General features: G+C 40.4%; 1 protein-coding gene across 1 annotated transcript; it reads left to right on the top strand.

Moving 5' to 3' along the window:
• Positions 1 to 24,828: 24,828 nt before the first annotated feature.
• LOC138733548 (guanine deaminase-like) lies at positions 24,829 to 58,493 on the top strand. Its single transcript, XM_069880824.1, has 14 exons — positions 24,829 to 24,966; positions 30,721 to 30,809; positions 32,560 to 32,731; positions 35,186 to 35,273; positions 36,531 to 36,636; positions 43,606 to 43,633; positions 44,257 to 44,364; positions 45,303 to 45,410; positions 47,522 to 47,619; positions 48,560 to 48,627; positions 49,099 to 49,245; positions 53,409 to 53,527; positions 54,534 to 54,561; positions 55,633 to 58,493. The coding sequence occupies exons 1-14, from the start codon at positions 24,844 to 24,846 to the stop codon at positions 55,701 to 55,703; spliced, it is 1,353 nt and encodes a 450-aa protein (XP_069736925.1). The 5' UTR covers positions 24,829 to 24,843; the 3' UTR covers positions 55,704 to 58,493.
• Positions 58,494 to 60,948: the final 2,455 nt, after the last annotated feature.

Here is a 60,948-nt window from a genome sequence, read left to right on the forward strand (position 1 = left end):
TCCGTACTTCAGAGAGTACAGCATATATGTCAGCATGTACTGTGCATATTCACTGTGCAAATCATGGATAATCTCCACATATTTTGCCCTGTTACAAAAGCATAAGGAGTAGGATATCTCATGAAAAGATGACTTCTAGTACCTTTAATACATGTGTCTGTAAATGGACCTTCCCATAAAGGGATGTCTGGTAGTGAAATGCTTTCTTTATAGGAAGTGCAGTCAGAGATATCACTTCATGTGGCTCTGCCTGATGAAATCAGAGCAGCATTCTCCCCAGTTCATTAGTCTAGGATCATTATATGGCAGTGGTCTGCTGATGGAAAAGTATCTTCCCTTCCCACCCCCGCCTTGCTTCTGTGAATTCCATACCTCTCAGAAGTGTAATAAAATGACTTTTGAATAAAATTGCTTCTATACTCAACATCAAACATACTCTTATTATTTTCAGTTGCAATTGGTGAATCTGAAAATCTCTCTTATTTCAATGGCCTTCTCAGAAAGAAGAAACTGAGTTATCAAGATAGCCATGATGCCATTTTCCAAAATCATTTTACAAAGGAGCCTCTAGGTCTTTAACAGCCTTTTTAAAATGAGTATTCTGAAAGATAAGAAAAAAGCCTTGAAAATTAGGTCCTCTACATTTTGATCATATGTTTTTGTTATATATCTATACAATATAGATATAGGTTCCTGGAGTGCGTGGAAGACAACTTCCTTGCACAGCTGGTGAATGAATCAACAAGGGAGGGTGCCCTCCTGGACCTGCTGTTTGTGAACAGAGAAGGCCTTGTGGGGGATGTGGCAGTAGGTGGATGCCTAGGACAAAATGATCATGAGATGATAGAGTTTTCTGTTCCAGGTGGAGTGAAGAGGGTGGTTAGTAGGACAGTAGCATTAAATTTCCAGAGGGTAGACTTTGAACTCTTCAGAAGGCTGGTTGGCAAAGTCTCATGGGAGACAGTACTCAAGGGCAAGGGAGCCCATGAGGGCTGGGAGCTCTTCAAAAAGGAAATCCTAGCAGCTCAGGAGAAAGCCATCCCCATGTTCCAGAAAAAAAGCTGTCAGGGGAGAAAACCAGCTTGGTTGAACAGAGAGATCTTGAGTGATATCAAGAAGAAGAGAAATGTTTATGGGCTCTGGAAGAGGGGACAGGCCTCTTGGGTGGACTATAGGAGGGAAGTGAGATTGTGTAGAGATAAAATCAGAAGGGCTAAGGCTCAGCTAGAAATCAGATTGGCAAAGTCTGTGAAAGATAACAAAAAATCCTTCTATAAATATATAAATAATAAAAGGAGGACTAGAGAGACCATACAGTCCTTATTGGACGCAGAAGGAACATCAGTGACAGGGGATGAGGAAGAGGCAGAGGTACTTAATGCTTTCTTTGCCTCAGTCTTTAATTGTAAAGAAAGTTGTTCCCTCTGTGTACAAACCCAGGAGCTAGAGGAGCAAAATGAGGCTCCCATGATCCAAGAGGAGGTGGTCAGACCCTAGCTAGCCCAACTAGACACCCACAAGTCTATGGGGCTGGCTAGGATTCATCCAAGGGTATTGAAGGAGCTGGCGGATGTGCTGGCCAAACCCCTTCCCATCATCTTCCAACAGTCCTGGAAGACTGGGGAAGTTCCACTGGACTGGAGGCTGGCTGATGTTGTGCCCATCTACAAGAAGGGTCGCAGGGAGGATGCAGGGAACTACAGGCCTGTCACTCTAACCTCAGTGCCAGGGAAAGTCATGGAGCAGGTGATCTTGAGTGCTATCATGAAGCACATGCAAGAGAACCGGGTGATCGGGCCCAGTCAACACAGGTTCACAAAAGGCAGGTCTTGCCAAACTAACCTGATCGCCTTCTATGACAAAGTGACTCGGCTACTGGGTGAGGGAAAGGCTGTGGATGTGGTCTTCCTGGACTTCAGTAAAGCCTTTGACACAGTTTCTCACAGCATTCTGCTTGAGAAACTGTCAGCCTCTGGCCTGGACAGGCGCACACTCTCCTGGGTGGAAAACTGGTTGGATGGCCGGGCCCAGAGAGTGGTGGGAAATGGTGTGAAATCCAGCTGGAGGCCAGTGACAAGTGGGGTTCCCCAGGGCTCAGTGCTGGGTCCAGCCCTGTTCCATGTCTTCATCAATGACCTGGATGAAAGCATTGAGGGCACCCTTAGCAAGGTTTGCAAATGACACTAAGCTGGGAAGAGGTATCAATCTGCAGGAGGGTAGGGAGGCTCTGCAAAGGGATCTGAACAGGCTGGACTGCTGCACTGAAACCAATGGGTGAGGTTCACCAAGGCCAAATGCCAGCTCCTGCACTTGGGACACAACAACCCTGTGCAGTGCTAGAGACTAGGGGAGGAATGGTTAGAAAGCTGCCTGGAGGAGAAAGACCTGGGGGTGTTGGTTGACAGATGTCTGAACATGAGCCAGCAGTGTGCCCAGGTGGCCAAGAAGGCCAATGGCATCTTGGCTTGTATCAGAAACGGTGTGACCAGCAGGTCCAGGGAGGTTATTCTCCCTCTGTACTCGGCACTGGTGAGACCGCTCCTCGAATACTGTGTTCAGTTCTGGGCCCCTCACCACAAGAAGGATGTTGAGGCTCTGGAGCGAGTCCAGAGAAGAGCAATGAATCTGGTGGAAGAGCTGGAGAACAGGCCTTATGAGGAGCGGCTGAGAGAGCTGGGGTTCTTTAGCCTGGAGAAGAGGAGGCTGAGGGGAGACCTCATTGCTCTCTATAACTACCTGAAAGGAGGTTGTAGAGAGGAGGGTGCTGGCCTCTTCTCCCAAGTGACAGGGGACAGGACAAGAGGGAATGGCCTCAAGCTCTGCCAGGGGAGGTTTAGGCTGGACATTAGGAAAAATTTCTTCACAGAAATTCTTCATTGGGCCCTGGAACAGGCTGCCCAGGGAGGTGGTTGAGTCACCTTCCCTGGAGGTGTTTAAGGCACGGGTGGACGAGGTGCTAAGGGGCATGGTTTAGTGTTTGATAGGAATGGTTGGACTCGATGATCCGGTGGGTCTCTTCCAACCTGGTTATGCTATGATTCTATGATTCTATAATTCTATGAATATGATCCTTCAAGTAGTTTCAGTACAGCCTTTTTTAAAAATGACAAAAATCCATTTGACTACACTTGAGTAAAGTCTCAGCTAAGGAGAGAGCTTGCATTTTAAATATCTGCTGGACTATGACTGCAAGATGGAAATTTTGCTGCCTGTTGGTGTAATCCAGATATGATTTTAAAACTGAAACAACTTCACTCTGTATGGCTGTGGCTGGATTAACACCAGAGGTGGACAGTGCTATATTAGTGCATTTTGGTGGAGGATGAGGGAAGGTTGATGTCGGAGGATGAGGGAGGATGAGGTGGAGGATGAGGGAAGGTTGCTGCAAGCTATAAGATCTTTTGCTGAAGAAGCAGGAAACACCACACAATATTGGTAAAATTATGAGGGTTATCTGAATTGTTATTAAAACCAGACAGGAATGCAATAAATTATTCTCTCTTAATTGTTGGTCAATGTAAACTGAACTTTATAGCAGTGGAAGAAAGGATGGTAAGGAGGTCAGTGTAGTTTTGATGACCCAAAAGAACCTCTTTGTGACCCTAAAACCAAGTGTAATAATACCTTTTTCTGAGTAGAAACTTTAATTCTTTTACCACAAGACCTGAGCTTCGAAAAGGAAAGTTGGTACTAAAATTAAAACATTACACTAGACTTTGAATTGATGAGGGCATTTTTTTGTCTAAACATAACATGCATAGCTGGTTAATGAAAAGAGACTTGAAGGGATGAGTCAGAGAAAGAAGTGTGAATATAGGAAATGTGTACTAGATTCTGAGCACTCTCTTCATGTTCTATTCTCCCTAATTTTTCATTAAACACTTTTGAATTTAAGGTGTGAGAGATTCTGAGGAGATTTTGGTGGAATGGAGGGCTTTTATTCTTTCTCTTTCTGTGGAATCTCTTGACCATCAAATAAGCTCCAAATTAGACAGAGCTCTATTTCTTTCTGAGGTTGGATCTGGACTAATTTGAAATTCTTTTAAGTCAAAGCCTTACTGCAGCCAAAACCTATGCATGGCTTAACATGTGTTATTAATGAAATGAAAATGCTACCCTCTCTTATAGCAGCAAGACCTGTTAGTGACTTTGTTTAAAATGCCTTGGAGCTACACATATTGACACACTGACAGATGCAAGGCATGATGTTATAGATTTTATTTTTTTTTTTTATGTAGTTGCATAAAAACAGTAGAAGTAGGCAATGACATCCAGTGTGCAGCTACTAGAAGGGATCAGATAGATCAGATAATCATAGAATCATAGAATCACCAGGCTGAAAAAGACCTCTTCAATCACCAAATCCAACCATTCCTGTCTGCCCCTAAATCATATCCCTGAGAATCTCATTTACTTGTCTTTTAAATACCTCCAGGGACTGTGACTCAACCACCTCCTCTGGGCAGCTTGTTCCAGTGCCCAATGACCCTTTCTGATATCTGATTTTTTCTAATATCCAGTCTGAATCTCCCCTGGATTAGCCTTTTCTCCCCTGGGAGAAGAGGCTAGCTCCCTCCTCTCCACAACCTCCTTTCAGGTAGTTGTAGAGAGCAATAATGTCTCCCCTCAGCCTCCTTTTCTCCAGGATAAACAACCCCAGCTCTCTCAGCCGCTCCTCATAAGGCCTGTTCTCCAGCTCTTCCACCAGATTCATTGCTCTTCTCTGGACACAATCCAGAGCCTCAACATCCTTCTTGTGGTGAGGGGCCCAGAACTGAACACAGTATTCGAGGAGCGGTCTCACCAGTGCCGAGTACAGAGGGAGAATAACCTCCCTGGACCTGCTGGTCACACCGTTTCTGATACAAGCCAAGATGCCATTGGCCTTCTTGGCCACCTGGGCACACTGCTGGCTCATGTTCAGACATCTGTCAACCAACACCCCCAGGTCTTTCTCCTCCAGGCAGCTTTCTAACCATTCCTCCCCTAGTCTCTAGCACTGCACAGGGTTGTTGTGTCCCAAGTGCAGGAGCTGGCATTTGGCCTTGGTGAACCTCACCCATTGGTTTCAGTGCAGCAGTCCAGCCTGTTCAGATCCCTTTGCAGAGCCTCCCTACCCTCCTGCAGATTGATACCTCTTCCCAGCTTAGTGTCATCTGCAAACCTTGCTAAGGGTGCACTCAATGCCTTCATCCAGGTCATTGATGAAGACATGGAACAGGGCTGGACCCAGCACTGAGCCCTGGGGAACCCCACTTGTCACTGGCCTCCAGCTGGATTTCACACCATTTCCCACCACTCTCTGGGCCCGGCCATCCAACCAGTTTTCCACCCAGGAGAGTGTGCGCCTGTCCAGGCCAGAGGCTGACAGTTTCTCAAGCAGAATGCTGTGAGAAACTGTGTCAAAGGCTTTACTGAAATTCAAGAAGACTGCATCCACAGCCTTTCTCTTGTCCAACAGCTGGGTCACCATGTCATAGAAGGTGACTAGGTTAATTTGGCAGGACCTGCCTTTCATGAACGCATGTTGACTGGGCCTGATCACCCGGTTCTCTCACATGCAGTGATCACCTAACAGGTAACACACTTCTAGGAACTAATAACAAGTAACTGGAAGAGCCGCATTGGACTCCTTTTGATGTACAGAAAGGGGAGATAAGTCATTGAGCCAAACCAAATGATTTTATTACTCTTTTCTTTCATCAAACAGGTCTTGAGCCTGGCCATCCCGGCCTCGGAGACCTAAACCCAGCCAAGACCGTGAACATAAGAGCCAGGAAAGTAACATCAGACATGTTGTATTGTATACATAAGGCCTGAGTAATATTTTTGATTAATGACTGACTTTCACCTGCTATCAGATTGCCTAATCATTGAACATAAATAAATGATGTTGGAAGTTTTGAGGTTTGCCTTCCCTCATCACAGCAATCCACAGACACCTAATGATAACAGTTGCAACACCACCAAAATAGAAATTACACAACAGGTGGTTAACTGCTGTATCAGGCTGTTGTTAATTTCCTACAACATACTTTATCCTTTGATACACCAGGGACCCAAGATTAACATTACCCTAGGGCTTATCTGAGGAACAAGGCTTCCTTGCACTAATTATGTCATTTACAGCTTGTTTCAGCTGCCCTTACATATTTACATTGCGGTGTTATGCAGGCTGATATTCAAATTCTTCACAGAACTAACAGAATATAAACACTTTCATGATTATCTTGATTACATTGGTATTACAACTTAATGTTGTAGATGGCTTTCAAAAATGGTGGTATTGGAAGAGCTGGTCATCAGTCCAATTGGTCTAAACTGTAGGGTTTTTTTGGAATAATAAGACTGTGCCTACAACTCAGTCTTGCACAGCAAACATTTGGATTTATTAGGACTTACTTTCCCTGACTGTGCTTCTGAAAAGTGAAAAAGGTCAAACGTTACCTTATGATTGGCTGGAGGCTGCTGAGGTGGGGTGGCTCATTACTCTGACCCCTGCTGGAGACCTCCCCATGGACTCCATCACCACTATCGCTGTGCAGACTTCACTAAAGACCCCAGGCCCTGCTGCACCCCTGCTGCAGCTAGCACCATGTCCCTCTGAGATGTCTTCATCCTCTGTGCCCTGGGAGATAGTGCAGCATTATGCTATAAATCTTGTTTATGGGGAAGAGAAATCATATCTTATATGAAAGTAATGTCAGAAAATTCTTGTTAGAATGATGGAAATCTTAGAAGTCTAATTCCAGAATCTTTACTCATCTAAATCGAATTATTACAGAAAATGAAAGAATAATATTGCAGTCAAATTACTTCTATGTGGAAAAATCTGTAAGACCAAAACTGAAACTCTTCGAGAAACACTGAACTTCTAGAAAAACTGAAACACTTCTAGAGAGGACAATACCAGAAGCTGACAGCTCCCCTGAATCCTTTGGAATGAAAATGCATTGATGTTACTGGTTTCTTCTTTGTGTCTCCAGGATCCACTTGAGGTCACCTGAAGTATATGTATTCTCTAACATATTTTTTACTCTTTAACATACTTTTGTTGCATCTGTAACACCATGAAACATCCAAATTTACTGTACATGGTGCCCTCTGCATGTGTTAGGAGCAATTTATTTGTTCTCTTCCTTACCTCAAAAATCAGCTCTGAGTCTGCAATCTTTAACTTATTACAGGAGATTTGTTTACAGCTGCAGGGTGCCTCTCCAGCACCAAACCTCTGCCCCATATTTTGTCACCCTATGCCTGTATTCCTCTGTGCCTTACTGTGTGGCTCTGCTTCTCGAGTCCTCTGCTATGGCACCAGACTTGAGTTTCTCTGCATTGTATCATTGTGTCAGTGGTGAGAATATCCCATTCTACAAGGAATAACTGTTTGTAAACTGCTATCTGTATACAAGTATGATTGTACCACACACAGGAAAAACAGATTGATCATCAGTACCTAATCAGCAAAGAAATTACTTTCATAGGTAAGCCACATAAAACAAAGCTGCAGGTCAAAAAAGTACACACAGCACGAATCTGAGAAGCCTCTCACCTTAAGCCTTGCAGATTCATTGCAAAGTATAAGGCCGGTAACTAACAATGGCAACACTGTGTTGCAGGGCTACATGGCATGACAGCTCTGGATCCCTGCTAGCTGCTCTGAGCCACTGTGGAAAGACACCATTTCTGCCATCTAAACAAGACAAATACCAGTTGCTTTTCGGCAGTTACCAATAGCAAGAACATTCTCACTCCTAAAACTCTGGAACTGGAAAAAAAATAACCTTTTCCTTGCTCTCCAAGAAGACGGAGTAGTACATGGCTATATGGACATGCCAAGTCTGGATCAAGGAAGTGAAACAGAACCTGAAATGATGGGATGGATGGAAGGAGAGACATACCTTTTGTATGTATGGCTTCATGATTACAAGTATAAAGCACACATTGTGAATGGCTAGACAGCACTGCCCCTTTAAAAAAAAACCAAACCAACAAAACAAAAGCAACCCCCCAAATTCAAAATGTATGTTACTTGACCTCTCAGCCTTACCCTATGTGAAATTTTCAGTGTGATTCTAAATTAAGTTTGTACAAAGCTTGTGTTATAAGAGAGTTTACCTCTTTTAGCCTAAGTTATACCCACTAGATAAATGTTCTAGGAAAATAATTATTTTCAGATATTGTCTTTTGCAACTACTAGTGTTAGGCAACTTCTATGATGTAAATATAAATGAACAAATAAAAATACCAAGTGGCTCAATGAATATATTTTACATTTGAATGTTCAGCGGCAAAGTAGAAAATGCAACCCTTTTTGTGTTAAAATAAAATGAAGGAGAATTGTCAGAAATGTTAACCTTAGAAATTATGTATATTCAACGTGTCTTATTCAGTTCTGGGAAATTAGTATTATCTAAACAACTGCTATATTGCTTCAAACCGCTCAGAAAGTCTAAAGCACAGATTTGTTTCCAAGGCAGACTTAGCCAAAATAATACTAAGAAATAAGTTGTTTGCTTGTTTCATAGGAAATTCTTTGTGGAGGATAAGTGCTTGCACATACTTTCTAGTTTGAGTTTAGGTAGTGATTATGCATAATATTCTGCATAGCTGTTCCTTTCCTCATGCTTGCCATTGAAAATTGGAGTGATTTTATGGAAAATAAAAAGAATAAAAATGAACATCAAGGGTAGCAAGAGCTTCTACTGCTGCATTAGTTATAAAAAGCTAATCTGGGAAAATGTGGGCAGGTTAGAGAATAGTGTGGGTGATTTGGTGACAGCAGTCACAGATAAGGCAGGTCCTCACTGCTTTCTTTGTCTTTATGAGGAACGGCTGAGAGAGCTGGGGTTCTTTAGCCTGGAGAAGAGGAGGCTGAGGGAGACCTCATTGCTCTCTATAACTACCTGAAAGGAGGTTATAGAGAGGAGGGTGCTGGCCTCTTCTCCCAGGTGACAGGGGACAGGACAAGAGGGAATGGCCTCAAGCTCTGCCAGGGGAGATTTAAGCTGGACATTAGGAAAAAATTTTTCACAGAAAGGGTCAATGGGCACTGGAACAGGCTGCCCAGGGAGGTGGTTGATTCACCTTCCCTGGAGGTGTTTAAGGGATGGGTGGACGAGGTGCTAAGGGGCATGGTTTAGTGTTTGATAGGAACGGTTGGACTCGATGATCCAGGGTCTCTTCCAACCTGGTTATTCTGTGATTCTATGATTCTATCAGCAAGATTTACCATGCCTCTGTGTTTAGTGATAGGGCTCAAGGAGGAGATAAACTACTGGCTGGGAATGATGGTCAAGTTGGGGATCACTCAGGAGCACTAGACCGACACATGTCCCTGGGACATGTTAGGCTGCATCCCAGGGTGCTGATGGATGTGGCTAATATGCTTGTGCCGATATTCTCCATCAGCTTTTGAAGGTCATGGAGGTTAGCTAGGTCCCCAACAACTGGAGAAGCTCAAATGTAGCATCTGCCTTAAAAAAAGAGCAAAACCCACTTTGAGGAACCACAGTCCAGATGGATTCCCATCTGCCCCAGGTAAATCAAGGAGTGAGATCTCCTGGAATCCACGTCTGGGCACGGCAGGGAGAAGATACTGATGAAGAGGACTTGGCAAGAATTTACCAAAGGTAAATCATGCATGACCCACTTGACTGGTTTTTGAGATAAAATCATGGGGATGTGAAGAGATCAGCAGATCATGGCACCTACCCATGATCTAGCCAGGTTTTCAGTACTGCCTTCCTTGATATTCTTGTACCTGGGCTGGGACATTATGGTCTGAGAGGGAGAACACATTGGCAGGTAAGAAACTGGTTGGATAGTGAACTCAAGGGGTGGTGGTGAATGCATGTTAAGTGTAAAAGCCCCAGTCATGAGACTGCAGTCTTTCCCACAGGAGCAAAAGTACCCAGTCCTGCAAGTAAGAATTGCATACTTTTTCACCATTCTTCCATGTGTCTGTCACCATTTTCAGTTTCAAATGACTGATACACCAGTTAAAAAATACATGAGAAGAAACTCAGGCATCCATGTTCAGCTTGTAACTGGCAAAAGACTGGTTGACCCTTGGATCAAAAAAACCAGTGGTACAGGTGAGCCAATGCAAACAGCAATGCTAAAGGCATCATCCTACATCTGAGAGGAGTGGGCATAATAATTTCAAGACTGATGCAGCCAACTAAGCTGCTTGTTTCACTAAAAGCTAGACTACATGCTGAGTATTTATAAAACTGGACTACCACTGCAAACACAGCAGAGGCCAATTTTGACATTGCGCTTCTGTTGCAGATGCACTGTGCACAACTGTTCCTTGGGAGTTATGTGTCGTGGACCACACTGGAGATCCTGGTAGCTGGAGGAGGATGGAAGTCTACCAAGCACCATGAGAGTAAACTGTCTCTCCTGATTAACATGGTCACAGCAGTTATATTTGTAAAGGGGATTTCAACTCCATTCTGTCCATTATCTCCTTTTTCAGCCTCTCTCCCACTTCTCCTCAGTCAGAGATCCAGGTAACATGATGCATAAATAAGAATACACTGTGAACGCAGTTGTTACAGACTCATAATGATTGCTCGGTATCCACAGAAGGGCATTGCTGTCATAAACCTGAAAGTTACAAACTGCAAAGCCAGAGCCCTGAAACAGAGACCATAACCTGGTTTGAACTGCCTGAATCCAAAATAGTGGATTTGTACATACCCAGAAAACTGAAATCTTTTGGGAGCATTGAGAACTTTTCCTTAGGGGATTATTTGGATACGTCCTTGTGAGAACTATTTCTTTAAATCTGACTAGTTAATTTTAGCTTTTAATCAGTCATGATTGTTATGGAGACACACACTGCTGGTGAAATAAAATGCCTTTATGTCCACTCTGATTCTGTGTTTGTTTATTATGTTAACAGTTGTAACTATTTGTCCTTCTAGCTGTTAAACAAATAAAAGGAGGACCTGGAGGTGTAAACAAACCAGGAGGATAAAACAGATGGAAAGCCCATTGCACATCTGCAGCCTCAGCACTGTGCCTCTGAGGGCAATAACATATAACAGATTCAGTACAGTTTCTGAAAGCATAATCTGAAAGTATGCCCTTTTCATGCTTACAGACCTTGTCTTCTTTCATCTAGCTTCTTACTGTTTTATCATAGAATCATAGAATCATAGAATCACCAGGTTGGAAGAGACCCACCGGATCATTGAGTCCAACCATTCCTATCAAAAGTTTTAGTGAATAACAAACTTAGGAAAAAAAAAGTGAAGCATTTCTTTCTTCCAGCATGTGTTAATTTAATTAATAAAGTTTAAAGAAAATATGTATCGCCTATGAACACAAGGTATGATGAATAAATACATGATATACGTTGAGCTGCCACTTTTATTTTACAATTAATAAATCTGCTTCTTGGCCACAGGACCAGCAGCAATGAAAACTCCTCTACTCTGCCCTTTACTGTTGCCTCTCAAGTGCTGACAGCAAATGGCATCCATGATCATGGAGACTGAGCACAATACTCCCCTTCTTAACCTACACTATGCTTCCTTCAGGGATCACTACGTGCTACTGAGAGCCTAGAATTACAGGTCTGTATCCTCATGCCATGTTTTGGAAGCATTCATGTCTCTGTTACTGCTTTCTTTGTAAAAATCAAAGCAAATAAAAAATGTGTGAGTTTGATAGGAATGTTTAAATTTGGAGACCTGTAGCTGGGACTACTACAGTTTTACTGTTGCATAAATAGAAAGAAAAAGAAACTATAACTGATTGTTAACAGGAATCAATCTAGTTTCAAACTTGCTGGTGCATGGAAAGAATATATCTGTATCTAAAGAGTTTTGCATCATCCATCTATGAGATGTCGATGAATGTATTTAGGCTAGAAATCAGGAGAGAAATCCTTTCCATTAGAAAATTAGGATCTGGAATGGCTGCTGCTTCAGAACAGTCAGGATGTAAGTCCTGTCTAGCTTTAACATGGAAATAGATATTGCAGGGATTTCTGGGGCTACATGTGGTGGTATCAGTTGGCTGATCTCAGTCACTGAGGAGGTTCTTCCTGATACTTTATTAGCATGAATATAGTAAATGTTTAAATGATTATAGAATTCAGTCTGGGATTAAATCAACTGTAGATACATTAGGAAGAAATTTACTGTTCCTAGTTTAAAATAAGTACAAAACTACCCTGGAATATAATAAACAAGTATCTGTCTTTAAGCACTTAATGGAGATTCTTCTTTGACTGTGCAGTATGACATGGCTACTAACTTCATGAGTAAATCGTTCTTTCTGTTCCTTAATAATGACATGAATTGTGTATCTTTGAACACAGTGTAGTAACTGAAATGCACCTCGGTGGGAGCAATGGTTGAAAGAGTTGTAACATTCGCATATTAAGTCTTACTGGCTTACTAAGCCAGCCCTACAAACTCACAGCAGAGTCAACTCTGCTTTTCAAAGTCATTCAGTAAGTGAATATTTCAACAACAGTGGTGAAGAGCAATCATATGGACTCTGATGCAAGAAGAAAAGCCCTTCATTTGGTGAAACATCAAATATCACCCCTGTTTTGTGCCTTCTTTGCAGCAAGAAATTAAATTTAGCTGACACTAATGAATGGTTCTGGAGCAATCTTTCTTGAAGTCATGTTCTTTGATTAAAGCAAGTAATACTATTAAAAATGAGAAGGAGAAAAGAGTAAGCCTTTGGTACTGACTAGTTACAGCTCCACTGAAATGCCTGCTGCCTGAGCACCAGAGAATACTGCACAGACCTGATTTCATGCCAGCACCAAATGTTTTTATTGCCTTATAGCACCTCTTTTGGATTATATTTGTTTCTGCAGGGAAAATACTCTCAGTAAAACACTTATTCCAAGGAATTCACTTTATGCAGAAATAAATGAGACATTCTAGTGAGGTAAACACATACTGAGCTGTATAATATTTAGTCCTGATATGAAAGGACTATATGAATGAGCCAATGCCAGCATCTTGTAAAACCCAAAACTGGAGGGAAGCTCACCTGACTATTTTTATTAAACATAAATCATATTTTGCTGCTTTTAAATGTTTTGTATGCAGGCTGTGCAATGCAGGCTGCTGAAATACTTGTGTAACGTGTGAATGCTTAGGGTTCATATTAAGCAGAATATCTCTTTTGCTACTTTCTACACAGTTTCCCTGGATACAATGAATAATAATTCTGTGAAATAGTCAATATGTACCATCCTAGTAACAGCACTAGCCACTCTAATTTCTTTATAGGTACAGACAGTAAAAGGCAAAGTGCTTTCCCATTATTTCTTTATATTGAATAAGAGCTGCAAAGACATCATTAAAGAGAACACGCTGGTTTGTTAGGGAAGACAAAGACCCAGAAGGAAAGAACTGTAATGATATTTTAGATTCTTAAATATATGTGCATCCTTTAGTGTTCAGTGAGTCTTCAGAACAATGGATTGGATATACAAGGCTTCATTTTCAACAAGCAGGAATCAGCTCTGGTCCATTAAGAACTGATCTATGAAACAATGTGGCCTGTGAGTGTCAATGTAGTAGGTATGCAATCTGACCATTTTTGGTAAGGAAATTTAATAAAGCCATGAAAATGTCTCTTTTTATGACCTGATATAAGACATAAGAGAAGGAGTAACCTTCCCCATTATTAACACAGAAATTAAAGTTTAATTGTACTTCCCAAATTAGCTAAATAGAAAACATACTGAAAATGATGTTATGGTGAAGTAGAAGAACGGTATGGAAACACACAGTAGTTTTAGGGTGATTCCCTGTTGCAAAAAGCGGTCCCTAATCTTTCAAGTGCTGTCTTTCCAATATAAAATCAACCAGCTGCTCAAGTGCCCACCCACCCATCTGCAGAACTGAGATGGGGAGAATGAAAAAGCAGTTTTATCTAGCATATGAAGAGAGGAAAAATGGAATTTTATTATAGAAAATTTTCCTTCCCTTTCTTCAAGGACATTGGGATTATTTTTCCAGAAAAACACAGCCAGTTCGTGTATTTGGTCCTTTTTCATTATGCTATTCATTTTACTACTAAAAAACCCATATAAACTCAGTCTTAATCGAATAACCCTTTCTCTTGCAGCTGCAGAGATGTATGATTCAGGTGCATAGCAGGTGAGGGTTGCATTACAACCTTTGCCTGTGGAACTTCTAGTGGGAAATAAGACATTTAGTTTGCCTGTGAAAGACGTGAATAGCTTTTTCTCTTCTCCCTTCACTTCTTGCCCTCAAGCTACCGAAAACCCAAGATCTTAATCTAAAGTTCATCCCACTACAGGTTGTGGTAATTAGGGACTTGAAATGGCTTATGAAACAGGCATGTGATCTGAAGCCAGACCTTGACATAGCAGAAATTGATGTAGCTTTTGTGTCCAAGGGAACAGTGATAACAAAAGAACAACTTACTAGCTGAAAGAACTAGATGAAGGAACAACTAATTGTGGAGCCTACTCCATTATAAGGGGCAGAGTGACCTCAGTTTTGTCTGTCCTTGAACAATCTTGCTAAAGTAAAACCAGACTTTCTCATTCTCAAGTGGAAACCTCACAAAACAAAACACTTCAGTGCCAGGAGTCACAGGGCTAGTACAGCAAGCTGTTTCACATTCTCCACGTTGAAATCACATCTCTTTAACTTTTTATACCTCAGCTGGCAATCTGTGAGGCAGAAAGATATTAAAACTCTTTCCTTTTTTTGGTGGTAAAAGCAAGCACCCAGTGGAGATTGGACAGAGGCAATGAAAGGAATTGCTGTTAAATGAATATAATTTCAGAAGTTTAATTCAGAAAACAAAATAAAAACAGGTGCAAAAGCACTAATTAAACATGTGTGCAAGCTTAGCTACACCCCTCTGTGAAATTAGATATTTTATTAGCAGATAGACTTCCACTGTGGAATATATATAATAGAATATCACTCTCAAAAACCTCAAAACCTTATTTAATCTGGTGAATCTGAGCATGGTTTAAAGTAATGAGTTATGATCAGAGTGGGTGGCTGCATGTGGGAAGCAAATGAAAGTATTTGGTGGTGAGGAGTGAACAAATACTTGTGGGTGTTTCTATTTTTGTTAGAGGCATTTGAACCAAGTTTGCTCTTAGTGTTAACACAACCTTCAATTGATTACTTGCTTAATCTTTAACCACAGGTTATTAAAAACCATATCTACCCAATCTCAAAACTAGCTAAATTTAGTTGCCTGGAAAGTGAAGTACAAGTTGGCTTTTCTCATTAACTTCTTCATTATACAAAGCTGTTTCACAGTATAAATGCTCCTTATGTATCTTCTCCCTGGAGAAATAAATAGAACCCTATCAGTTACAAAAGAAAGGCGTAATACACACAAAATCCTGTATTTCTACTACACTTGACTGCCAAAAGGAAAAAAAAAATAAAGCCCCAGTTTCATTGTTGTGATACTGGAGTTCAGTTATATTAGTTTCAAAATCTCTCTGACTTCATCCTGTCATCCATCTACTCAGAGCCTCCACAGATGAACAAGGCATACGCATAACCCCTGATCTGGCAGCCTCATGAGGCTCCTTGGGAGGCATGTAGTTGCTGCAAGAACAGCTATGACCTCGTTGTCTCAATCTCCCATTTTTTAGCTGGTAATATTTTACCTAAATATCTTGAAAAAAAACCCCAATGATTAAAAAGCAAAAGTAGAGTAAATCATTTTCTCTAACAATTATTTTGAGAACAAAACTAGAAATTAGTGCTGGTATTGTGGGAGTTACAGAACACCTTCTGGGAATATATGTGAGCTTCTCTTCTCCCTCAGCCCAGCAGGTCTTTCTGTAAGTGTCTGCCTTGGGAGATACAGGGTAGTGACACATCAAAACTACTGTGGCTGTAGAGTCAGTTCTCTTTCTGGAACGACACAGTCAGAGCAGAAACAATTCTTTTGGATGGTACTTGCCTGTTATTCCAGACATCCATTCCTTTCACACTGTCAAGGCAGTAGGATAAAACTGTACTTACCCCAGACAGTGAAGCACTCACTGAGAATCCACTGTAACTGTCTTGGCTGTTTTTCTGCAACTCTGACTGTCTAGAGGACTAAGAAACAGCCGCATATATTAATTGCCTTTTACAAAAGGTTAATTTTTTTCTTTCAGTTGTATCTAATCCAAAAACAATTACAAAAATACAGCAGTTTAACAAAGTGTGTGAATAAGCACGACTTACCAGGGACCAAGATTCTCAAAGGAGACAAGCCACTTTGCCTGCTCTGCCTTGCTGCTACAGTGTACTATTTAAAGTATTGTGCTTGCATATCAAAAGGGCCTATGAGTCACGACAGTATTTCTGAATCACAAAACCAATCTTGCTTGTGCCATGGATGAAAAAACCTTAACTGTGAAAGCCAGCAGGCAGCAGATGATTAGATGCAAGTGTAAATACGAGTAGATATCTGAAGCTGAACTTTCATGACAAACAAGCATACTACTTTCTATCTGCAACTGACATGGAGGACAGTTGTAAATATCAATAACACCTGGTCTAAACAGAGATGGCACATCCTGAATCCTCTAATTGATGAAGGGACATCATGGACCACTTTGGGGGCTGATCACATATCCTGCTTCTGCACACAGACTATTCATGTTGGGAAAACTGGGGCCTGGAAAGAAGCAGGTACGATCTCAGCTGAAAGAAACTTCTTGGTAGCAGAAGAAGATCCTGTAGACCACAAAGCTGAGTGGAGGTGAGTGCCAGGGGATGCCCAGAATACTTAGCTAGTAACACCCAAGAGAGGTAACTGTCAGCAGCATTGCAGGAGGAGCTTCTTCGACTTTGCGCCCAACAGTACTGGGTGAGTAGGGACCTCCCTGCTGGGGATAGAGGTTGAAAACTTAGGAACCTAATGCTGGGGGAAGCAGTGGAGTGAGTGTGTGAAGAAGCCTTAATCCTGTTGAGTCTTAAACAAACACCAGTCCCCATATCCTTGATAGCTGTCACTCAATTTGCCTCATCTATGACAGCTTGATAGGTTGCTTCAGACATTTTTTAACTGATTGTGAAAGCATTTCAGAGCTGACATTTACTAATGCATGCCAGCTGATACATGCAGATGCTTTGGAGTGGAGATCCCACTGCTCTCTTCCACAAGTATTTGAAGAAGTGATAAAAAAAGCACAGAAAGCAACAAACCCAGTTTTCTTTATTACCTTTTTTTTTTTTAATTAAGAATTTCCTCCTATAGTGAAGTGATAAATTGCAAAAAAACCCAAAGCAATTCTGTTTTCGAAGTACTGAAAATTCAGAAAAAACTTCACACTGACTGTTTAACAAAACTGTTTTATCAAACACAAGATGGGGTACCACACACAGTTTGCTATTGACAACCCCACCAACTCATATGAGAAAGCAGATAGATCTGTAGGCATACTATAAAAATGGAAGTATATTACACTGTGTCCTTACTAGAATTGTGCATATACCATTGCTTGGCACTACATTATTTTAACTAGCCATTTGAAGGAAACCACAAAACTGTCATTGGTAAAATTTGCAAAAGTCATGAGCTTAGGGAGAATAGCAAATAACAGGGAGTCCAGTTCTGTGATTTGGACAACTTAACTGTCTTAACTCAAAGCAATCATACATCTTTCAATATAAACAAATACCAGAAGTAAATTCAGGAATAAAAAAATGTAATGCGTAATTATTTAACAGCTAACTGTGCCATAGGTTTAGCTGTGACTGGTAATCAAGTGAATATGACTTCTCAGTGCAGCAGCACAAACAAAATGGCAAATATGCTGGTTTTATGTGTATAAATAGGGATGTTACATAATCTCTGCATTTGGCATTAGCATGATTGCTTCTGGCATATTCTGTCCAGTTCTCAGTGTCCATGAAAAACACTGAAATGAGACAGGATCCAGGGAAGAGACATAAGGAACATTTAAGGCTGGAAAAACAAGCTATACGTTGAAAAACAAAAAGCACATTCTATTTAGCTTGTCCAAGAGAGAGTAAAGGGATCTGCTGTATTGCAATGAAAATGCAGCCTTCATAAAGGGTTTTTCTGATTCATATAAAAATGTTGCATGTCTGGAAATTCAAAGTAAGCAAATTAGGATTATAAACAAGATGTTTTTCTTTCCTTTTGGCCAGGAGAGATACTTATTAATAAAAATAAATTGGCATATCTTATCTTATTAAAGGCCATAATAAACTCTCCATTACTGGCAAATTATCTATCAAGACCTTCCCAGAGAAATGCCCAAACATGCATAACCTAAGGCATTGCCAATGAGGCATATTACATAGATTATCAGACTACAAGATCACAATTCTCCCTTCTTCTTTGCATAAATTTAGCTGCACATATGAATGGAGGAAACAGCCATGCAACACATCACAGCTTAATAACCTTGAGTATAGTGTTTCAGCTTAAAAACCAAAAGAAAAAATGAAATTTCTTAATATCACTAATGTGAAAATTTAAAAGCACACTTTTTAAAAAAGCCTGGGGATTTCACTTAACATCCCTGAATGCTGCAAGACTACAAACACATTCGAAAACAAACCTGAACCTGATAGTATTCATAATCAGCAGAAAGGCTGCAGCATAAATAAGAGTCTCAGAAAAACATAGAACAAGAGCAGTGAGTTAACGATGCTATTCAAGGAATTGAAATGAAGAAATAAAGAAGGACAAGCGTGATGGAATAAAGTTCTTGGACGACACTTGGCTAAAATAACTTCTCTGATGCTTCCTACCACTAATACAAGTCTTCTGCAACTTGTCTCCATGTCATGGTGTTCTGCTTTGTGGCAGTATGCTGTGTGTGTATGTCTTCATAATGTTCCAGTCAGCATGGTTTCTCCATAATTTTTACAGGCGCATTTCCAACGGAACAATTTTCCCTTGGTATTAATTTTGCGAGAAGCTTTGTCATGTTTTTGTGAATTCTGTCAGGATTCCCTTTAGATGGTGTTAACAACAGTATGGGATGTGGGTCTGTGTTTCACAGATGTCGACTTGAGATTCAAGAGAAGTAGCATATTATAATATTGTGAATGCTCTTATTGCCTTTGAAGAAAACCAAACCAGACTGATATCTTTAGAAGCAAGCAGATATTTGGAATCGCAGAATGATTTATTTTGTTTGTTGGTTGTTTTTTTTTTTTTTATCTTTAAACCTCATCTAGTCCAGTCCCACTAACACAGGCAGGAACATCTTCCACTAGAACACGTTGCTTAAAGTCTTCACCAACCTGACCTCGAACATATCCAATGATGGGGCATCCGCAGATTCTCTGAGCAACCTGTTCCAGTGCCTCACCACTGTTAAAGAATTTCTTTTCTATGTCCAATCTCAATTCACCCTCTCAGTTTAAAACTATTATTCCTTGTCCTACCACTAAAAGCTCTAGCAAAAAGCCTCCATCTTTCCTATAAGAAATAATTATATAAGATATATATAAGAAAGAATATATATTGAAAGGCCAAAATAAAATCTCCCTTGGAGTTTTCTCCAGGTTGAACAAAGACAACTTTCTCAGCCTTTCATTACAGAAAAGCTCTCAGATAATTTTTATGGCCCTCCTCTCAACCTATTCTTTTCTTGTGCTGGGGACCCTAGAACTGGATGCAGTACTGCGGGTGGAATCGCACAAGAGTGAAATAGAGAGGTAGAATCATCTCCCCTGTCCAGCTGGCCACATTTCTTTTTACAATTGGCTTTCAAGACTGCAGTTGTATGTTGCTGATTCGTATATACATTTTTCATCCACCAGTATCTCCAAGTCCTTCCCTGCAGGGCTGTTCTCAATCCATTCACCACCCAACCTCTGCTGGTGTTGGTGATGGCCCCCCTCTGCCCTGTCTATTCCTCCTGAATAGCCTGTAGCTCTTCATCCCAGCATTCTAGTTGTGGGTCTCATTCCATCAAGTCTCACTAATACCACCAATGCAGTAGATCTGTGAGGTTACCAATGCTTCCAGTTCATCCTGTTTGTTTCTCGTTCTGCATGCTTTCGTGTACATGCATTTGAGGTACCCTACTGAGCCTTCTGTCCTCCCACAAGCAGCATAAATGCTCTCACTAGCTTTGCCACCCTCAGGTGATGTCATTTCAAACCCTGGCTTACCTACTGCAATCCTGTTGATATCCTCTTCCCCCACTGATTCTAGTTTAAAGCTTTCTCAATCAGCATCAGCAGCTTAAATTCAAACACCTGGTCTTCCCATTGAAACAGGTGGATTACATTAGGTCCAGCATACCTGGTCTCTTGAAGGCACTTCCATAGCTTTAAAACCCGAAGTTATGAGACACTCACCAATTCTGGAGCCAGTATTTATATCCTGGGCTTGCCTCTTTCTTCAGAGGTATCCTCCCATTACTCAGAAGGTTGAAGAAAACAAATATTATCATGTAATGTAATGCCACAAAGTTTTCTCAGGGGAAGGGCTCAGGCCAATCACCAGGCAATCTGTGCTTCAGGTAATTACATATTAGTGAAAAAAATAACACATACTGTCTTTAAATTATAATGATGGGATATTTTATGACAGTACTGTGGTAGGACTAAGCCCTTGTGGAAGTGGAGAAGACCAGAAGCTCACTGAGAGGTTTCTGAGTCTTCTCTCCCCAGATTTTGTAGACTAGGGAATCAAAGGCTGAAAGCTCTGTCCAGGACCTGCAGACTGCATAACCATGGCAGTAAAAGAAAAGCAGCTTGTATGTATGCTCATCGATTCTTATCCTTTTGAGGTGGGGTAATTTTCAGTTTTACCTAGAGCTGGAAAAATTAAGTAGCGTAAACAGAAGCTGAAGATATGAATGTTTCAGGGAAATGTGCTTGAAGTAGCTTATGCTGCATTAATTCTAGCTCCAAAGTGAATGTCACACTTGAGAGTAGATACTTACCATGCTTCACTTTTTAATTTCTCTGAGTAATCGCAGTATTTGCCACATACTCAGTTCTATTTTTTAAGGACAAGAAACACTCAATAAAAGATTTATCAACTACATTTTGTCTCTCCATTGACTTAATTGCTATGTTACAAATTACAGAAAAGGTACACTGACCGTAAAATGCAATAAGAACATTCACTTCTATATCAGAACAGTAATTACTGTACCCTGATGCTCAGGCTCTGCAGGCACTTATCTCAGTAGAGTCCTTACAATAGGAGCTTCTGTTTAGCAGCATGTACTTCATCAACTGTATTTTGAAAGGGGGCGGGGATGAAACAAGTTCCTTTTTCTTACGTTACTCAGATGTTGCAGGATCAGCTTAAGTGATCTGAAATTTTGAAAGAAGCATCGAATTTTTGCTTTGTATAGTGTACCAAGTAGAACAAAAGATAAGAAAGTGAAAGTGGTAATGGGAATAAAGACACTAATCCTGCTAAGATCTGTCCCTGTGCTCCTAGAAGTACATTGATTATTCTTCCATTTCTGAAGTCATTTGGCTTCAGGACACAGACTAAAGACTCATTTCTACAACTAACTAAAAGACAATAATTTTGAAGTCAAAGAGAGACTGAAAAAAACACAATTTGAAAAGCTACTGAATGGTGAGATGGACTTTTTTTTTTTTTTTAACAGCAGGAGACAGAAGAACAGTGATTATGTATTTTAATGTAAATGTGTTTAACCAGGTATGATGAATTCAAGGAATTTCTGAAGCTAAGTTTTACATTTTAATACGCTATTCAAATAAATAATTGTGTAATTTGTAAGAAGCTAGACCTCTCTCCAGACGGTCAACTATGTAGCAAAAAAGTTATTTCAATCTCTTTTGTTAATTAGAATGTAACAATCACAACTGAGCATTACAGTTCTGTCCAAGGAGGTAAAGTACTAGTTCAGTGTACCCCAGCAAAACTAAACACACATCAGCATAATTCTCCCATATGTTGGAAGAATGACTCAGTTTTTCACAGCTGGTTGAGATCTCATCCTAAGCCTTTTCAATATCTAGGGCATGCATGTATAATTTGCAAACTAAGAACCAGGGGAGATTCAGGCTTGACATTAGGAAAAAATATTTCACTGAAAGGGTCATCAGGCACTGGAACAGGCTGCCCAGGGAGGTGGTTGAGTCACCTTTCCTGGAGGTGTTCAAAGGACGGGTAGATGAGGTGCTTAGGGGCACGGTTTAGTGATTGATAGGAATGGTTGGACTTGATGATCCAGTGGGTCCTTTCCAACCTAGTGATTCTATGATTCTAAAAAAGTTTGAGAGGAGGGAAGTATGTAATTGTTCTTCCACAAACCCTCTTCAGGGGCTCCCATGCTTTCCCATGAGACAGATGGAAAAAGCAAAAGAAACCACTAGTCTCCAGAGCGTTTAGAACCCCCTTACAGCAATAAATTTATCTGTAACAATGTTTGGTACTGACATTTCTCACTAAAAGTGGTAATGGAAGAGCTGTCGGTGCTTTCTGTTCTCTTCTTGTGCATAAATACTGACTGGATTAAACCTCATTGAAATCAATGCAGTATGTATCACCCTTTAGGTAATGTAGCTGGAGGAAATTCCTGAGATTTTTAAAGGAAAACCAGGGTTGAAGCAGTCTCAGATTCTCAGGAGCAGCACACATGCCCACCAAAAGCAACAAAAGGGTTTCTCAGGAATAGTGAAGTCTGCTGAATATTACTTTGGAGAGCTGTGAATGTGTGTCTGGTTAGCCGCCAGCACGAGATCTCAGGATTCAGCTTCTCAGGAAGCTGAAAGCCATGTGTAGCCTAAGGTGAGTTAAGTTAAAGCAGATACCTAGGGCAGCATACTGGAGAGGATGGAAAACAGTGGGACCCAGCCAACTTGAAAAATCAGGCCAGCTGCTGCCACACAGGCAGAGGTAAGTTGTGTAGAACAGAAGCTATTGCTGGTGAAAAGTGTTTTCACTATTTTGTTCACAGGAGGAGCAAGCGAGCTTATCTTTGCAGGGCTTGGTCTCTGTTCACCCTATTTCTCAGTTCTACTTCCTGTAACTTTTGTTATTCAGTTCGAAGACAACCTATCTCTTACGCTTTATCCTTGCACAGCAAAAGACAATTTTCCTCACCTGAGGTCACAGTTTGAAATACAGCTCATTTCAGTTGCAGTCTTAATAAACAGAAAGGTAACATCCTCGGAAACATCTTTGTAAGGCAGCTTTTGCAAGTGCTAATTTAAAAGTCTTCTGGTGCTATTTTTTTTTCAAATTTATCACCTTGTTGTTCAAGGAAGCAGGAAGTATTATTGTGTTGTAAATAAACTGAAATGCCCAAAAGATTCTTACGCCAGTTTCTCCGAACTAGATAAATCTGCAAGTCCAATTTATGTTTTGTTTTGTTTGCTAGCTTCTCATGCCAAAGAGATCAGAAACACAATTAAAACCCCCACTTTGTGTCTAAAAAATCCATTTTATCTCATTGGGAGTCTTTCTAAAATACGAGACCTCTCACAGGAAATTACCAATATCAGCATGTTAGACTCACTTTCACATATCTATTTTATTTTGGACACCCTTTATGGCTTGACTAAGCTGATAGTGAAGTCAAGGTAAAGTCTTTCAGTTGGAGTCAGTAAGTCTGCTATTTTTTAAACTTGCTTCACAGTAACTTAAAGCATTCTTATTCAAAGAAGCCAAGATAAAGGCTGATCGTATGCTCGTAGCAGACCAAAATTAAATAATTTCTGTGCTTTCCCACCGTGTCCTTCTCTCCTCCCATGACTGATCTGGAGAGCTTGTAGGAAAGACAATCTCCTATGCATTTGCAAAGTAAAAGCACAGTGGGAAGAGCAAAGGTCTTTTAATGATAACTATGTAACAACAAACTTCCCAGTCCAGCTATAAGAATAACAGTGTCACTGCCCACGGTGCAAAGTTCATTCATCACTTGATAACTTGAAGAAGAAAGGTGTCTTCAGGAATCCGGAGGACACTCATGGTATTATTATTAGTGTACATCGTTCTGACACCATGAAGTCTTATTCCAGTACCCTCAAAGGTGACCCTCTTAGCACATGTTCATGATATGCATTGACTTAGGTTGTTGGAGCATAATCTGGTTCTGAAAGTGTGATTTCCCTGGGTTAACAAAATTTATTTTTCTGTGCCTTTAATTTTCCTGAGGCTGTTCTTCTGTAGAGTACCTCCACCGAATGAGGCACTCGGCTGTCTGCTTCCAGCTGTTCTGGTCCCTCAGCCGGCATCTATGTTCTATTCCCTATAACCTACTAACACGCAGCGCAGGGGCCAAGGGCTAAGGAGACGGTCCAAGAGATAATTCTCGGTGCATTGAGTGCAACAGCACAGGTGAAGCAAAGCAGGAACTGCCATGACAAAACACACGTTTAAAGTTTATAACATTTTAAAGTTAGGTCCGTCCTTCTGAAAAAGTCCAATAAAGTTCCTAACGCTCCGGGCACAGAACGACGTGTCGCAGTCTGCCGGCAGCTTGGGGCAGAGTAAGCTTACAAACTCAAGCTTTTGTAAAAGAAGCTTTTGGAAGCAGCTACAGCCTTCAGGCTGGCTACAGAAGTCAGATGTCGGACGACACCCCGTGAAACACCTTCGGACACCTTGTGGGATCTCTCCCCACTTCCCGGGAGGAAAGTGGTGACCCCTAAACCCACCGGGCAAGGCTTTTCTGCCTCCTGCCGCGGGGCGGCTGGCGGGGGGCTAGGGGGCAGCCCCCGCGGGGGGAGCGGGGCGGCCTCTCGCCCTCCCTCCGCCGAAACCACTCCCCGAGAAGTCACCAGGGGGTGGGGAGATGGTGACAGCTCCAGGAAGCCGCCGCGGGCGCCCGGAGGCTCCGAGGGGCAGCGGCTCGCTGGGTGGCAGCTCCCGGCCGGCATGGGGTCCCCGCAGCGCCCGCCGCTCGCCCACGTCTTCAAGGGAACCTTCGTGCACTCCAGCCGCTCCAAGCCCATGGAGATCCTCCACGGACACGTGCTGGGGGTGGACGACGGCGGGACGGTGAGTGGGGGCGGGGGTGGCTGCTGGGTGCGGGGGCGGCAGGAGCGACCCGTCTCGGTCCCGAGTCCCGGTCCGGGGAAGCGACGGGTCAGGGCCGCCCGCGCCGGGGTGTAGGGAGAAGGTGGGGAAAATCTCCCACTCGAGCAAGAGAAAAGAGCTACAGAGAAGGGATTTCGTGCTCGCAGGAGGTGGGGATAAACGGGTTGGCCCGCTGGCTCCTTGCATGGGTTTGCTGGTAGCCCAAGTCTGTTTTTGAAGCGTGCTGAATGTTTCCAAAGCAACTCTGCGCCCGGACCAGGCGTTCTCTCAGTTTCTTTCAGTTTCGCAAGCAGGTTTTTCATTCTCTAAGTGCCGAAGTAGTGAACGTGAGCAGTTGCAGTGTCCCCCCACCCCGTACTTATGCGTAGCCTTCCGAGCAGGTTTTTTTTTTTTCTTTTATCACAAGCAAAATAGTGGCACATACCTGTAAGGAGTTCTGAAAATGGTGACATTGGGCATGTGAGTGGTTTAAAACAGGTGTCGCGGGATCGATTCTGGCAGGGAAGCTGCATCATTCCCATAACAATATCACTCCATTTCACAGTGCATGTTGTGTAGGTGGACTGGTAATTTCTTACAGACTCAACAACATATATAAGTACCCTATTAAAAAAACCGATAATTTTCTTTCTTGCAGCTAAATAAGAGACTTCAGTGTGTCATGCTTCAGTAGCACTTGAAATCTGTGCACAGCACATTTCAAGCCCTTACAGTATTTGTTTTCTATATTCATACAGCCCCATGAAGGCCTGTTTCCAGATACACCTCTCAGAGCTCTTGAGAAGTCTGGTGCAAGGCATAGCAAAGTCTGTGAGAAGCTGTACTTTGATGTATGGGAGGGGAATAAAAACTTACATAACTATGTATTGGTTGGTGTCAACTATTAACAAAACCAGCAGTCTTTAATGCACAAAGGATTTGGTTTCTATAACTTAGGTGTGGGAGGCAGAAACTCGCACCAGATTCTGCTCTCTCTAACGGCAGTTTCCAGAAAAGGATCACTGCTCAGCATCCTTAGGAAATCAGGACCTTTAAGTGATTTTCTTGAAAATCAGCTACCTTTGTAAGCTGGACCTAGGAATTCATGCTCTCAGTCACTCTCTTCCATTCTTCTAGTGAACAAGGATTCACTGGATATTGTTTTCCTTACATAAACTGGCACATTCCCATGCAGTTGTTTTAAATAAAATATTTAACAGAAAAACAAAGTTGTCCAAAAATAAAATTTCCACTAGAGTACAGTAACAAGGACTTTAATTTTCTTCTCTTTTTAATAGAAATTCTTGGCATTTTATTACCCCAGGGTCTGATACATTGGGTTTTAGTACCCTTTGGCTTATTACACAGTTTAATGTCGTGCAGAACTTCCACTGGAATCACAGAAGAACTGACTTTTCAAGAAGGACATAGTGGTTAGAAAATTGCTTACCTTTGTTGTCCAAATTTACACCAGAGTGTTTCAGTATTGCTCCCAAAGAATTAAGTTTAACTAAATAGGTATTTGCCTCACTTTGTTGACTCCATCATGGAAAAACTTTGCACAGTCACTGAAAGGGTGAACAGATCAGTTTTTGTGAATAGCCAGGTTCTGTTCTCCAGTGTGAGTCCCTGCCTATCCTCCAAGGGACAGGAGCATATAATCAGTGCCACAGAAATCATAGAATCATAGAATAACCAGGTTGGAAGAGACCCACCAGATCATCGAGTCCAACTGTTCCTATCAAACACAAAATGCTGCTGCCCAGACCCCTGCTGTCTGTAGGGATACTTGGCTGGTAAAGGCCACAGATGAAACAACTCCCTCAGCTTTGCCTGTAGATGAAAAATAAGCTTTAGCAAGGAAAACAGTGCTGTCAGATATGAAGACTTAAATTACCGTTAAGCAACAAAATAAAGACTGTGTTTAACTGAGTGGTTTGCAGAGTAGTGCAGTGCTGATCTTGAATAAAGGCAAATAGAATAGAATCATAGAATAACCAGGTTGGAAGAGACCCACCGGATCATCGAGTCCAACTATTCCTATCAAACACTAAACCATGCCCCTTAGCACTTCGTCCACCCGTGCCTTAAACACCTCCAGGGAAGGTGAATCAACCACCTCCCTGGGCAGCCTGTTCCAGTGCCCAATGACCCTTTCTGTGAAAAATTTTTTCCTAATGTCCAGCCTAAACCTCCCCTGGCGGAGCTTGAGGCCATTCCCTCTTGTCCTGTCCCCTGTCACTTGGGAGAAGAGGCCAGCACCCTCCTCTCTACAACCTCCTTTCAGGTAGTTGTAGAGAGCAATGAGGTCTCCCCTCAGCCTCCTCTTCTCCAGGCTAAACAACCCCAGCTCTCTCAGCCGTTCCTCATAAGGCCTGTTCTCCAGCCCCTTCACCAGCTTCGTTGCTCTTCTCTGGACTCGCTCCAGAGCCTCAACATCCTTCTTGTGGTGAGGGGCCCAGAACTGAACACAGGATTCGAGGAGCGGTCTCACCAGTGCCGAGTACGGAGGGAGAGTAACCTCCCTGGACCTGCTGGTCACACCGTTTCTGATCCAAGCCAAGATGCCATCGGCCTTCTTGGCCACCTGGGCACACTGCTGGCTTATGCTCAGTCGGCTGTCAACCAACACGCCCAGGTCCCTCTCCTCCAGGCAGCTTTCTAGACAGACTTCTCCTAGTCTGTAGCACTGCACAGGGTTGTTGTGCTCCAAGTGCAGGACCCGGCATTTGGCCTTGTTAAACAGTATTCCTCAAAAGAAAATACAGACAGGTGCAAAATGTGAGTTATCATTGAATTATTGGTGTAATTAACTTAGCTAGGTAGAATATAAAGTAGACGGAGCAAGTATTAAGCTAAAAGCTCCTGTCGAAGGTGTGAAAAGAGCAAGAGTTGTGGAGTAAGAGTTAATACTTTCAAGTGCTGGCAAACATATGCACTTGATTTCAACCAGCTGGGATAGCAAGTGACGTGTGTTAGCTGTGCAAGGAGGAAGTTACCAAGGCACCAACATCCATCTTGGGTTTATTCCTTAGCCTTTCTTGGCAGGCTGGGCTGTTCGTTCAGGACCTGGGTCTAGTAAGTGCTCCTGTCTCTCATCTAGCCTCACATTCCAGTTTTGGGAAATAGGTAAGAAATAAGCATCATGTCTGTCATTGCAAAAGTCAGCTAATCATTGTGACAACAGGGAGGGGAGAGAGGCTTGTGGGAGGAGGAAGAAGGATGGAACCTTTATTCAGGTTAATCTATGAATATCATAGCCAGAAACAAAATAACACAGGCACTGCTGTGTTAAAAAATCCTCCTGTGTACCTTTACATAGTAATGTTCACTTTCTGTTCTTCTAGTAGCCAAGTTAATTGCACTGTGGTGCTTGGAGGCATTCAAAGTTTACCACATCAGGGTTGACGCGTAGTTTATTGGACTGGCTATGCACTGACAGAGGAGCTTTGAGCATCTCTTGGAATAAAATAGGTCTGAGATAGTCTCTGGGGTAGAGAGGTCTCAGCTTCTCCTTGTGGGATCCCTTAGCCCTATAACATGGGTGACATGTCAGAACTGTTTGGGCACTAGTGTTAGCAGCTGTTGATTCTGGGTTTTGTGATACACTTTTCCCAAAGTGCTGGTTGTTGTCCTTGACTTGCTTCTTTACAATCAGTCTTTACAATTTAAAGAACCAGCAGACCAGGCTGGTTACCTTGAATGTACCTTCAATTACCTTGAAGCAGATACTCAAGGAAATGTCCAAGCCTGGGACCTCAAAGACCTTAAAGCACTCTGTGTTAGAAAGCTGGACAGAGCAAATTCATCATAAAGCAACGGGGAACATCTTTTGAGTGACCAAGGCATTCTTTTGGGAATTTTGTTTGAAAATTATAGATGTCTTAATGATTTATCCATTGCCACATTCAACAATAATGGATTGTTTACCGTTGATTTCATATGTCCAGCTCCCTTGAAATATATTTTCTTCTTCATTCTTCCATGATTTGTTTTATTTATCTGCACCCTAAGAATATAGAATAGCCACTTCTTTCCCATGGCAACACCTCTTTCCAAATTTGCCATCTGGTGTTTCTCACTCCCTCTTTCCTTTTTTTTTTTTCTCTCAGCAGCTCTGACATTCCTCATTCTGCAACCATTTTGATTTCAGCATCTGAGTGACATTTTCTTTATTGCTCATCAGAAATTTCAGTAGGTCTGTATTCAAAGCTCTCTGCAGATGTATAGGTAATTAAGCTGGCTATATTCCTGTTTAGAAGGAGGGAAATGCTTCTTCATGTGAAGTATTAATGGACTACAATACTCTTGCAATTATTGCTAGTGCAATGTTTATTTATGTGGTGTGATTTTAATAGGTCTTTTTCTGACAAAAGCTTTAAAACATCTGCTCTTAAGACAATATCAATCATCTAAGTCATATGTGCATTTAAAAGACTAGCATCCAAAAATGACTTGCCTGCAGTTTAGCAATCTTTGCTTCTTTTTCTCTATAGAAAAAATAGAAAAAGCAAAAGCTCATACACTTTAAAAAGTGCAGATAACTGGGAAACAATGCTCTTCCTTTTGATCTTTATCCTGAATTCCTTCCTGTGTATTTCTACAGCTATTTGATCTTGACTTTACATGTTTTTTAATTGCTGCCTTAGAAACTTATGTCATGTGTGTGATACAGGCCTTCGGTGTGGGAATCTTCACAGGAGCAGAAGAATGCTGGTAGCAGTTAAGGTTACTCTCTTGAACTTAAAGGAATGAACTCTTGAGAGCTAGAAGACCATGGGCTGGTTTCTGGCAGAAACTACAGTTAAGCAAGAATTCATGGAGACCTGGGTTTGTCTTTGTCTTGGGTGGTGGCATGGTCTTGTACTCTGTGAAGTGAGCAGGAACCCAGATCCTGCCTGGAGTCTGTGGAGAACATTGTAGTCCCTAGACCCCCCACTTCTAGTTTCTCATAGAGACTATTATTGCCAGTTCAGAGAATTAAGGAGTTGAGAATTCAGCTGCCATGAGTCATATTTTAGATTAAAATACCAAGGAATTTAAAAATAAATGGAAAGGGTGTGAAAATTCTCACTAGGCAATAGAAACTTAGCAGCAGTAGAGTCAATGTTTTCTGGGAGTGAAATGGGGATGGGTGAGGCTCCAGATTACTTACTTAAAAAAACCCCAAAACTGCAAAGATATTAGGCATGCTTTTAGTCTGTACTGGAAAATGGAAAGATTATCCATATTTTTGCCCTCAATTTCTTTTGTCTTTCCAGGCAGTTAAAAAACTATTCCCCCCTGCCCCCAACATTAACGACACAAGCATAAAGTTAGAAAATTCTTAGCTTGGTGCCAGTCAGTCCTAGGCAAAGCAGTTAGTTTGACCTCTCTGCTTTTGAGCACTGTAAGTGTATTTCTGTAAGGCTGTTGCAAACCTCCACCACAAATGACTCTACTGCTATTATGGTGTACATTATAGGAATGCCTGTATTATGTGGTTCTGCCTGTGTATTGCTTGAGAATGAATTGTTTCCTTACAAGTTACAAAGTGTGTGCAGTTACATACTTGATTGTGAATAGGTATTTCAAAATCATGCTTAATGGTCAGGAAGAACAAGTATTTCAATGCAAACCTATCACCTTTGTGGTAAGTATGTAAAATCTGTTTTAAGAAATGAGCCACTGTGCCTTCATGTAAAGCTGATGTGGGATACAGGTTTAAAGTATCTGACTGTGTTTTCTTTCTTCTAGATTGTGTTTTTGGAACAAGAAGATCAGCAAGAGAAACTTGCTAAGAAGTGGGGGTTCAAAACATCTGACCTAAGAGAACTGAATAACCAGTATGTGTTTTGTTTAGATTAATTTCAGCAAATGCAATTTACACTCTGAGTGAAATAATGACTCTGAGTGAAGTAGTGAGAGTCTCTGTGAACAGATTTTGGAGGGAGCATATTAAATCCAATCTCGTGGGCAAAACTCCCTTTCAGCACTGTGGGAGCTCTTAATCCAAGAGCTGCCTGCATCCTGGGTGAGGTTTAGCGAGTGGGCGGTCCATGCTTTTTTGCATTCCTTGGACTGGGATTGCAGCCACAGCCATGGCTGATTTGTGCTGGTTTATTTGCATTGCACATTAAAAATGCCATATTTAGCTTTCATACATGACGTCTTCTGTGCTTACAGAAGTAAATGATATACTTTCTTGAGATTACATTTTATAACCATTTTGTTAGCAGTGGGTTGCATCTAACTAGCTCAAAACTACACATAGTAAATGGAGGTAACGCTAACACTGCCGTTATCAAACTCAGTTGCTTGGGCTTTAACGCACTGTCTAAAATATAATAAAATTACAAGATTTAAATCTTCTAAACAGAGAGCCTTGGATCTCAATCTGTATTAGAGCTGAAGTCTTACTTTTTCCTTCAGCCAGCAAAATCTCCTCCCTTTCTGGTGAAGTAAAATAGTTTTGTGTTGTACCTACTGTGTGTTTTATGTAGTAGCCCAACTATAAATGATTTGTGACTTAGAATTCAGCACTGCAGCAGCGTTTTAGTGTTTGGTTGTTAAAAAATCTGTACCTTTTTTTTTTGAGGGCTAATCGTACAGAATATATTAGTCATCAGATGTTTTCTTTGCTTGAAATAGCCTGAGGAAATGAGATTGAGAAAGATCTTTCAGCAGTTTTAGCATACAGGAAAACAGGACGACGGGGAACTACAAGGAGACAAAATCACTGCTTATTCAGTAGTCAGGGGAAAGGGAAGAGAAATGAGAGAGATTTAATGCTATGTGAAGTTCCAGCACAAAACAAAATTATTATAGCAACTTCCTGGTAATGTTGATATAGTTATCCCTGTTGCTGCGTGAACACTACATGAAAACAAACAATGTTACAATTCTATTTTAAATATCTTTCATGTTAAGATATTGAGGAAGGAATATTTTTCACCAGAGTCTGCATTTGTAGACAGAGTGGCTGTTCTTCCATTAAGCCTTGAAATTCATTGACTGAATATATATATATAGATACACATATTATATATATACACATATATAATATACATATATAATATGTATCTATGGATATATATTATCCATATTCTATATCCAAGTTGGATATTTTATATCCAGCCTGGACATAGAAAGTTACAGTTTTGTAAATATAATGGTCTGGCAGCTAGAGGCGTTCCAAATATATCCATACTAGGAAGCAAGCCTGTGCTCAAAGATTCTCTTTTTCAGGTGGATTCTACAGTGAAGTAATTTTAGTTACTGTGAAGTCAGTATGGCTTTAGTTTTTGGTATTTAGTCAGGGTAAATATTAAAGCTAATTGGATTAATCGTGCTCTTACGTTGTTTTTCTCTCCCTTAGCTATATATAAATGTGTAAAAGGCCATTCAGCTACTTTGTACTGTAAAAGGAGAATGGGTAGAGGTAAAGTAGTTGTTGATAGGCTGATACTGAAAGAGGAAGGTTAATCTGTACTTTCCCTATACTCCGGTGGATTTTGCTCAACCATTCTAGTTAAAGCAAAATTACTTAACCATGTGTGGATTTTGAACTACTGTAATTTTCTCTTCTTTCCCTAGTGAATTCATCATGCCAGGAATGGTTGATACACACATTCATGCCCCTCAGTATTCATTTACTGGTACAAGAGTAGATCTACCTCTTTTGCAGTGGTTAACTACCTACACATTCCCAACAGAAGCTAAATACAAAGACAGTGATTTTGCAGAGGAAGTGTACACCAGAGTTGTTGTAAGTACTGCAAATGTAATTTACCTACTTGACAGCATTCGTATTTGTGAAATATGTTTTCAGAAACAGCAAAGCATGTTTTAATGTAATGAAAACCAGATAAAACCACACTGTTCTAATTGCCAGCCAAGATTGTCCTCTACTAGCTGTTGCTGATAAAACAGTTCATTTAATCACATGATTAACAATGAACTTCTTCTTTTGTAATATCTGAGTATAATGAGCAATGTTTAAGTGTACTCTCAGAGCTAATATGGCCAGCAGCTGCCGACAACCTCAATGCAGATATAATCAAGCACAGTAAAAAAAAATTATACTCCTGTTACCCTAACCCCCTCTATGAAATAGTCTTCTGCAAAGAGAGAAGATGCACAGGCAAAACATCTTGGGGCAGTGGGGAGGTGTGGAGTAATTAAGGAAGATGAAGCTTGTCCAGCTGAAGTCCTTGTAGCAGGGATAACTTTCACTGCAGGGGCTTTAGATTAAGTTTGTCAATGATACTGTGGCACAAGGACAGAGATTGTGTTTGAGCTAGAATGTTTCTGTGCAATATAAAGGCTTTAAAGTAGAATTCCACTTGATGACAGATAAGCAGCTAGGTCATGTTGTATAGTACTGATCCTGTCCTATAACTGAAATGTATCCTTCAATGTGTGGGCTGAAATATTTCCAACAGATTTAGTGTTTTGGCCAGTGTAAGTTGCTTGCATTTGTCTAATACTATGACAACGTGTTGTCAAAATAATAACATAGTGACTCTGAAATAAATAGTTATCCTATCCTTGCCACACAAATTTAAAAAAAAAAAATCAACTTTCTGCCATAATAAAAGCACGTGGGAACAACTTGGCCATAAACTCTATTTACAAGCACACATGCCTTCAGCTGCTTAAAACATAAAGGTAATCTCACAGCTGCATCCCTCAATGATCTGTTACTGTCTCTACCAATTCAGATCAGGTGTCATCAGCACAGCTAAAGTGCTCACTGTAAAAGATTTTTGAGAACATCACCTGGAAAAAAACCTGCCAATGAGAGATGGAAGTTAGTTGTAGGAGCTTCAACAGAATGGTTAAGCTTTCCCCATGTGTTTCAACTAGGACAAGGTCAGGAAAATATCTTCACCAGCAACTGCTGCATTGTATCACTTGCTCTGCAGTATTTGATGGGACTGTTAATTATCTTCAACTGTTAGAAACAGGATTAAAGCTGTATGGAGCAGATATTGTTGCATATGTTTCTTTGTATTTCTGGAGTTGTAATGAAAACAAGTATTTGTTTTCAAATTAAAATTCTCTTTCCAATAACCACTTTCCTTACATGGTAAAAGAAAAAGTTAGGTGAAATCTGTGAGATTTTAGCTGGAACCTCCTCTGATGTCTCAAATTTAGGAAAACCAGCTCTTCATGATGATGTTTTGGAAACATAATGTTTTTAGATGTCATTTAGCAGTGATATTAGGAATCCAGAAGTAGAGAACTCTGGATTTTAAAAGCTAAGAAAGGCAAGGTAGTTTGTGTCAGTAAAGACATTGCTGTTATTTTTGAGACTCATTTTAGGAGCCCTTAAAGACATAAAGACAACTTATTCAATATTGTATGGAAAGGAGAGAGCTTGGCTTCATGTCTGTCAAATAATTAACTCTAGCTATTCTCAAAAGTTATATTGGATGTCTCACCTTTTCTCTGTCATTAAGAAAATAAAATAAAAATAAATTCCCAAATTACATTGTAGCCAGACTCCAAAAATGTAACTTAAACCTATATTTTGTTGTGTCATCAATATAGTATGCATTATTCTCAAGATGAAGTGAGGCTATAAATTTCTTCATGACTTGGTGTAATTTTAAATGGCACTCATTTACTGTTATGTCCTCCAAAAGTCATGTGAATAGGTATTAACCACCTTCTCCTTTCAAATGGTACAAACAAACAAACAAATAAATAAATAAATGACCCTGAGCAGTTGTTCTGAGATTATTTTTGCCTAGAGGTTTGTTACTTAGTATTCATAACAGATGGTTTTTATACCTGAAAGCCTGGGTATTTTCTCAGCCACTTTGGGTGGCCAAATGAAAACCACTACTTCTTCCCAAAAGCCTTGCTTTGCTAATGTGAGCTAAACAGAGCTTCAATGAGAAAACTGCAGAGCCTTTTAATACTAGGAAATTACATAAATTACTTTTTGATTATATTTTTAAATATTTGAATTTATTTCCAGAATTTATTTTCAGTTTAAGTGAAGGAAATATAGACTGATTTCTATGGCTTTAGCCATTGTTATAATCAAAAGGTATTATGAAATTAAAAATCTGTATTTTACTTTACCACTTCATTGCACAATTTCACAGTAACTAAATGTTCTTGCAGTTTGAAATCAGATTGCTTGTTCTGTGTTTTGGCAGCTTGACTACTTTTTATTCCAGGCAGTTGAAACTGATTTTTTTTTTTATAGAGACGAACTTTAAAGAATGGCACGACTACAGCTAGCTACTTTGCAACAATTTACACAGATACTTCTCTTCTTCTTGCTGAAATTATAGGTAAGACTAGCAGTGAATTTTGAAGGATATTGCACAGACTATGTTAGTTGAAGGAAACACAGCTTAGAACTTTTAGACTAGCTAGGATTTGTCTTTCTATAAAGTTGTTCTTTATTCATTGTATCTGTCATACTGTGTCCCAAAAATCCACCCTAGTTACCCTTGTTCACTTAACTGCCTCTTTCCTACTGTTGTTTCTGCTAGTGTCTTCTTTCCCAAATCAGCTGCTGGCTGAGCTTGAACTAGGTCTGCTGGAGTTGCTTTTCAGCTGCAGGTGTCTGCTGTTTCTAACCTTTTGCTTATTTGAGGTTTAAAGGATTGAATGACAAGAGGTGCAGTCAGTGCATTGATTTCCTGACATTCTGAAGTTGCAGTTGAGAATTGACATGAAAAATCTCCATGCACCCTCCAAAACCAGAATTTCGACAGGATCTTATCCCTCTTCTTTTCACCACTGCAAATGCCTTCTATTTGAAAGTGTTGTGATTCTTGCAGGATTTCTCAAGGCTCATCCAGCTCCCAAAGCAGAATAATTTAAGAAGAATCTCATTTTCCATCAAAAATTCCCTAATCTTTCTGATTTTGTAGGAAAACCTAGAACTTTGAAGCCATTGTATTCAACAGCTTGAATAGTAAAAATAGAAAAAAAGAGATCTGACTTAGAAACAGGTTTAAAACCTTAGAATTTAATATTACATACATTCCTTTTAAGCCGTACACATAAGTTATGAGGCCTGGAATGGATAAATCTCAAGAAAGAGGCTAGAAGTACCTGTGGTAATTTTCTCCATCCAGCTGCACTTAGGAGACAGGAACATATTCCTTTCTCTTAAGGAGTGATGGTTTACTGAGATGTTTGTGCCCGTCCTCAGATCAGGGTAATTATCTGCTAAAGCTACTATACTTTGATGCTTGTGTTTCTCATCCTTTACTTGACATCAATCTTACTCATGTACTACCGTTATGAATTCTGATTGTGGTTAGGCTACAGTAATCTAATTCTCAATTATAACATTTATGAAGTTGGGTAGTACTGTGGAAGAGGAGAACTCCTATTTTAGTGTGGTTGGCTTGTTTGTTCTTTTTCCTTTTTAGCCTTAGAAGTCACATGGATAGTTCCAACTTAAAGATAAGAAAAAGACATAAGAATGAAGCTGGCTTGTGTGGAATTTGCTATTTTGGTTCTCAGTACACGCTTTGATAGCATTTTTCAAAAACCTATGATTCTGAGTTTTATATTCTTATGCATCTCAACAGATAAATTTGGTCAACGAGCATTTGTTGGAAAAGTCTGCATGGATATGAATGACAGTGTGCCACAATACAAAGAGACTACTGCTCACTCTGTCCAAGAGACAGAAAGGTAAGGTGATTGAATTGATGGCACAGCCTTTAGAAATAAGACTTCTCATGCGTCTGAAAAGTGAATGTGAAGCTGACTAAGAATTTACAGGTGCAAACTCGTTAGGGACAGTTTTTTTCCTTCTGAAAGTACTGTTTCTTGTGATTCTGTCAACTCCTGCACTCAGTTGCTGCACAGCCCATGCAGTTTCTCTCTAGCTGTTCCAAAGAAAGGGAGAAACTAGAGCTCTAGGGTTTGGAAAGAATATGTGTTTTCTGCCTCCCCTTTTCCCTTCACAGCTCTGAAAGTGAAGGTGATGTGGCCTGACATGGGATGATGGGGTAACAATCAGTTCCTTTGCCCCCATTAACTTATGATCTATTTCCTTCCCTCCTTTAGGCCGAAGCTTTATTCAAGCTGTAGGAGTCAGCTTTTGTATACCTCATCTTAAACTTGCTGTGATTCTCCTCTCCTCCAGTATAGCACCAGTGAAATTACTCTAACTCCCAGCTGAGATAATGAAAGAGAATTAGATCAAGGCAATGTACATGGCAGAGGGGACCTAAAACTGAGCTATGTCAGCCTGATGTCTTTTGCATCCATACTTGGAGACTGCTTAAGCAGACATACAGCTTTTTTTCACAGGACTTTTTATTTACTTGTATAAGTGTTTATATTACTGCTTGGTATTTGCTCTTTCAGCATGATATTTGAAACATCTTATGGCACTTATGTGAAGTCACTACCTTAGTTTTGCAAATCATGCTAGAAGGATGCCAGTAGAAGTTAGAAGTGGTCATGGATTTCTAATAATCTTTATATTTAAAGAAATTTTTAAAATACATAGTATTAGTGATTTGTACTCCACTGACTACCAGTGGAGCAGTGCCCTCTCACTAACTCAGCAGCCTGCTGGAGCTGGTACGTCCAAACACCATCCACCTGCAAAATGTAAGGTTGGGGGAACAAGAGATGGGGAATGGCAGCAAGTTCCTGCCAGACAAAGGAAACCTGCTCCCCTCAACCAGACACCAAAACCCCAGATCCCCCTGGTGAACAAGTACCAGGTGCAGCAGGTGGAATCCAATCCTGAGGATGAGGATGATGGCTCCCACAGCCTAGAATCTTTACCTAGGCCGCACCATCCTCAGAAAAAGATAAAAACATCCTCCATCAAGAAGAAGAGGAGGGTGATTGTGGTAGGGGACTCCCTCCTAAAGGGAACGGAGGGACCCATTTGCAGACCAGACCCCCTCCACAGAGAGGTCTGCTGCTTACTGGGGGCATCAGTGAAGGAGGTACCTAGAAAACTTCCTTCCCTGGTCCACGAGACAGACTGCTATCCTCTGATAGTAGTCCAAACTGGTAACGATGATCTAGTAAGCAGAAAGACCAAAGCCATCAAGAAAGACTTCAGGGCCATTGGGAAAATGATGGAGGGCTCTGGGGCACAAATAGTATTCTGCTCCATCCCAAGGCTAAATAGAGAGGAGCAGGAAGTCAGGAAGAAGAATTCGATTAATGCCTGGCTCTGAGCCTGGTGTGAGGAAAGGGGCTTTGGCTTCTTTGATCATGGGGTGGCTCACGCACCCCCAGGCTTTGTTGCTAAGGATGGGACATGTGTCTCCTAGGGGGGCTAAAGCCCTTGCTAAAAAGCTAGCTAAGCTCATAAATCGAGCTTTAAACTAGATGTGAAGGGGGAGGGGGTTGAGCCCAGGCTAGACAGGAGCGAGCCTGGACGTGGGGCACTGGTGAATCAGAGAGGGTGTGCTGGTGTGGACCACCAGTACCTCACCACACAGAAAGTGGGGGAGAACACACCTGGGGGTGCTAAGGGAGACCCAGGCACTCTGGAGCTAGCTACTCCAGTTACCAGGCAATTGGGAATGAACTCTGTTTCCTCTAAGAGGGCTGAAGGCTCGTCAGCTCAGCTGAAGTGCATTTACACCAATGCACACAGCATGGGGAATAAGAAGGAAGAGCTGGAAGCTGTCATAGGGCAAGGAGCCTATGATGTCGTTGCCATCACAGAAATGTGGTGGGACGACTCATATAACTGGAGTGCGGCTATGGTGGGGTACAAACTCTTCAGGCGGGATAGGAAGGGCAGGAAAGGAGGTGGGGTAGCCCTGTTTGTAAGGGAGGACTTGGGCACTGTTGAGATGGATTGTGGTGATGAGGAGATTGAGTGCCTGTGGGTTAAAATCAGAGGAGCCCACCAGAAGGTAGATTTTGTGATAGGAGTCTGTTACAGACCACCCAGCCAAGGAGAAGCAGCTGATGAGCTCTTCTATAAACAGCTGGGGTTAATCTCTAGATCAATGCCTCTTGTTCTTGTGGGAGACTTCAATCTTCCAGATATCTGCTGGAAGTACAATAGAGCAGAAAGGAAGCAGTCTAGGAGGTTCCTGGAGTGCGTGGAAGACAACTTCCTTGCACAGCTGGTGAATGAACCAACAAGGGAGGGTGCCCTCCTGGACTTGCTGTTTATGAACAGAGAAGGCCTTGTGGGGGATGTGGCAGTAGGTGGACGCCTAGGACAAAGTGATCATGAGATGATAGGGTTTTCTGTTCCAGGTGGAGTGAAGAGGGTGGTTAGTAGGACAGTAGCATTAAATTTCCAGAGGGCAGACTTTGAACTCTTCAGAAGGCTGGTTGGCAAAGTCTCATGGGAGACAGTACTCAAGGGCAAGGGAGCCCATGAGGGCTGGGAGCTCTTCAAAAAGGAAATCCTAGCAGCTCAGGAGAAAGCCATCCCCATGTTCCAGAAAAAATGCTGTCAGGGGAGAAAACCAGCTTGGTTGAACAGAGAGATCTTGAGTGATATCAAGAAGAAGAGAAATGTTTATGGGCTCTGGAAGAGGGGACAGGCCTCTTGGGTGGACTACAGGAGGGAAGTGAGATTGTGTAGAGAAAAAATCAGAAGGGCTAAGGCTCAGCTAGAAATCAGATTGGCAAAGTCTGTGAAAGATAACAAAAAATCCTTCTATAAATATATAAATAATAAAAGGAGGACTAGGGAGACCATACAGTCCCTATTGGACGCAGTAGGAACAACAGTGATAGGGGATGAGGAAAAGGCTGAGGTACTTAATGCCTTCTTTGCCTCAGTCTTTAATTGTAAAGAAAGTTGTTCTGTCTGTGTACAAACCCAGGAGCTAGAGGAGCAAAATGAGGCTCCCATGATCCAGGAGGAGGTGGTCAGAGCCTTGCTAGCCCGACTAGACACCCACAAGTCTATGAGGCCAGATGGGATTCACCCTAGGGTATTGAAGGAGCTGGCGGATGTGCTGGCCAAACCCCTTTCCATCATCTTCCAACAGTCCTGGAAGACTGGGGAAGTTCCCCTGGACTGGAGGCTGGCTGATCATAGAATCATAGAATAACCAGGTTGGAAGAGACCCACTGGATCATCGAGTCCAACCATTCCCATCAATCACTAAACCATGCCCCTTAGCACCTCGTCCACCCGTGCCTTAAACACCTCCAGGGAAGGTGACTCAACCACCTCCCTGGGCAGCCTGTTCCAGGGCCCAGTGACCCTTTCCGTGAAAAATTTTTTCCTAATGTCCAGCCTAAACCTCCCCTGGCAGAGCTTGAGGCCATTCCCTCTTGTCCTGTCCCCTGTCACTTGGGAGAAGAGGCCAGCACCCTCCTCTCTACAACCTCCTTTCAGGTAGTTGTAGAGAGCAATGAGGTCTCCCCTCAGCCTCCTCTTCTCCAGGCTAAACAACCCCAGCTCTCTCAGCCAGTCCTTGTAAGACCCGTTCTCCAGCCGCCTCACCAGCTTTGTTGCTCTTCTCTGGACACAATCCAGAGCCTCAACATCCTTCTTGTGGTGAGGGGCCCAGAACTGAACACAGGATTCGAGGAGCGGTCTCACCAGTGCCGAGTACGGAGGGAGAATAACCTCCCTGGACCTGCTGGTCACGCCGTTTCTGATCCAAGCTAAGATGCCATTGGCCTTCTTGGCCACCTGGGCACACTGCTGGCTCATGTTCAGTCGGTTGTCAACCAACACCCCCAGGTCCCTCTCCTCCAGGCAGCTTTCTAGACAGACTTCTCCTAGTCTGTAGCACTGCACAGGGTTGTTGTGCCCCAAGTGCAGGACCCGGCATTTGGCCCTTGTTAAACCTCATGCCATTGGACTCAGCCCAGTGGTCCGGCCCGTTCAGATCCCTTTGCGGAGCCTCCCTACCCTCCAGCAGATAAACACTTCCACCCAGCTTAGTGTTGTCCGCAAACTTGCTAAGGGTGCACTCAATGCCTTCATCCAGGTCATTGATAAAGACATGGAACAGGGCTGGACCCAGCACTGAGCCCTGGGGAACCTCACTTGTCCCTGGCCTCCAGCTGGATTTCACACCATTTCCCACCACTCTCTGGGCCCGGCCATCCAACCAGTTTTCCACCCAGGAGAGTGTGCGCCTGTCCAGGCCAGAGGCTGACAGTTTCTCAAGCAGAATGCTGTGAGAAACTGTGTCAAAGGCTTTACTGAAATTCAAGAAGACCACATCCACAGCCTTTCCCTCATCCAGCAGCCGAGTCACTTTGTCATAGAAGGCGATCAGGTTAGTTTGGCAAGAGCTGCCTTTTGTGAGCCTGTGTTGACTGGGCCTGATCACCTCGTTCTCTTGCATGTGCTTCATGGTAGCACTCAAAATCACCTGTTCCATGATTTTCCCTGGCACTGAGGTCAGAGTGACAGCCCTGTAGTTCCCTGGATCCTCCCTGCGACCCTCTCTGCGAGGAGGGTGCTGGCCTCTTCTCCCAAGTGACTGGGGACAGGACAAGAGGGAATGGCCTCACGCTCCACCAGGGGAGATTTAGGCCGGACATTAGGAAAAAAATTGTCACAGAAAATGTCATTGGGCGCTGGAACAGGCTGCCCAGGGAGGTGGTTGAGTCACCTTCCCTGGAGGTGTTTAAGGGACGGGTGGACGAGGTGCTAAGGGGCATGGTTTAGTGTTTGATAGGTATGGTTGGACTCGATGATCCAGTGGGTCTCTTCCAACCTGGTTATTCTATGATTATATGATTCCATGACATTTATTTTCCTTTGTGTTCCTTTTCATAATTTAGCATGAGTCCTGCTTTATAGGCCTGAAAAAGTGGCTGAACTTGTGGTACTGATGTTTTTTAAAGTTTAAAATTATCTAAATAGCTTTCTTTTAAATATATATCTTGTGCCTCCAACTCCATTCTCATGTACTTGTGTTAAGAACTAATGTTTCTCAGCTTTGGATGAGAGTGTGCCACAAGTACTCCAGAGCCATCCAGAGAGGAGAGCTGTGTGCTTGTCAGCACAGATCAGGAGTCCTTATCTCATCAGGCCTGAACTGCAGCAACACAATTGCAGGAGAATGAGAAAACTCTTTCTTAAAGAGGCAACCTAACAGGGCAGAATTTAAGAAATGGGATCTGTCACACTGTCAGATAATGAGTTACACTGATTCCAGTTCTTTACAGTTAACCTGTGGAAGCATTTATATTGTGTGCATGGAAGTAATATGCAGTTCCAAGTGCTTCACATATTAGACATAAGTGCAAGTCAAGAATTTGAATCTACCCTTCTCCTGCAAAGACAGTTGAATAAAATGTAAGGGATCTGAGATCTAGTATGTTGTATATGTTCCTAATAGTTGTAGTCACTTGAGAAGAGGAGGAACCATGTTCAAATCTGTTTTTCTGCTACAGAAAACACTGGTTTGAACCTGAATTTCTTCCCTCGTGGAGACGTACGGAAGCCAGCAAAGTGCCCACAAAGTGTAGGGTATTGTGAGAAAAGTATTTCAGTTTTGCAACAGTGTTGATGCTTTTCAGAGAATATGAAAAAGAATGAAGACGACCACCTGGAGGTTTTGGATTATCACCTGAAAATTATATTTGCATTACAGCTTTGGCTCCAGTGAATATTTAATTAATTATTATTATCAGGTGTCTCTGTAGAGGAGAGACAGACAGATGATACCTAATTCGCATTGCATTTTGGTTCTCACAGACAATGGTGGGATCAAACTGCTTTGGTCATTGCAGAAGTTTAGCTTAGGTCTCTTGCTTCCAGATGTTTATCCAGTACCAGCTTCAGTGTTGTGAATGCAGCCTCTAGCATTATTCTCTTTTCCATCTGAAGACATTTGAGAAATTTTATTCGATGTTGTGACCAAAATTATAGTTTTTTCTGAATAGAAACTATGACAATAATTTGCAGATATCCTGTCCATAATCCATCTCAGACTAGCTTTTGGAAATTATTTGCATAAACTGTGGATATGAGTTTTCAAAGAATTTCTTCCCTGCAAAGTGAGAGAAAGTTTTATGTATGCATCTGTATAAGCCGTGTTGACTGCTTGGGTTTTTTTGTAGAAGCCCCTGAGGCAGCTTCTTTTGTTTATGAAACTAAGTAAATCTATACTGTATTTTCCATAAGGTAGATAATCTATATATAGATAATCTATACACTAACATTAATAGGAGCATTTCCAGAAAATTTTAAGTGAATGAGGACATATGCAACTACTGTAAGTGAGGTATGAAATTCTGCAGCATCTCTTAAAAATAGGATTTTAAATAATAGGCTATATTTAAAGCTGTAATTTAAATTCATGGCCAGATTAATATAAGTGGGTTTTTTTCTCTGATGTTACAGCTGTAAGTTATAATTATGTTTTCAATTAATTTAATATAACATGTGTTTGGTTTTCAGTGAGAACTCAGAGTAATTACCACATGCCAATGTTAATTATTGCAAATGAGAGAAATTCTGAATATTCAGGATCAAATTCACAGGGAGCATAATTGGGTGTAACTGTCCTGATTTCATTGTGTTGCTTCTTTTTATTTAATCAGAAAATCTGGCACAGCTTTCTGTAAAAACTTAACCTATGTCTGAAAAGCTTAATAGGGTCTAAGTAAATATTTTCTTTATTTTTCATAGTTTATAACACACATGACAAACTTATAACAGTTTTTTTGTCTAATATTTTTCAGATTTGTTAAAGAACTACTGGAAAAGAAAGTAAGTTGATTTCTTCTTTGTATTCCCTTCTGTATTCAGAAGATGGTGTGTGAATATATGAAATCCTACTGGCAAACTGCGTGACAAATCAATATGCATCTTTCTACATAGCAGGCAGTTATCATAAATCTGAGTTATCATCAATCAGTTGTTGAGTAATGGAGTTGTAGCTGTGTAAATTCAGTTTCACGGAGCCAGAGCACAGCGGACTCTGCAGTTTTGCATCATTACATGTTTGATATTCACAGAAGCAGAACTCAGAAAAATGTCTGCTCATTCATCTGACTTATTTTTCATAATGCTTACTGGACTGCAAACAAATATGAAATGCATATGTGGAGTGTGGTAAAATCTCGGTGACTTGATGAAAGAGTTCTAATGAAAATTACTTCTTTAAGGTTCATTAAAACTGTTTTCAGGGAAAAACTTTGATACTCTATTTCTGTGATCAAATTTCTAATAAAAATTAGGAAACTACTATGCAGTTTTATTTGAGTTGGCAAGGATACAGTAAGCACTAAGCCTTGGAGACAAAACGTAGTTGCTGTGTAAAAGCTTGTCTTAATTATGGTTATTGACATGTAAAATGTAGATTCCCAAGCATGTCTTTTTAATGTTTTCAGTATCCAAGGGTACAGCCTGTAATAACCCCTCGCTTTGGCCCTTCCTGCACAGAGGATTTGCTGTGTGCACTTGGCGATTTGGCACAGGCTCGTGACCTTCATGTGCAGGTAAGCTCTAAGAGCTCTGTATACAATTCAAATAGTTTGGATAGATAGGATACAGACCAGGGACTTCTCATAATTTCAACAAAACACTTAAACTACATATTTACCTTGGACTGCATCCTTTAAATTCCTCTGAAATTATTAATGATGCTCTGCAAGAACACTGTGACCTACACAGGAAATGAGAAGGCTCGTAGCTGGAAGGATGCACAATTCAGCAAGCCCTAGCACATGCACAGTCACTAGGAGACCGGCATCCAGTATTGTAGGTAAGAGCAATCCTTCAGTTGCTGAAGGCTGCTCTCCCTAGTACAAAATTGTTATGACTGTCTCTAAGCCTTCTGATGTCTCTGTAGAGTGGATTTCAGCAGATAAAATTATTACTTATCTTTATATCTTATTTGACATGGTTAACATCAGTATGATAAAGCTTCTGTGTGTGAAAAAGTTCCAAGCATATATTATTTTAAAGCTATCCTACATTAGGACTTTTTTTGTCACTACAAAGTGGATGTTCTGAAAATATGTGCTCCAGTGGGAGTACAGAAGGATCAGATTTTTATCTGAGACCAGACCTTAATCAGCCCATCTGAAGATACATGGACCAGACACCTATGTGCTGCTCTGATCCACTTTCTGTTTGGGTGATTCTCTCTTCTACCTCACAGTCATTTGTTTTATTTTAACATCTACCAAATTCCAAGTGGACTGTTATGTCACCAGACTACTGAGATGAACTACCCAGGCACAACATCTCCTGTCACTTCTAAAGGAAGAAATGATTCTTCTCTTTTGGGTCCCAGGAATCTCTCTAATGAAAAGGGAAACAAATACATGTTTCTGTCATTATACGTTTAGCACCAGTAGCTTGCTCAGGAAGGTTGTAATGTAAGGTTTAATTCCAGTCAAAGCACTCACTGCTATATATTTTTTTATTGCAGAGTCACGTAAGTGAGAATGAAGAAGAACTCAAACTTGTGGAGAACATGTTTCCTGCCTACCAGAATTACACTGAATTGTATGATAAAAATAAGCTGCTTACCAGCAAGGTAGCTGGATAAAAAAAAATCTGTAGCATAGTTTAGATTTATCCATGTAGAGTATATGATAGTTAACTACAGTCACCTGAAGTGTTTGTACTGTTTTATCAAGGTCAATGACATTTGGGGTAAAGCAAATTAGTTTTATGTTCTTTGTTGCATAGGTGTCCATCAAGGTACTGGAACTTTAGTCAAAACCATACTTTTCCTGAGCATATTAGGGGAGATTAACAGTAGAGATATTTCATGCTCCCTCATCCATTTTCTGAGAGCTCCAAAGAGAATTGGAGCAGTAGAGTCAGACAGAGGCTAATTAGAGCTGGTATTGTAGGAACTCATAATTCTTGGGCAGTGCCAAGTTCTTCTTACAGTGTTATTGCGCACTGGTTCTGCCTGAAGATTATTTCTGTGGTGTTATGGTAGGGCCAACTTCATTTTTTGACAGTTTCCTATAGAAAAAATCTTGTTCTATTCTGTTCTCTGTGTGAACCTCACATACAGACAAGTACACTTCACTGTTCCAGCTATCCAAAAGCACTCTCACGTCATTACCTGATTTTACAAAGTATTGAGAGGTACAGTGGCCTGAAGAGTTAAAATTCTTCAAAGCTTTATGCTGGTGGCATAAGTGTAAGCAGATCTGATACCAGCCCACACTAAATACAGGTTGGAGAGCCAGGGCAAACCTTATTAGGTGCACTCTTGCCCATGCAAGTGTGAATATGAACAACCTAACTAAAGTCAGAGTGCTTAACCATCACTAAAATTGATATAAAATTTTAGGAAAGAATTTCCAGAGGCAGAAAAGGCAGCTGGGAACTCCTTGGGAATTAGCTGTTGAATTCCCATCTCTATCTTTGAAAATGTACCCCTGTAAATTGCATATTTGCAGTTCCTTTTACTTCAGAAATCAATATAGACTATTTAAGTATGTACACAGTACTAACTTTTCTTGCTTTTGCACAGCTGATTTGTTGTGTCAGGATACTAAAGGGAATATTAGTGCTACAAAAACATAAGTCTTAATTCTATCAGAATTTTATATGCACTGTGCTGAAAATAGTCACTGAAAATCAAGGTTACCAGTGCTTTTTGGCACTAGGCCACTGGTTGTATTGCAAGTGTTCTATTAAATACAAACATAAAATACAAAGATGTTTCCTCGATCCCCAGTCACCGGAACTAAGACCCCAAATCATTTTTTAAAACATTTTAGAAGTATGTTTTTCAGAGCTGTGGCTGAAATATTTCCTTCTTTTTAAAAGAATTACAGATCAGCAGAGATATGATCTAGCAGCTACGATAAGTAGGTCCTTAGTTTAAGATGGGGCTGCTCTCACTATGTTTTCAGATACTTCTGAGCTTGATGAGTAGAGATGGCAAGGGTACAGTGCTATTAGGAGATGCTCAATGGAAACAGTTGCTGTGCTGTTCCAATTTTTATCAGCAGATTCCTAGACCTAACAGAGCTCTTGCTCTTCTCTTTGAGTGGGCATTTGACATACGAGGTAATTCTAAGTAGATTTGTTCTGGAACAACTGGTTTACGTCCTATTAAATTATGCTATCCTATATGTCTGTGTGTTGTGTGTGTGCTTGTGAGTTTAATTTTAAAGTCAGCTATGAGCCAAGAAAGAAAAGCATTAATCAGCTGCATTAAAATTATATTATTTTGATTAAAGAATATTCCAAATGTATATACCTGGTGCAAACCTTTAGAGAGATGGCAGGAAACATGCTAAAAGCACGTACGTCTTCCCTTGTATCTTACATACTTATAGCTACAGTACTTAATCTCTGTGGTAGCTACAAAATATAAGTCATAAGGGTACTACAGTGCTATTGCAATGGGAGAATCTTGCTTTTGTTCCTTGAAGCTCTTAGTCACTGCAAGAGTTAGTGCCCTATCTTCTCACAACAATAACAGAAAAAATGAGGGAGTGATGTGTTAGGCATGCTGAAGTTAATGAGAGTTTCTCCCCAGTTGATTTCAACAGCTTCATTCAAGAAGTTACCCTTGGTGGCAACAAGTGTCCTTTTGGCTATTAGAAGTGATGCAGCAAAAATCACAGGCACAATAAGTGCAATATTGAGTAAATTTTTTATTCTCTTTTTCTTTAGACAGTGATGGCTCATGCCTGTTACCTTTCTGAAGAAGAGCTGAAACTTTTTAGTCTTCGTGGAGCTGCAATATCACATTGCCCCAATTCTAATTTTTCGTAAGTTATAAAAACAAAAGGAAAAAAAAAGAATGTTTTACTATTAAACGAAGCTGTTATTGACATGATATCCTGAATCCAGCCTGCCATCACAAAATCACAGAATTACTGGGCTGGAAAAGAACCCCAGGATCATCGAGTCCAACCATTTCTATCAAACGCTAAACCATGCCCTTGAGCACCTCATCTACCCCTCTTTTAAATACCTCCAGGGATGGTGACTCAACCACCTCCCTGGGCAGCCTCTACCAGTGCCCAATGACCTTTTCTGTGAAAAGGGTCATGATCTTTCATGCTCCACTTCTTCAAGTTATGCTGTCAGCTGATTTGTGATCTTTCAGTGTAGTCATATATATTTTTGATATTTAGTTATATATATATACACATAAATAAAAATATTTCTTCTTTTCAACTTTATTTCTTTTGGCTGTTCTATCAATGGCAGATTTAGGCCATCTCCCTTCCTCTCAAAGTATCAGAGTATGCATATATTTGGGGAAATGGGAATCGGCAATGGGGCAATATACGCTTCTTTCTATTAAGAAGAAATGAGATACTGCATGGGAACCTGCCTGGATGCTGTACTGAATTTTGTCCTTTTGTCTTTAACATAATATCTTGTTTCTGATGACTTACTGGAGCTCATGAAATAACCTCCCATCTTTTGTATTATACTTTACAGCATATTTGGATTTTATTCCCAGGTATATTGAGAGCTTATTTTAAGCAGATAAATATAAAACTATGAGAGTTTTTAGCTGAGAAAAATTGTCTTTATTTTTAGTAATTAAACCTCATCATTCAGGTGTATGAACACAAGTACTCTCAGTTTAATAAATCCAACCTGTTACACACATTCTAAGAGCCTTTGTTATAAAACTGCTCTTCCTGAACTTCCTCTCCATGTATCACACAGAACGCATTTCTTCTTCCAATTCAGGTTGCGCAGTGGTGTTTTAAATGTGCAAAATGTCCTGAAACACAACGTGAAGGTTGGCCTTGGCACAGGTTAGTAGTCTGCTGTAAAAAACATTTCTTTTGGAAACCATTGGGAGATATAAAAACATGCTTACTTGTTCAGATATAAATGTCAGCATGTCTCCAAGTTATGGACCTGACGTTTTTTTCCCACTGCATCTAAAATAGTGAAGTGTAGTGTGCTGGAATCTAAAGCTGGTCTAGAAGAATTTAAAAAGAAAACCATCAATGAATGAAGAAAGTTTTATTCTTGTGATGAGAGCAAACAGGGCTTGTACAACAAATTTTCAGGTTTCTCTTGTTCTGTGTTGTGTTCCAGTTACCTGACTTTGTATGTGACAGGACCTTTATTAAGTGTTATACATTCAGAGACAGCACTTTGCAGTCTAACTTTTCGTGTTTACCACATTTGCCACTTTGTAACATTTAATTAAAACACACAGAAATTTAACCCAGAGACTTATTCTCAAACCTTTTTACTAAGAATCTGATCCCTTCTAGATGTTGCTGGTGGATATTCAGCTTCTATGCTTGATGCTATCAGGAAAACAATGATGGCATCTAATTGCCTTCAGATCAATAAAGTGAATGAGAAAGGACTAACGCTTGGAGAAGCTTTTCAGCTAGCCACTCTAGGAGGAAGCCAAGGTAAGAAGAAATTTTTTAAGGTTGTACACAGAGAACTACAGCTCTTTTTGAAGTCTAAAATGGTATCTGCTGGGCAAAGATGTCCTTCAGTCTCTCCTATCCATATGAAGCTCATTACAGAAAAGCATTCTTATTGATGTTGAGAGTTTATAACAGATTCTTAATGACTTTTCAGGGTTGTACATTTTCACAGCAAAGATCCGTACACTTCTTAGTCATTACTACTTGCATGCTTATTGGACCAACTGGAAAGATGGTGTTTTCTCAGCAACCAGCACTTGCGGGAAAAGTTATGCAATATGCAATTATTGTAAAATCACGTGTTCCGTTTGTCATCAGTTTCTAATTTTGTTTGCTTTTTGAGGTCTCAATGAGGCACTTTTGTCATAGTCTTTCCAGCAAATCAAAACATGGTGCAAATTGCTCCTCAGTCAAAGAAAAGTGCAACGTTTAGATAAGATTTGAACCATTGTTATTTAAGACACAATAGCACACGCAGAATACATTTGATGGTTATTCCATTATTCAGGTTTACTGGCATGCTTTGTTGTGATCAATATGCACAAACTGATTTATACAGTTAGCAAAGTTTTAGCAGAACTTATGTGATTCACCAAACAGCAAATGGGCTCCTGGAGGAGGCCTGTGGCACAGCAGTCACAAGATGGTAGAGTTCACTGTTCTAGGAGAAGCAAGGTGCAGGGTCAGCAGAATGGCCATCTTGGACTTCTGGAGGGCAGACTTTGGACTGTTTAGGAGGCTGGTTGATAAAGTTCCCTGGGGGGCATTCTAAAGGGCAAAGGAGCCCAAAATGCTGAATGCTCTTTAAGAAGGTAATCCTGGTGGTGTAAGAGCAAGCAGTCCCTTTGTGCTGAAAAGTGAGCTGGCAGGGAAGAAAACCAGCTTGGCTGAGGAGAGAGGGCTGGGTGAATCTTGGTTAAAAGAGGAAAGTAAATGATCTTTGGAAGATGGGGCAGGCATCTCAGGAGGACTGTGAGGATGAAGTAATTAACTTGGCCAATTCTGTGAACGATCATAAAAAATGTTCCTATGAATATATCAACAACAAAAGGAGGACCAAGGAGAATCTTCATCCTTTACTGAGTGCAGGGGGAACTATAGAGAGAAGGGATGAGGATAAGGCTGACGTACTTAATGCCCTCTTTGCCTCAGTCTTTAATAGTAAGGTCAGATGTTCTCTGGGTACTCAGCCTCCTGAGCCAGTAGACAGGGAGTAAAAGCAGAACCAAGCTCTAGTGATCCAAGAGGAAACAGTTAGAGATCTGCTCAGCCAATTAGACATTCACAAGTCTATGGGGCCTGATGGGATCCACCCAAGGGTGTTAAGGACGCTGGTGAAGGTGCTCACCAAACCCATTTTAACCATCTACCAGCAGTCCCGGCTGACTGGGAAAATTCCACTTCACTGGAGGTTGGAAAATGTCATGCCCATTTACAAAAGGGCTTGGAGGAAGGATCCAGGGAACTATAGGCCTGTCAGCCTGACCTCAGTGCCAGGGGTGGTCACGGGTCAGGTCTTCTTGAGTGCTATCACACAGCACATGCAAGACAACTGGATGATCAGGCCCAGTCAGCATGGGTTTGTGAAAGGCAGTTCCTGTCAAACTAAGCTGATCTCCTTCTATGACAAGGTTACCCACTTTACGGATGAAGGAAATGCTGTTGATATAGTGTACCTGGACTTTAGTAAAGCCTTTAACAGTGTTTCTGACAGTATTTTGCTTGAGAAACTGGCTGCCACTGGCCTGGACAGGTGCACCCTGTTGGTAAAAAAACTGACTGGATGGCTGGACCCAAAAAGTTGTGGTAAATGGAGCTAAATCCATCTGGAGGCCAGACACAAGTGGTGTCCCTCAGGGCTCAGTGCTGGGTCCAGTCCTGTTCAATATCTTTGTCAATGACCTAGATGAGGCATTTGAATGTACCCTTAGTAAGTTGGCGAAAGGTTCTAAGCTTAGAGGAGTTGTTGATCTACTTGAGGGTAGGGAAACTCTACAAAGTGATCTGAACAGACTGGATTGCCAACAGGATGAGGTTTGACAAGGCCAAGGTCTGAGTTCTGCACTGGGAACACAACAACCCTGTGCAGTGCTACAAACTAGGGGAAGAGTGGCTGGAAAATGCCTGGCAGGGGATCCTGGGGGTGTTTGTTGACAGCTGATTGAATGTGAGCCAGCAGTGTGTCCAGGTGGCCAAGAGGGCCAATGGCATCTTGGCTTGTATCAGAAACAGCATGGCTGGCAGGACCAGGGAAGTGATTGTGCTCCTGTACTTGGCACTGGTGAGGGTGCACTTCGAATCCTGTGTTCAGTTCTGGGCCACTCACCACAAGAAGGATGTTGAGGCTCTGGAGCGTGTCCAGAGAAGCGCAACAAAGCTGGTGAAGGGGCTGGAGAGCAAGTCTTATGAGGAGCAGCTGAGTGAGCTGCCTTGTTTAGCCTAGAGAAAAGGAGGCTGAGGGGAGACCTTATCACTGTCTCCAACTAGCTGAAAGGAGGTTGTAGGAGAGATGGGTGTTGGTCTGTTCTCTTAAGTGATAGGTGGTAGGACGAGACAAAATGGCTTCAAGTTCTGCCAGGAGAAGTTCAAATTAGACATTAGGAAACATTTCTTCTCTGTCAACAAACAGGATTTCTCAAGACTCTATGTGAAGGACATGATGTGGAAACAGAGAGAAGAGACAATGGTCAGAGTACAAAACCCAATTTTTTTCCCCTTAATACATACTGTTCTCATAAAAGGTGAGAATAGCTTAGCTAAGATGTGAAAAGGAAAACAAAAAGCCCAAACTCATACGTAGTTTCCCTTCCCAGCTACTCTTGTGCTTTATAAATCTGGATTCTTATGTTTACTTAGTAATATTTTTATCTTATGTGTTGATTTTGAGATGTTTATCCTTATTGAGTCACTTCCAAAGGTAAAATATAAATTACTCATACAACCTTTCAGTAGCCTGGACAAGTACAGTTTGCAGAAATTTATATGAGTGATTCTTTGTTTCAATAATTTGCTTCGCTGAGACTCCTAAACCCTTGTCACCCTCTTGTGTTTAATCTAAAAATTGCAATCTACTCACAAACCTGAAGGAATACAAGATCATTTTAGTTGAAACTGGTAGACTGGTAGGTGGTCAAAGCATTTCACCATTTGGAGGAGTTTTAACACCTTTGAGGTATTGTGAATGTCCTGCCACTCACAAACTTCTCTGAAGGCTGGAGTTCCTTTGCCAAACAAAATCAATCTGAAAACAAATGAACAAATGATTTGCAGATGTTATCCCCTTTGATAACTTAGTTTAACCTTTTATTTACAAAAGGTGACTTAAAACATGGATGCTTTGTATCACTTAAAATTACCCTAAATAATATCCAAGGTGATGTAAGAACTTGCAAGCACCCAGTCACTGAAGATAAAATTAGATTTTCAGTGCTTGCAAACCTAAGAACCTAAGGTTGTAACGTAAATAAGAGATCACAAGACAAGCCTTACAGGTAAGTTGAAGATCTTCAGATATAGCTATGATTTTTAATTTCCATACCATTCTGTTGCTTGCTTTTGCTAATTACTCTTAGTTATCACTTCAGTACACCTCTTTCATTATCGTATTATAATTAATATTATATAGTACTATTGTAATATGTCTATAGTACCTGACAAAGTTGCTTAAACGGTTTGAAGAATTAAATCTAACATTGCCTTTGCAAGGTGAGTATTATTAAATACTTTTTGTTTTCTATGACTTAATTTCATTGCCCTTTTTGAAGCTTTAATGTTTTTGAAATGTAAATGATTATTATTCAACTTTAAACAGTTAGTAGCCTATACATCAGGATTGCAGTGACAGAAAATGGAGAATATTCAAAGAACAAAAATTGAAACAGAGGTTCAAATTGTTTTTCAGATCTCTCTTCCTTTAACAGATGCTTTTTGAAATTCACCAATTATACGTTTTTCTTGGGATGTTGTTTAAGAGCTCAGATGCTGACGTACTTACTGTTGAATTTCCTTTCATATTTTTCTTTGTAATAATCTAAATCCTTATTGTTTTTTCTATGAATGTCTCAAATAAGCTGCCAGGTGCAGCACATGGTGGAAAGAGTCATGCATTGAAGAACTGTTTGTGAGCTTATTTTCTTCTGCAGCTCTAGGTCTAGATGATGTAATTGGAAACTTTGAGGTCGGCAAAGAATTTGATGCACTGCTTATCAACACAAAGGCTTCAGACAGCCCATTTGACTTGTTCTCTGCTGATAATTTTGAGGTAATCAGAATGGGATTAATGATTAAAATACTGACCAGAAATAATGTGGGGAAGGTCCGTGATATAGCCAGAATAAGACTCTTGGGAGTTATTCCAATAATAGGAGTCAGGTGCACTACACCACTGCTGTCTGTATTTCAATCCAAGAGGACCAGTGGTTAGAGCTTTCTTTAGAATCCTGCTGTCCTCAGCGACAGCCCATATCCCCATGAGCAAAAATGCATGTAACATTTCTTAATATATATCTTATGAGCCCAAGCTGACAATTTAAGTCAGTTGTTTGCAGCGACAAATGGCAAGCAAGAAAAAGCAGTTTAGTTTTAATAAACATTTTGAGTTCAAACTCAAAAAAAAAAAAGGCAACCTGTTCCCAGACGAAGGCTGCGTTACTTTGACTGCACTGCTATTGGGAATTTAAGCATGAACTCAAAATTACTAATTTGAGGTGAAGCCGCAGTTTTCATGCAAACATATAAGCAGTATTGGCATTACGCAATGGGTACACTTTCTCATACAGTACATTGCCATCTCTATTCTGAATGTCTCTATTTACTTAGAAATATGGGCATAAGTGGCAGGATAGTTGTTCCTTAATCTGTTTCAGCCACAGTAATCTAGGTTGGATTAAATTATTTAAACTGTAAATCTTCCTAATTCAAATAATTCTGAAAAATAAATTATTTTCCAGTTTAAGTTAAACCTTTTTTGTCTATGTTAGCGAAAACAATTTTATCACATTTTCAGTACGTAAGTGTATTTGTGAACTCTAAAAAAGACGGTGGGGAAGTATTGTGTTTTAGACATATATTTGTTTATACTGTCAAACTTGTGCAGTGTTTTCTTCCGGTCTCCTTACTGGAAGTTACTTATGAAAAAACATGCAAATTAAGTTTTGATTTTACTGTTTGTAGGAATACTTGGGAAGATTCTTTCAAGCTTCAAATAACTATGATCTGGGATAGCAGATACAACTTTCTGAATTTTGCTTTCTCCCATTTCTTTACAGGACACTCTCCAGAAGTTTCTCTATCTAGGTATGTTCTGATTCTCAGCCCCCACAAAATTCTATTGTTGTTTCATACATCAAAAAATACCTAAGTTAACGTGGAGGTTAATGATAAGTGTATTTACGCATAATTAAATATATATTTGTCTACAATTGTTAAATAGATTTTTTACATTGTATATCAACATTAATAGACCACTATAGATTTTATCTACATGTAGTAAATATACATTAATGTGTATTTACATTTTTAAATGTATTATTTATATGTAAATATACATTAATGTATATTTATTTATAAATGCTGACTAAGAATGAAGTGGCTTAACTTCCGTTCTTTGGGACATAGTTAAAGAGACAGTTTAACATGATCAGATGCACCAAGTTTGTCTGATTTATCACCACATTTATCCTTAGCTACAGTATGAAGTAAATCATATTTCACAGTAAAGTAACACTGACATGCTGATCACCAGTTCAGAGCCAGCTCACCTTAGACCAACTTCTGCAGACCAGTTGCAACTGTTTCCTTTATTCCCAAACAAAAAAGATGGCCTTTAAAACAAACAAAACACAACCCAAACAATCCCGACCCCTAAGAAAACAGGTATTCTTTGTAGGGCATTGTCTGGACCAAGAGCGGCACTGTCTATTATGTTGTTATGTAGAAGTAACTGGTGTCAACTCTGGCCATGTTTGTGTCATTTTCTAATTAGGCGTTTCCCTTTTTGAGAAGTTGGTTGAGGCAAACCAGCTTGACTGATGCCTGGTACCTGAGGTAGTTGAGATACTGCACAACAATGTATTTTCTGTACAGATATATAATATTTTCAGGGTTTGAATCTACTAAGTACATAGAAAACCCCTGACATGGGTGTATTTATGCTAGGTTTATTTACTCAAGAAAGTGTAAGTAGTTTAAACATCTGTTGATCTTTGTAGTACACCTGACTAATTCTCTCCAAGCTTTCTCATTCCTAGGAAATGGTCACTGCAAATTACGTATTCCAAAACTGATTTTGTGGATTGCATAGCTTTTATTAATGAAATCAGTGCATAGATATATGTGCAAATTTCTATTTTGACCATGATTTTTCAGGTGATGATCGGAATATTTCTGAAGTGTATGTGGCTGGAAAGCAAGTGGTTCCTTTTTCAAGTTCAGTATAAATGCATTTCCCTGTTGCAAGATACTCTACTGATCATTCTGCATCTGATTTGGAAAAAGTGGATAAAACACAGTGCCTGATCAGGAATAACACCTCATTTTTGTTTAATGTTCTAAAAATTTTGTTAGATTGCTCAAGAATTACTTTACCAAACTTGTCACCATTTTAGAGGAAGTGGGTATTTAGATTTCTCCCTAAAAATAGCATGTGTGCATTGATAGGAATTTGTTAAATAATTAAATTTAATTAATTAAAGAGGACATCTACTGTTCCTTTTAATAATAGCGTAAGAAGCATTACGAAGAGCAATGAGACTTTCATTGTCTATAATGGATCTGAATTTTAAAAAAGCCAGTGCTAGTAAGTTTATTTGAAAGCATGCAATTCCCATAATATTATCACCAAGGACAGAAAAATCAGTGACATTTTGGGGCATTTAGATTGTTTTTCACATTTCTTTAGTAGTTTATTTTTTTAAAAAGTAATTGTTTCATTTAAAACATTATTTTTTTAAAGAAATTAGATAAGTGTGTATTTATAAATAAATAAGGGTCCTTATTATCTAAGAGTTCAGATTTGTCATTCATAGTCAGAGAGAAATGAGCTGGTGGAAGAACCAAATAAGAAACGGAACATTTTTCACAGTGACACAGACTGGGACAGTGGAAAAGCTGGATTATTCTGTGATACTGTCAGATAAATTTGCATTTCTGCAGATTTTATTCCCTAAGTCTAGAAGTGGTCTGCCTGATCTTGCACCTACTGCGTTGCATTAATGTCAGCTGAGTGAAAGCTGAATGAAACATGTTAAATTAGAAGGAGGCACTTAGGCATATAAGCAGGCTACTCAGCGGCAAACAAATGAAGAGGTTTTTCTGGGCTAGAGGGATTGCTTCATCTGGTTTAGACTTCTGCTTCCCAAGCTTATTTGCTCCTGAGTGTTCAGACAGGATGATACAATGCCCCTTCTCCTTTCTGTAAGGGAAGTGAGTGAGTTTGAAAATTACAAGAGAAATGGGCTATTTCTGGCCATTACCACCTTTTCCTTGAGGTGGAAATTGTCGCTGGTAAAAGCAGCTCAACTTTAATAGTCTCTTTTGTGTAATTCAACATGCCAGTCATAATTCCAGCCCTGTGCAATTCCAGATAAAAAAAAATGTGTCCTTTTTGTTTTGAAAATCTATGCAACTTCCTGTCTTAAAAAGCCTATTTTCCTACTTTTTATCAGAGATTTTTTTTTTTTTTGAGATTAGTTAGAGGAGGGGGTTGCTTCTTGTTTCTTTATTATGTTTTTGGAACACAAAGAATGTAAGCTTTAATTTCAGTGTCAATAGAGACAATATTATATTGAGTGATTATAAACATGTTGAATATGATTTTAAGGACTGCTTCTAACTCCTTTGATGTCAGTAAACTTTGTTTCATGTTTTATCACTGCCTCATAATATAAAAGCACAAGACTTCCCTCTATTCACAAAACAAGGGAAGTCACTGCACCAAAGTCTCACTTCATGTCTACTTCTGAGAGAGTGCTTGACCCAATGTAATTGATAACTTTCTGGTTTTAAAAGCATTTTCAGAGCTTACATACTGTTATGGTTGAAGTGGAAGTGTAAAAGCTACCTTGGACGCTGAAAGCATTAGAGACTTTTCGGTGGTTTTTTTTGTTTGTTTGGTTGGGTTTTTTTAATGCCAAAGCCAAGTAGCCCCACTGAACAGAAGGGGATATTCACTTACAGACACTACCCAAGTGGGGCTATGTGGCTTGCTTGCTGAGAACTAGCTCAGGTGCCTTCACAGAGCACTGCACTGTGCTTGTGAAGATACCACCTTCATATCCATTATGTTCAATGATTGCTAAGGCCTTAGAAATAAAGATTTAAGGATTAATATTTCCACATTCCATCAGGACGTTTTCTTAGTAATTTGAATTTTCCTGTTTCCCAATCACCTACACAGTAGCACACTTGCTTGGCAAATACAGTCTTTAGCTCTTTAATTTGGTTTCCTGATTCAGGGAGCATTTTTCCTCATGAATTTTGACATGAACTTAATTGACCAAACTTCACCTTCCAAAACCAAAGATGTGTGAGACACATATTTTAATCCACCCGGTTTCTGTTTCAAACTATTTTTAGGGAGTTGCATGTTTTTCAGCTTTAGCTTTCCTGCAAGAATGTGTCCCGGGGCAGAGAAAGATTATACAGCTTTGTGTATGATATATGTTTGTGCCCTACTTCTTCACTTTCAGAGCTATGAATTAAACCAACGCTTTTATTGTAGTGTAGCCTTAAGTGTCTCTGACTTCATTGTTCTCCCACAATTTTGTAGTGCTGTTAAGAACAGTATTCAGCATTTCTTTTAAAAAGATTTGCAGGGGAGGAGCAGTTGCTTATTTGCAAACTGAGAATACAAAAAACATTTAACAAGTTCAAGACTACACTAATGACTCAGTTATAAAGAGCCTCCATAGGACTCCCTCACTGCTGCTAGTGAGCTTTGTATCTGAATATTGGCTGTGTCATGAGCAGTTTGATGCTTGTTAAATTCAGGCACAAAGCAGGAACTCAGCCTTTTAATTATAGCTTTACTGGTGTCTTCTACCTAGACACTACCCAAACTTAGAGATGGATAATCAGCTTTATTTAAGGAATCTTAGCTGGAGGAGGAGCTCTATGTGCAGATAGTGCTGTGTGCTGCCTGCACAACCCTGCAATGCCCAGTAGCTGGAGGAGCAAGGATCAAGATGGAAAGCATTACACTGAATGCTGAGGTGCTTAGGAAGGAAAGAGGGTAAAGGAAGGAAGCCTGAATTTGGTGTGAGAGGAAGCCAGTGGAGGAATAACAAATGAACTGGGAGGTACTTTCAATAGCACCATCTTAAATAGAATCAAATGGAGGAAAACCATAACGCCAGGAAAAAAATGTTGAAGTGGGGTCCTCTCTGAGGTGGTACCAAAATCTGGTTCAGTGGACAATGGCTTGCGCAGAAATTTTAAAGTTCTAGGATATACAAAGGATGTGGTAGCCAAACTCCTCTGAACAATTTTTGGGAAAGTAACTGAGGATCCCACTGTGAAGTTATGATCCTTGGGACTCTTTAATCATGTATGAATTGCCAAGATACTTGGTGCAGTAGGAGAGGATCAGTAGATGAGAGCAATTACTGCTGAGACTCGTACATCTACACTATGTGCAGCTTAAGACTACATATGGTCATTTTCCTTGGATAAATGTCTCCACTGCATAGGCCATTTGAAGCAGGCCGCATAACTGGTTCAGCCTCTTAATGTCTATTTTAAAGGCTGGCGTATATTTGGCATGCATCTGAGCCTCCAGTGTAGTTTTCTCTAAAATAAACTTAAATCCTTATGTACCGAAACCACCCTGTGCACTGAAACAAGGTTCAATAAGGGAGGATGGTTGATAATTCACTTCAGAACAGCACTGCTGTCTCAAACTGAAATGCTTATGGGGGCTAGGACTTGGACTATTCTCCTCTGTCCTCATTGTACCAGAACTTAATAGCTGAATACAAAGCTACCTCTTTCCCTCTTCCTCTCTCTTCCAAAAAACCCCCAAACAAATAAAGAAAGTAAAAATTAGGCAGCCAAACACTAAGAGGGGATGAGGAAGAGGAAGAAAAGAAGGGGCAATTTTCAGTCAGTATAAACTGACATAGCACTACTTACAAGATAAAACCTCTGGAAAAATGTACATGCTACTCTTTCCAGGTATCATTCTTGATAAGTTCTCTTGCCAGATTGTGGATATGTCTTTCTGTTTAATGTCGGCACACCTTTCAGACAAATTCAAAAGGGGTAGTTCATGGAAAACTTGCTTGTTGGGACAATATGCTTAATGTGTTTTATGTTCAGATGAGCACTTACTAATTATAGATGGAATGTATTGGAATTACTGTTAAATGTTGATCTCATTGTGTCACTTTAAGTTTTGATTATTAATGAAATGCCAGTTATTATTGCCCATGCATTACGCAGTGTTATTTGAATTAGTCATGTGTGGTAAGTGGAGCTCTGCACTTTAAAATGTTGCCCTGGCCTAGAGTTTGTATTTATTCTGTGCTTTTTGTGCAATTAGAAAGCTTTTAAGAAACAAAACAGTGTATTTGTTCACTGTACTGAACATTTTCAGTATTGTAGGTGGACTTCGTGTTAGAAAAAGAAACATTAATATGACCCGGTTCAAAAGTTTGTGCCTGATTATACACTCATGAAAGAAAAAGTTGTAATGGTTTTATGAAAGCTGACATGAATAATAATGTTTTAATTTAAAAATACAGAGAAATAGATTTTTTTTTTAATTTTGATCATGGTTATGCAATGGAGATTAGCAAAAGGTGATAATTCTTGCTAAATATCTACTGTTCCACTGAGCAAAGAAGAATGTATTCCTGACTACACACTTTAATAGTATGCATAAGTCTTGAAAAATACAAAGCCTGAGTCCTTCTGAACAATATCCCAGCTTAAAAGGAAAATATATTAATGACATTGCTTGGACAAGCTGTTTAAAAATATTGTTCTAAGCATTTCAATGAATAATCCATAACAAATGATAAGACAAGCAGCTTTTTACTTGATTTATATGAATAAACTGTGCTGCCTTATCTGAAGCCCTGTGTGTAGCAGTTGTCAACTCATCTCTAAAATGGTGATGTGCAAATAGAAGGTATTTTAAAAAAACAAACAAGGGATTTTAAAAGTTTGAGAAAGGATTGGAAAGAAAAAAGAATTTGAGAAGAGATTTGAAAAGGGTACTAGCAGAGTAGAAAATAATGCAAAGTAGAAAGAAGCTGGATCAAAGGAACTCATAAAAGCTAGATAATATGTCAATGAACTTTTAGTAGGAAACACTCAGAAATGAAGATATGTTTTCAGGCAATGTTCTGTTAAATCACAGACCTCATTCCTTCTGAAAGTTACTGAGGCCCAAAAACTGAGCAGATTTGCAAAGTAGTAACTTACATGCTTAATAATACAAGTCCAAATAGTTGTAGCAAATAACAGAATAATTATATAACACTTTTCAACTTCTCAACCTCTGCCTCATGATTATCTGTAACAACTGCATAAGAAATCTGGTGCAACACCACATTATGCTTTAATTCCACGTGTCCTATGAAACATTTGGCATTGGTTAAGTTTAGTCACACCAGATGTTTGTCTTCCTGTGTCGGACTCAGTCACCACTGCACCACCAAGCACATGACAAGGGATGATGTT

The sequence above is a fragment of the Phaenicophaeus curvirostris genome, chromosome Z (genome assembly GCF_032191515.1).
Source record: "Phaenicophaeus curvirostris isolate KB17595 chromosome Z, BPBGC_Pcur_1.0, whole genome shotgun sequence".
Lineage (NCBI taxonomy): Eukaryota > Metazoa > Chordata > Aves > Cuculiformes > Cuculidae > Phaenicophaeus > Phaenicophaeus curvirostris.

What these genes read in the sequence shown, in the direction of transcription:
- LOC138733548 (XM_069880824.1), top strand. Translation starts at nt 24,844, where the DNA reads ATGGGGTCCCCGCAGCGCCCGCCGCTCGCCCACGTCTTCAAGGGAACC. An exon ending in CTAAGAGAACTGAATAACCA is followed by an intron (nt 30,810 to 32,559) that starts GTATGTGTTTTG and finishes TTCTTTCCCTAG; the next exon opens with TGAATTCATCATGCCAGGAA. An exon ending in CACTCTAGGAGGAAGCCAAG is followed by an intron (nt 49,246 to 53,408) that starts GTAAGAAGAAAT and finishes TTTCTTCTGCAG; the next exon opens with CTCTAGGTCTAGATGATGTA.